The sequence below is a fragment of the Lepisma saccharinum genome, chromosome 9 (assembly GCF_977018435.1).
Source record: "Lepisma saccharinum chromosome 9, izLepSacc3.1, whole genome shotgun sequence".
NCBI lineage: Eukaryota > Metazoa > Arthropoda > Insecta > Zygentoma > Lepismatidae > Lepisma > Lepisma saccharinum.
In genome coordinates, this window is record NC_139237.1 from 84,951,515 (window position 1) to 85,023,603 (window position 72,089).

The window sequence follows — 72,089 nt, forward strand, 5'->3', positions numbered from 1 at the left end:
ATGAAAAAATCACTTCGTTCCTTTCTCTCTGTACCTCGACAATTCTCAGTCATTGTAAGCTGCATTCTTCTTAAATGTTTACGAAGGTACTAAAGCCACAAGGTTGATGAAACATTTTACAAAAAATCTTCTTATCATTCATCTTTCTCAGATCATCAAACCTTTTGGATATTAAAAGCCACATAAAAATTATAAGCTCTTATCTTTCGTCTGTTTCTTAATTCGAATAATTAACTTTCATGGCACCTCTGTGTCTTCGGCTTGCTGCAGGCAACATTACGTAATCATCCCAGCTTCCTAGTTTTGCTTGCGTTGTTCTGAGAGATACGAAACTGGTTGAAAATGTGTTGATATTTTTATCAAGCTCAGAGGGGTGCCTGTTTTCATTTGCGTTCCAGGTGTTCCGGCATTTGCACAAGGTTAATACAAGATTTTTTTTCTTCTCTCAAAATCAGTTAACTTATTTTGCAACACTCTTAGGTACGGTTGCATAACCCGCACGTCAGGGTTAAGTCCATTGTAATGCACAGTAACTTTTCTTATGGTAATGTCTACTTTTATGTAATAGTTCATTTCGGAGTAATTTCCTACGAGGTACGATATCCAGTAGTGTGTTTGATGCTACGGACAGCGCAACTTTTAAGTGTAGAAAAGGCGAGGCTATTTGATTGAACAATCAGATTTGCTTACACTTAAAACAAAGCCAAGAGAGGCCTATACCCCAATTTTTCAGGTGTGATATGCTCTGATTTTTAAGAAATTCTGAATTTCTAGTGTAGAAAAGGCGAGGGCTCAACAGATAGATTTACTTATATTTAAAACAATGGCAAGAGGGGCTTAAATCCTTAATTTTTCAGGTGTGGAGGTTCGGGTTTAAGTCCTCATAAAATGTGAAGCCTCTCTTGATGGCAAAATGTTAATATTGTTGTCTTGTAAACAAAAGGCTCAGGGTTCGAGTCCTGATAAAATATTTAAGATTGAAATACATGTTGCAAAATAATATCTCTACAAGTGAGATTTTGAGAATAATTACTGCTCGTTGATAGCCCCCCGATCTGAAAACCTGGTAAAAAAAATGTTTTACAATAATTTATTGTACAAAAACTGAATTTCTCAATTTTCTTATTTCCTCATGTTTTATAACCACTTGCTCAATACAATAGAAGAAAAGTGGGTAAGCATAATTAATTGCCTCCATGCCTTGCCGGCACGCAAGAGATAAAATCTACACGCTAGAAGGGAATAATAATGATTTTTCTGTGCGACACTGAAGGGGCCATTAATCTTTCTGTGCGTGTAACATGTCTGCAACGTGTAAAAGTGTAACAAAGATTATTGAGATAAAGATACATATTTTCACACAGTGGCAATGAACTGTACCCCCCCTATGTTGAAAGCAATTCTGTTCTGATAATATAAACCTAGACAAGGACTTAGAAAATAATATCACAGTTCAAAATCCAATTTTGTCTGTATAAGGGTCTCAGAACCTAGTAAAATGTGGGCATATTCCATTTGGAGACGTGCTAATATTGTGGCATTGTAATCAGGGGCTTTGGGTTCGAGTTCTGTATATATACAACTGCCCACACGTAAGATATTAACTGTTAGCTGATAAACAGTTGAGGTTTGTGTGTTGTACAACAGGATAATAGAACAAATATCTTCTAGAACTGCTCCGTGACTCTCTCATTTCTTACATCATAAACATATGATTTTTCTCCTATGAGAATAACACTACAAATGGTATCATCAGGTAATGCCTCGTGGAATTCACAGATAATTTTAATATTTGTTCTATCATTCACTACAACTTGTTTTCTTTTTGAAGTGTTAATGACAAACATGGGTCTATGTACTTTGAACTCATCTGGTGTGTAATACATGTCTGTATTGCCTGTAGTGACGCGTTTGAAAGCCGAAAAAGCTTCATATAATTTGAGGAAATCATCCTTGGACATGTCTAAATTGTAATTTTCTCTAGGAAAGACCTCATTTCTGCCATTTTTAAGATATATGTTCTTGACGTTGCAGTTATCAAATTTACTTGAATTTTTTTCCTGATTGTTGTGTCTTCCAGTCTGAAACAGTACTACCACAAAATCAGGCATGTCGAATTGAATACTGGAGAATGAATTTGTAGCATCAAACTCATAATAAGAACCAGAGGCGGGCTTCTGTACAGATTGATATGTGTAAAATTGCAGAGGAATCTGTGGATTTTTTAGGATATCTGCTTTGTATTTAAGAGCATAACTGGCTTCATATTCAACAACAGGGATTCTTAGCTCCATAGTCTGAATAATGCATTTGCCTGCATCGGGTAAGGTATTAGGCAGAGCTTCCCCTGTAGGGTTTAATGTGCTGTACCTCATCAAAGCATTATTATCGTTTGCAGCTCTTCTAAATGTAATTCTTAAACCACCCTTCCACATAATATCTTTGTAATCCGAGAAGAATCCTGGCAGCAGGCGCATGGGGAACAGCACTGTGTGGCTCTTGGATAATATTTTCTCACCAGCTTCAAATCCACCTATTTGGTAGTAAGAAGCCTCGGTTTTGGATAATTTTAGTGTGGCCAAAGCCGTGGAGGTAATGCCGGGATAATCCACTCTGTTTATAACAACGCCATGTTTTCTGATCTCAATTTCAGAGAATAGATGCGGCACAAAATTGTCTACAAGTCTTATATTTGTATTTGCCGCATAATCTGTTCCATCGAGCTTTACAACATCAAATTTGATGTATAGATCTGCTCTGTGGGGGTGTATAAAGCCGTCCCCTACATCAAGATCCACCTCTATCTCTGTGTTGGGTTGATTTAAATTTGCAAATGTCCTCCTGTTTGGGGGGAATGATTGTAGCTCATAACTCTCAATATTTTCCATTGTATGTATTTTTATTTAAATGTTAATCTCTATGATAGCAGTTGTTGTGGCTCCAGCAAAATCAACTAATTCTTCTTTTTCATTAGTGACCATCAATTCTATGTTATCTATTCTGTTGTGGCACACAGGAAAATATAATGTTGGTGATGGATTGTAGATGATGGGCTCCATGAATTCAGAATTAGGTTTGAATGTTGCAATGATGCCAGTTTGTTTGTGAGAGCCTATGCCATTTGATTTGGTGATCATACCCTCAGCCACATTACAGTGAATATTCAGAGTCTCTATGGCTAAGAATTTAGGTATATTCATAGCAGTGTGTTTGATGCCTGCTTCAAGTTTTGTGTTGTTCTCAAAGCCTAGCAGCTCTCCTATAGTATCCAGATCCACTGTTTCTGTAGCAGATACAATCTCTACTCTGTGAGTGACAGAATTTTGACTTAACACTACACCTCTGGGTAATTGAGCATTTAGAGTGGACAGATTATATTGCCCTGGAGTGATGACAATTTTTTGATCCCCTACTGCAATTGTGTTGTTGTGGCGTGTAATATTAGGGATCAGGTACATGCCATAAAATGCCCTCAGAGCTATTGTTTTGGGATATACAATGTCATCATGTAATTTGAGTTTCAATATTGAATTTTGGCTGGTGAGATGGAATACCCCCATGATGTTTCAGATACCACAAGGCCTTTTGAAAATTTTCAATTGATGGTTTATTTATTTGAGACATATATCTGAGAACAGATAAACACAAATGTCCACAATTAACATCTTTGAAGTTTTGAATACGGGCATTATTGTAATAAAGATTAGTTGATTTTAGATATTGTACTAAATTTTCAGGTGGAACACCTCCAAATGAATCAAACACAAATGCCTCATCTTTTAAATATTTAAGATAACAAATCCAGTGAGTGCCCTGGTTTTTGTACTCATCCAAATTAACAATGCCACACTCTTTGTTGAGTGGTTGTTCTGGCAAAGAATCAGACATGTACACACCTCTAAAATGTTTGATGCCCAGAGGCTTGATTAAAGCTTCAATATCTTGGTTTGTAAGAGGCTCTTGTTTTTTTTAAACTTATTCTTAACACCTTTGCCTTGTTTCTCCATGGCAAGGTTATGGCGCCTCTGCTCATCTAATTCTGCTCTATTTTTCTTGGCATCTATTACTGTTTTTGCTATGGCGGCTGATCCCCCGGCCAAGCTCCCAACGGCCCCGAGAGCAGCTAAGATGGCAGGGATGGTAAATATGAATCCCCCCACATGTGATTTTTTTCTTGATTGCTGTAATTTTTTTAATTGGGGGGTGCTAAGCAACAATTTCATACCATGGCCCTTTGCAAGACAAGAGCTTTTTTTCTTGCGCTGCTTTTTGGTCAAAAGGCTGTCAATAGTTTTAAGAGATTTGAGACCTGCATAAGGTATTTGATACATAACACCCTTGGCCTTCATTGTAGGTTTATTATATACATATTCACAGCCCCCACCCCAATTTTTGTTTGGTGTTCATAGCTATGGTGGTTCCCAATGCTGCTATTTTTTCACTCAAAGAAGCATCTTTGCTTACAAATCTGCCAAATGCAGCCTCTTCTAATTTCTTGTCTGCAACATGTCTCTTGTCAAGATCAGTATGTGTGTTGTATGCTATGTCATGGTCTTTACAAGCAGCATCGAGGGGATTTACACCAGGATCACCTCTGTTTAATCTATGATCCAATTTTGTACCGGGACCACAATACTGATAGCCTGGAATGTGAAGTTCAAATGGCAGCTTGTTTATAATGTCATTAACCAGTCCCCGACCCTCAGAAATATTCCAAAATTTAGGTGGTAGAGTATTAATAATTTTTATAAGATATCCAATCCCCTTAGTGTCATTCACTATAAAATTAGACAATTTGGTGCTTATCATGTCCATAATTCCAACCTTTTCATTGTAAAAATTGTGGTTCCCAGCATTTTCCTCCCCAGCTATCACCAATAACCTATCTACAAGTTTCCTGACATCATCAACCCACACAAATTCTTTAGGTAGGGTGTTGTATTGTTTGATTCCACTGCCAGTCTTGATCTGTGACCATATGGGCTTGATTAAATTATTGTATTTTGCTCCACTGCTAGACTTGACTCTTTTTTGTGTGGGATCATTGTTCTGGTATAGAGCATCTGATTTTATTAATATTTCTTTGTAATCCTCATAATCTTGATCCGTATAGCTGCCAGGTCTCTTCCTAGTCATCAGTTCCCATAATCCAGGTGTTCCGGAGTACTTAACAAAAGCACCTTTTTCTCCAAGTCGAGATTCTGAATATACAATTATATCATCTCCCATAAAAGTTACTCTGAAATTTCCAATTCTATGTATGATGCTCCCATCAAGCTCCGTGTCGGCATATAAGCCAAACACCTCATCTTTATTGTCTTTAGGTGTGGTTAAATATTTTTGAGCAAGAAGACCCAATTCAATAGGATCCTGACTAGCTTCAATTCTTCTAGGAGCAACAGGACTAGGTGTATGAATACTGGAAAGTGGGGTGAATGGATAATCTAATATGTTCCTTGCAGCTACAGGTACAAGCTCCGTGATCAAATCTTGATTTTGCTCTGTAACAGTTTTGATATTCTTACCTAAATTATTAATAGCATCAATTACAGGCTGTTCTGCTTGTTTGTGTTTTTCATAAATTCCCCGGTTCTCTGATTTCCATCCCTTAAATCTTTTTACAAGATAATCTCTTAACTTAAGATCATCAATAATTGGCCTTTTCATGGTTATTTATATACGTCTCTACGTCTAGAAAATCGTTGATTTTATTTCTGTATTTTCCAGTATTAGGTGTTCTTGTCATATCAATTGTGACAAACCCATAACTGTCTTGATTCCAGCACCTACTGCAAAACTTGGAAAAGTCATTGTAGCTCAAGTCCCCACCTACATATTCATCATGTATGTGTTTGAGGTTGGTATGATCTTGATGAAACACACATATAAAATTGCTGTTGTCTCGGATCAGCTGCTTCGGTATTTTTGAAAAAGTCTGTGCCAGGTAGAAGCAATCAATGTTTTTGTGTCGGCCCTGTGTAAAAAAGTTTCTAACCTTGTTTTGATTATCCAGTATAATGTCATCAAACACAACAACAGAATTATCGAGACAGTCATGAAGTGGCTTAACATCTGGTTCAAAAGTGGCAATATCCAATCCATCATATAGCTTCATCAGCTGCTGATATTTTAATTGTTCCAAGCTCTTAGAGAAAACATACAAGTGCCTGTTTTTCCAGTCTAACCAGTTGGGTGCCAATAAAAAATTATCAACCATTAGTGTAGTTTTACCACAAGCAGATGGTCCAACAATAAGACACCTAATATTATCAGGCAGCAAGTTGCCATTTCTCTTATTCTGCTGTTCAGGTTCTGGCAGCCTTTTTATAACATCCCAGGTGCTCATATTATTATTTTGTCTGCATCGATCCAGCTGTTTTCCGGATGACCCAGCCATTTGACAAGTAACTTGTTGCCTTTTCTGCGGATGATTTTTTCTATGAGATATGTGTCAGGCTGTTTAGTTTTGCTGAGCTCTTGTTCATAGAACCTGCCTTTGAGAATTTCTCCTCGGTGATCCTTTATTATATAAGTGTTAAGGGTCCCGGGTTTAACTTGAACCACTGTAAATAATTCTGTACTCCAGTTTCTTGTAAAGCCTCTCTTGAATAAGTGCTTATATTTGCTTATTCTTACTTGATCCCCCACCCTGTATTTGGCCTTTCTTGTTGTTGGCTGATATCTAGGATAATAAACAGTGCTGATCAATTTTTGCTCATCAGATGGAGTTACTTCAGAGGGTTTCATGTTGATTGTGGAATGGACCGAGTTGTTATATTTATGTAGAAGTTCTGGAAGAATATTAATCCATTTATAATTACCTTGAAGTGTAAATTGTTTATACATAAGATTTTTTAAGGTTCTGTTGAATCTCTCTACAATTGAGGCTTTGAGATCACTGTAACTCGAGTAATGTTTTATTGCCTGGCTTTTAATAAATTGTTGGAACACAGAATTATAAAATTCTTTGCCATTATCTGTTTGCAAATAGCGCGGGGATCTTCCACTCTGATTAATGATTGTCCTGAAGGCTTCTGTAACACATGCTCCAGTCTTGGATTTGAGTGGCACAGCCCAGGCAAATTTTGAAAATGTGTCTATGACAGTGAGTAGATACTTGTAGCCCTTGTTGATTTTGTCTAAGTTTTTCAACTGCCCACTTGCCATTTCAATCAAGTCGCTCTGCCATAAATCATCTATGCCCTTTGTGACTACTGGGAGTCTCTTATAATTATGTCGGGCCTGTCTGTGTAATTCATCAACAATAATTTGTCTAGACATAATATGTAAACAAGAATATTGCAACTATGGGGTGTTCAGCAGCTGAGACTGCAGGATTTTCTAAATATAATTTGTCTCCAATATGTATTTTAAATTCCAAAGTGCCATCATCTTCAGTATAGGCTGTTTCTAATGTATTGGGATCTGTAAAATCCTCTAATTCTACACTGGTGATTTTTACTTTGTTATCAGCATTTGTTATTGATAAGGTGGGGTAGTGGTGTGCCTGTGGCTGATGCCAATATTTGATCTTGATTGGTCTCAATGTGCCCCCAACAAAAAACTGGTAATAAAATTGTGCAGGGGACAGCATATATATTTTGCCACCTGGTGTAAATGGAGAATCATATTCTTTGTTGGGGATGCTGTACAATTCAAGAATTACTGTATGTTTTGGATTCTCGATTATGCCTGTTATTTCCTTTTCTGCTGTGAGCAATCTGCTTGTTACAGATTCAAGGTGCTCATTGATGGTCCTAACAACATCGTCATGGCCTGGCTTGATCTTTATGTCCACAATAAGTTTCTTGTATTGTTGCACAATCTCTTGTAGCTGGGTGGCAAAAACAGACAGGGCATTTGCTTGATTGGATTCCATGGTTCCTAGCTGTTGCTTGATATTAGCTACAATTTGTTGCAAATTTTCAATAACTGCCAATTTTGAATTTTGAGCAGTAAGATCATGGACCTGTCTTCTGATATCCTCAAACAGGGCATGCAGTTCATTAATATGTTGATTAGTTGGTAGAGTGGCCACTGTCTGAGTGAGTTGTTTGATCTCTGTCTGGATATTCTTGATATCTTCTGATTTCAATATCCTATTCACTGCCCTCTTAATATTTTTAAGTTCCTGTGATGTAGGCAGATTTGATACTGTATTTTGCAAAGATTCAAGTGCCAATTTCACATTATTTAATTCAGAAGCATCAGCCACATTTTGCATAGCATTTTGGAGCAGGGCTATATCTGCCTGAGTGGGTGTGGATTGTTGTAAAATTTCAAGCTTTGTTTGGATATCATCAATCAAATGATGAAAATGAGATAGTTCAGATTCAGTGTTGAGGTTTTCAAGCTTTGTGATTTGGTGCTGGACACTAACAAGTGTATCTACAATCCCAGGCAATCTGGATTCTAGTACATTTGCCAAATCACTTTGCACTGCTGCTATTGTACCTTCAAGATGGGTTATGGAACTTTGAATTTTTCCAAAATCTTCATATGTTTCAAGTTGCAGCTTGATATTTGCAACACTCCGAGTTATTGCATTCAAAGCATCAGAAGATGGCAAGTTGTTCATAAAATTTTCAAGTGTCTCAATTTTTTCTTTAACCTCGGCTATGGCATTGTTCAGAGGGTCCAGATTAGGTATCTGGAGTGACTGAATCTGTTCCTTTAGAGTGGAAATCACTAGATCAAAATCTTCTTGTGACTTTATGCTTTTGACAATTGTTTGGAGCTGTGCCTGGACATTATTTATCTGCTCTTCCAATTGCTGTTTCAATTGCTCAGACTTGGTGGCCTGGGTCTTAAATTTGGCTTGAAGAGCTGCTACAGCCTCTTCTAAACTTTGAAAATTATCTAATGTTGCCAAATCAGTATATTTCTGAAGCAGCAATTTGAGTTCAGAATCAATTTTAAGAAGAGGGTCCATGCATTGTGATTGCAAATTTGTAATTTCTAATTGAAGACTGGCATTGAGTGTGGTTTGTAAAGCTTGTAAATCACTTCTTAATTTCTTGACTCTGACATCAAGCATCAGAATCTCATCACTGTGATCTTCATGCCTTGTATGGCCAAATATATCATTAGGCATTTTTGTTTTAATGGTTATTTATTATTGAGTATCTGATTCTTAATTCTATAAAAAAAGGTATAAGCTTATCATAAGATCCAGGGACCTCAATATATAAGCAGTCACCAGCAGAAACAGTATATACAGTGCCAGAAATCATGTTTGAGTGCTTAATTCTGTAAATATTTCTCCCTACTGAAATCTTGACATCACCCTCAGGAGTTGTAATAAATTGCAATTGACCACCTACAGGTAATTGGTAATGATTTAAATTATTGTTAAATATGTACAATGTTTTACCTGTTTCATCATCAACATCTGTAAGTATGCTGTTCAGATGAATAATTAACAAGCCACTCAGTTTAGACAGCATATCAGGAGAGGGTTGGGGTGTTGGCAGGTCCATAATAGCCTGTTTTTTGAACCCAAATAAGTTCATGGGCATGTTTATTTATTTCAAATCATGCTCTGTGTTTGGGCATTGATTCCCATTTTTCAAATCACAATGACCCCATGGTAAAGTATGTATGCCACATGACAAAATGCATCTCTTGTCATCATGTGGGTCCAGAGCCACTTTTCTTACAATATTGCTGGTCAATAAGTGATCCTCACTCTGAATTCTGCATTCTGATGTTCTGATTGAACTCTGTGATTTGATGCAATTTTCATAATCTTCAAATTTAAGCTCTTTGTCAACAGTCACTCTGCCAATACCCTTGGCTTTTTTGACAACAGCACTACGTGTTTTAAAAGTATACATCTTGGCACTTAACCCAGCAAATGCTACAATAACATCACCAAGTGTCTCATCTTTTAACTTGCCAGGCACCTTTTTGTTGTGGTGGTGTTGAATCTTTGTATGTTCACTTGTATCAAAGTATTGAAACAATTCAGGCTGTAACATATCTTGATAAACATCTTCTGTTTGAATATCAAGAATAAAACTATCCGTATCCATGTACATCAGTTTTATATTATCACCATAAAAAGGTTTCAGCACATCATAATACAATGTTAACATATGTAATTTGGACAATTCCAATATCACAGCCCCTACATAAATAGGTTTATCAAACTTAATCTTTGTTTTCTTCATGTTGAAGAGTGCCATGTGCTCATCATAAATTCTTCTGTAATTGAAATTAGGCTTTGCAACCAATTTTTTGCTCATGCTGGGGTCAGTAATTATTTTAACATCGGTATGTTTTCTGACATTTTCAATTGTTTTGCCATACACTGAATTCACCATCAATTTAAACAAGCTCTTATCAAATTCGCTCTTTGCAGATGTTCGAAGCTCCGTGTTTGTATCAATGTATGACTTCAACCATCTTGTGTGCCTGAACCTTAAGACTTTGCCAACTTTGATCACTTGAACACCATGTTTCATCAGGAACTGGAGGTTTTTGTAATATATGACATAATCCTGTTTTGGCTCCAGAGTCATCATGAGCTTCTTCTGTTTAGAGCCAGGTGAGCACTTAACCTCGGGAATTGGGGGCAGATCAGAAAATTTGTTGTGCAAATCATCAGGAATTGTCAGATCAACCTCTAAGAAGAGGCCACAGTCACTGTCATCAAAGTCCTGAAGATCCCTAATATTGAAATCTTCAACCCATTCAAGCCCTGCATATGGCAGTTTTTGCATCATGGCATGACCATAGAGGCTGTTTGCATCTACATACAGTATATAATTTGATGGCCGTGCTGGATCATAATCAGGCATATGCTTGTTATTTGCTCTGGCATATCTCTGGGAACATTGCACCATCCCTCCTCTTATACATTTCTCCATAAACAGATACGTATCTTGATCGTGGATCAGATCCAATTGCATTTTAGTGTTCAAAAACGTTGCAGCCCATGCTAGGCCCGGGGCACTGTAAAAATACACTGGGTCCAGTCCATAATTTCGCATAGAAGATTTTCTGAATGCCTGTATTATATCAGCTACGAGGGTCACATCAAGTTTCGAATATGCCTTGTGATAATCACGAAATGTCTTGCATTTTAAATCGTTCCACACCAACTGGGCATGGTGATAATCATCATCACTGATTCCAGATCCTCTGATTCTGCTGTAAAACTCTTCTTGTGGTGGCAGGGAACACTCATCAAATTTAGAAAAATCTGTAACATAGTCATATGGATATACACCCTTTCGCTTAATTAATTCCAGGTCTTGATTTGGAAACGAGGCACGTGTAATTTTTAAGTCATCATCAGGTAATTGACTGGCCAGTGTAGCCAGGCTAGCAGGTAAAAATCTGTGAGAATCAAGAAATCTTAATTGAATAGGAACACCATCAACTTTAATTATTTTGGTAATAGATATATATTTTTCATCATTTTCAGCTAAAATATTTAAATTCTGCTTGTCAAAACCCTCGTACCTGATCAAATGATGGAAATCATAATTGGATGCTCCATGGCAAAATATGGGGATAAATCTTGGTCTCTTGATCTGAATATTACAGCTTTTACACAGGGCCATTAAAAATTTACCATCTGTATGAGAATGGTGATGAACCTTAATATTTGTATCTGAAAATTCACAATTACATACTGGACATTTTTCTGCATTGTTGAAATCTTCAATCTGTTCCTCTGTTAAAGGCAACATAGGCTTTGATTTTAATAAGATGTTAGATGCTATGTCACGGCACTCATTTTCTATTCTTTGTGCAAATATTTTGACGGCATTTGGTCCCATGTATAAGTATGGCTCACTAGCTACACCATCCCGCATAACTGTATAACAAAAGGTGGAAGGTTCATGTAATTGGTATGGTGTACTTGAAGATTCTTCAGGATCTGGATTGCAGAATGCAAGAGATTTGAGGTTCGATTCAAAATCATAGGCAATAAATGCTGGGTGTTCCAACAAGGCTTCAAACTTTTTGAATCTGCAATTTTCACTTGGATTGGGCATCACCATATGAACAGGTTTATGATTGCCACAGTATTTCAGATGCTCAATTAACTTATTTTTTGCAATTTCTGCATTTTTTTCACGAACCCCATTTACCATTTTTTGACCATCAAATACAGTTAAACATCTTCTGCACAACTTGAATATTGTATTGGATTTGTCTAGTTGTGTTCTCACTAAAGCTTGAAGATTATGTATCAGAGTGTAATGGTGTGTGCCATCCCCTTCAATTAAGAGCAGATCAATCGGAATAGCAGATTCATCATCAAATGTACTGATTCTGAGAGGTGCTATCGGGCAAATGCCAGTGGAACAAATAAATACATTAATAGATAATTGTTTGCCATTAATGTGCCTGGCTCTTTTTTCAAATTTGTCAATATTCTGAACAGACATTGGATATTCTAAACCCTCCATTGCATCGTCAAAAAGATGTTCATGTTGTTTGTAATAACTTATTCTCTGAGGATCCCTTGAAACTGGATACAAAGCAGCTAATATACACCACAAAAAGCATTTCTGGTCGGTATTTTTTATATTAACCACGGCTCTTTTGTTTTTGATATTGTCAGGTAATGGCAAATATGTAGATCCTTGCAATGAGCTGAATTCAGAAATATGAACATATAACTTGTGTGATGAACCGCAAAGGCTCCATCCTGACTCTTTTGCTGCAAATTCAGAGTGTTTAATATTCAATTGATCCATCAAACTGCTTATTATTCTGTCCGAATTTGCATTTGAATATACAGGTACAGTTTCTGTTATGTGGGGCTGTGTAAATTTTGTGCCATTTGGTTTCTTATATTGTACAAACAATTTGAGGGATAGCTTATAAGAGCCATTTTGTGCATTTAGAATTGCCTGGAGATCAGAATTTATACTGTTCAAAAAATTCTGAATGCCACATCTTGGCTCTGATACAAACCGGTGATCCCTAAGTTGGGCATTAAAACTGCTATGGAGGGGTGCATAGCGTGGCTGCTTTGCTGGTCCAGCAGTAACAGGTGCTTCGTGCTTTCTTTTCAGACCAGATGTAGATGGTTGCGGGGGCAATGCTGATGACTGTACATAAGAATTACACTTATGCCATTTGTAATATGCCTTGCTTAATATTTTATGGCATCTTGGGCACAATTTAGTAGCTTTTCTGCATTTCTTAGAGTTACAAATACGGCAATGCCTAGCCCAATGAGAACTAGATATATTTTTATTACACTGATTGCAATATTTTTGTTTTGGCATTTTTTCTTGTTGTTTATTATATAAGATTTTCTGGGCTTCAATTCAAAACTTTATACTTAATAAAAATATCAGTTGGGTTCAGCAGTTAATGGCTGAGCTGGTGCTTTTATACCCAAACAACAGCAGTAACTAGGTTTTGGTGATAGTTTTGCTGATGTGCAACACACTTCACCAGGTTTAAAACCTCATCTCTATATCAACTAAATACAATTCAAAATTGGATTTTGAACTGTACAATAAATATTCTGTAAGTCTCACTTGTGTTTATATTAACAGAACAAGACAAAACCAGAATTGTATTCAGGATTGCATGTTTTCATACAAAAAAGCCATATTTTTGACAAGTTTATAAACAACAATCATACAGATATAGCTTTTACACACATGGCCGAATCTGTCTGAGCAGAGGAGAAAGGAGGTTTTCAGATCGGGGGGCTATCAACGAGCAGTAATTATTCTCAAAATCTCACTTGTAGAGATATTATTTTGCAACATGTATTTCAATCTTAAATATTTTATCAGGACTCGAACCCTGAGCCTTTTGTTTACAAGACAACAATATTAACATTTTGCCATCAAGGAAGGCTTCACATTTTATGAGGACTTAAACCCGAACCTCCACACCTGAAAAATTAGGATTTAAGCCCCTCTTGGCATTGTTTTAAATATAAGTAAATCTATCTGTTGAGCCCTCGCCTTTTCTACACTAGAAATTCAGAATTTCTTAAAAATCAGAGCATATCACACCTGAAAAATTGGGGTATAGGCCTCTCTTGGCTTTGTTTTAAGTGTAAGCAAATCTGATTGTTCAATCAAATAGCCTCGCCTTTTCTACACTTAAAAGTTGCGCTGTCCGTAGCATCAAACACACTACTATATCCCTTTGAGAGCGAAAGGCTACCATACGACGCTTGGTCGTCCCATCGCCGCTGTTTTCTGACTTGCGAGACCAGAGCCCACTAGCATTGCTTTTACAGGGTGGCCACTCTAGGACCATCATAAAATTCAAGTATAAGTCCCGGTTTTTCAAGGCGAACTTTCCAAATCAAAGCTAAAAGCAGATGTTTTCTCCATGTCAACTTTACATAATATCGCCTCTCACCACCCTCACACATACAACGGCAAATATATTAACAATATAAAGGGTCTGTGTGATTCCAATGAATCCAAAAATTCTAATTCAATACAATTAAACGGTATATATATATATATATATATATATATATATATATATATATATATATATAAATATTTAAATTAAGGTGCGGAGTTTACATTTGCCATTTCACATACTCAGACTCGAAATACACACAAGTCACGAATGTTACGGGATAGGCTAATCTACGAAAAACTGTTAATTGTATAAGAATATCTAACTCAAATTTTAACTAATCAACTTCAACATAAGTTATCTTGTAAAAATCTTCCGTCTGTCAGATAGACTGTTCTGCAAAGGACACTAACAAAATAAATGGATTGAGAGAACTCTTTCTATATTAAACTTTCTTTACCTTCCTACGAGATAAAAATAGACGCTAATCTGTGAGAAACCTACCCCAGGGCATTTATAAATATGTATTAATTCAATGGTATTTTGATTAATAAAAGTTGCAATTTTTCACGTCTGCGGAGAAAAATTCACGCACAATTCTCGGATCCAATAATTCACGCATAATTCCCGGAATTCAAGGAATTCCCAGTGAGTGGCCACCATGTTTTACCTATCTGCCCAGTCTTTTGAGGGTAGCTTCGTCATGAGACCGATAGGTGTCGGTAGGAGTCACATGCTGGTGGAACAAAGGGAGTGAGTGTGAAGTCACACCGAAACACCTTGCTATTGGTTTCCTTATGATACATGTGCTGAACTTGTTTTCAAACACGGTGTAACATTTCAATGTTTAAAAACCAATAAAAAAAATAAAATAAGAATAAAAGACACACAAACGTCACTACTTTGAAAAGAGGATATATTTTGCAATTCATACCATTTTGCGTGACGATCTTACCTCTTCATGGAGGTAAATTTGACCTGCTAGGAACGTAAGCAGAGATGACGAAGTTATCCCATTTTCTGGGGTAACTTCGTCACGAAAATGCTGACGTACTTGCCCCACCTAATATTTTGGAATTTCTCTGGAATCCCTTCAGTACATTTATAAAGGACAAAGTGTTCCTAGCGTATAATTTTCGTATTGTCACTCGGCACGGATTTTGCAAACCACATTAGAATATGCCAAAATCTGTACCCCGTTTGACGGTATTTCTCCTGTTTTCAGTGCGAAATGTAGGAAGAGCTCCATATAATTTGGGACTTTAAAAAATATATATAAAAATAGTGTTATTTTCGAAGATCTAACCCCAAATTAACCAGTAAAATGAGTTACAAGTGCTACTTTTAATGGGGTTGTGCGCGTTGCCTATACGTCTTTGGTGTAAAACGTTCGGGTCAATACGAAACCAAGAGTTTGCCTCAAAATTCATTTTATTTTTGGTGAGAAGTCTCTTTAACGGATAACATCTTTCAAACACTAGGCGCTATAGAAATTTTAAAACATTTTTTCGCACCACTCGGTGGCTTTTGTGCAGAATAAAGCTCCGTAGCAGAGTAATTAACACGGCTCGCAATAACGCCAAGGGCCCGGGTTCAAATTGCGACCACGGAATGGATGTTATTTATAACTACCTATCAATTTAGTTTCGTTATCAGTCACCCACTTCTTTTCGGGATTTACCAACAGCGGCAGAAAAGAAAAGTAAAATAAACCATTCAATCAATGTTGGCAAGATAATGAGGCTTGGGCTTCTGGGCCTATAGCCAGTATAATCCTCTGGAGAGGGGCTGTCGTCCATGTGCGTTTGTCATTCTTCCTTAATCCATCTCATCACCATCGTTGGGATTAACCAAAATGTGTTTGAAAGTCGGCGTATACTATACTAAATCAAATTAAATCTAAAAAAATGTTGATTTAGAGACTGAAAACCTTGAAACGGGAGTCAGTTTTGTTGACTTAGGCAGCTGTATATGCTATAGTTCATTACAATTGGAGACGATCCGGTTGGAACAGTTGATCCGACGGTCTTCTTCACGAATTGATTTATTTTACTTCGCTTTTCTGCCATTTTTGGACGATCGCGAAAATGAGGATGATGAAAATGAGAAAGAGACACCCGCAAAGAACGCCCACCCCCAAGCTGGGATTCGAACCGGAAACCCTGGTGTCGCAGCGGGTTGTGATAACTTCTCAGCCACAGAGACCGGTTCATTAAAATTGGAAATGATCGGTTCGAAATCATTGGTCCACTTGACATGGCATAACACGAAGCTTTTCTTGTCTTATAGAGTGACGTCATTCCAGTCTGGGTGGAATTTTCCCGGGCCGTCGGCAACCTTAAGAAGGCTGAACGGAAGAGAGGTATATTAAGAGAGAATCGAGCTAGCTGCGTGGTTCCAAGGCCCACATCATCCCAACTCATCACGAATATGTGGAGCTCTATATCTCCATATCAGCCCATATGCATTCACGGCATGTGTGTGTGTGTACACACGCACAGCGGTGCCTTTTACCTTAGAAGGGATACTTTGCCTGTAAAATATTCATAGGAAACAAAGTAATTTATGCAGGTGTCAAGTGAAACCTAGCCACATTAAGAAAGGCATTTAATGACCAAAAGATGTCGTATAAATCAATGAGCAAAGAGTTATTTTTTTGCAACTTTCTTTGTTTCTCTCAGTGTGTCGACCACATGGGCACACGCTTATCTCCAAGGACTTGACTTTCTCCAGGAGAACACAAGAGAACACTCAACGAGGACGCTAAGCAACGTGCACACAGTGGAGAACACCATTGCATCACTAATGTGCCATAAGGTCAGCTACCCCAAACTAGGTTACGACACATGGATCACGAGGCCACACTTTCGATTCACTACCTCAGCCATCCCAAATGCCACATACTCCAAAATTTCCTTACGGTCTTGCTCACCCACTCATCAACCAGTGGGTTACCCAATGCAGCTCGGCGAGTCCCGATGAGCACGTTGCATAAACAGTGCATGGAAAATCAGACAGGGCATCTCCCCCTCCCACCCAAAGGAATCTTTTACATAATGCCAGATAACCTAGAACGATTATACAACTATTACGTGACTTTCTGAGAGAAAAAGGAAAGTAGATTTAGCTCCATTGTGGCCACTTGGAAGTTTAGTAGACCACATGACATTATCCGTGCAGCACTTGAAGTGTGGACCAAAAAACAGATTTCGCTCTCGACGTTGTTGTCCGAAGACAGTCTCCTCGACTTGCTAGAAGCTTTCTTCATGAGTGTCCAAACCGTATTAAACAAACGCATTGGGATAATTAGTGTTGCAAGCTATAGTGTTCAACGCCCTGTCAACAGTAGCCAATGTTAACAGTGCATCATCTCAGTTCGTGAGCATTCGACAGTGGGAAAGGCAACTTTGATATTTCTTGAACGTAAGTATTTGAGACAAGTTACTTCACCCATTTCGCCCCAATTTGCTTCATGGCATAACAAGCTCGCTTGATTTGATTTTGAAAAGCCTTATACTGGGTAGCTAGAATTGATTTGATTTTGATTCTTTTTTGTTTCATTTCTACTTCGCATTTCTGACACGTTTGACATAAACACACAACTATTACACTGACTGTGATCTCAGACGCCAGAGCCTCCTGTGTATTCAGTATACTGCAGTGTAGTGAACACTACGTGGAAGATAGGTTGTAATTTGGGCGTCTTGAATGGTTTGGCTTATTTTACTTTACTTTTCTGCCACTTTTGGCTTATCGCGAAGATGAAGATGAGTGATGATATAATGATACTGATGAAGAAAAAAACATTCCAAGGCCAGGATTCGAAAGAGGGACCTCTGGCGTCAGAGCGAGCCGTGATAACCATTCTGCCATAAAGGTCAGCTTGGGTGTCTTGAGAACCCCGGCAGCTAAAGAAAATAGGCTAGTTTACCAATCCTTCCACAACCAAAAGTACAACTTTCCACACACTTAGCTCCCTCGGAAATCTCAAGGCAACAGCACTTTTAATCAAGGAGTTCCAGATTCAATCCCCGTTGAAGGCACATTTCACAATAGTCCTCATCTCACTTTAAGCTGTGGGTCCAGTCCAGTCTGTGAATAAGTGGTTGAGCAACCACAGGCTGAACGTCCCCATTATATAAACATTTTTTAAAACAACTTGTGGCAAGACAGTACTTTATAAGCTGCATATCACAGCAATAGATATGCCAACTCTTCAAGTAAGTTTACAAATATGAAACACGAGTAGGTATGTAGAATTATCTCTAGTTTTTACGCGGCCTTATGTTTTTTTACTATGTTTACGTCTTCAAAATTGAATCCCCTAATTTCAGTAAAAGTGACGAAAAATCGGTTACAAAAAAAATTATATCAAGTACTAGGTAACATATGATCATGTTCCACTACTAGATGGTTGCTTGGAAGGTAGAAATCTTTCAAAGGACAACAATGATAACCACCCAGATCTAGCAATCACTCTAGGGCATAAATAGTACAGCCGGCCCCTGTGGCGGAGTGTTTAGCACATGGCGCTACGACGCTAGAGGTCCCGGGTTCGAATCCTGGCCTGGGCATGGATGTTTCTGAGTATCCATTCATCAATTTCATCATGTCACCACTCTTCCCCATCTTCGCAAATTAGCCTAAAGTTGCACAAAAAGCTAAGTAAAATAAATCAAATCATAAATAGTACAGATTTCATATGGGGCGTAGAATTGATACATAATGAGAAATCGATTTTACCTGTAACAAAACAGAACTCAACTGACTCTTGGAGAGAGTTCAAAGACACTAGGTTTGGCTCGTTGGTCGTGTGTTCAGATCCGTCCAAGAACCTGCATGTCAGGGGGCGGGGGGAGAAGAATTTTATCTGTACTGAGATGCGCTAACCACTAAACCAATTTCCAAACCACGTTTCGTCCGTGGTAGTCCACCAAAAATTGAAAACAATTTAGCCACGGTTCAAGTTCCATGGTTTATTCACAAACCATACGAGGAAAACACACGCAAGTGAGCTAAAAGACAGTCTTCTCCTCGAGGTTGGACATTTCGGTTCAAACCTTGCATTTTCCACCAAAGCTGGCCACAACATCAACGTAGTTTTCAATGTTAGACACATCCGAGAAGGACGTGCCGATTTTAATATCCTCAGAGAGTTTAGCCATCCCAACAATTTATCATCCATGTTAGACGACGACAGTATTTTAAGTAATGTGTGACAAGAGCGGGCCATTTCTAATCTATCAGAGTCCTTACCTTTGTAATGTGACGTTCATGTCCTGTGCAGGTCCCTTTACAGCCTTCAACCTTTCTCAAGGGACATTTTACACCACTTTTTTTAAAAATCTAAGGTAAGGGTTTTAGAAAATGAGATTTTCCCCCGTGTACTTTGAAGGGTGAAAAATGGCCATATGTACAGCATCCAACAATTTTAACACATTCATTAATTCATAACGATTACTTAACTCCCACAGGGATTTCTAAATTTCTACCGAGGTAATGTAAAGGATCATTATTCACACGTAAGATCAAATCTACGGACAATTACTTGTTCAGGCGACTGAAAAAGCAAGAGAATGAATACGTGGTCAAAATACATTTTCACAACCCCAAGGTCATTTATCCCGGCGTCTTCCACTTATTTTCCAACGTTCTTTGACATACAACAAGCAAATTAACTATACTTGTCTTACTCTAAACATTGAATTTAGGTATGTCGAGGCCAACCAGTTTTTTTCTTTAAATGCATGAAGTGTGTTTTTGTGGGATAATCAGACAAACAAGAAAGGTCAGGATTTCTCTTAAATTGAAGGCGCGATTTGCTGTTTAACTCGACGTTCCGCTGTTTATTGCCACCGCTTCACCCTGGCTATCCTAGGTTCGAATCCTAGGTGAGGATGTTTCCTTGTTCAATCCATTGTCTGCTTCATCGATTCATCCTCCTTAGCCTTGGGAAGTGGAAAACGTCGGGTAAAAAAGACAAAGCTAAAAATTGGATAGGCAGAATGGACAAGCGGAATCAAACCAGTTCTTTTCCGCACTGTTAAGCGGAAACTCTTATTCTCAAGGTGGACATGCCTAGCTCTATAAAAAAAAAAATACGTGACATCCAAACTGTATTAAGAATGCATAGATACTCTTTGTACTTTTCACACGTGTTACAGTTAGCACAGGCCATGTGGCACGAATGGGAGAGGAAAGAGGAGTTTACAGGATTCTTGTTGGGAAACCTGATGGTAAGAGACTTGTAGGAAGGCCAAGACGAAGATGGAGGGATAACGTTGAGATGGACCTAAAGGAAATCGGTAGGGATGGAAGAGTATATAGATAAGCTCAAGATAGGGACAGATGGAAGGCCTGTGTTGCTGCAGCCATAAACCATCGGGTTGAAGAAGGCTAGAGAGTTACAGTTAAAGACAATACAGGGTTCACCCTGGTGGGAGATCATTTCCATGGTTCTGGTCCCATGCAGGTTCAGTCCTGATTGTCCTACCTGCACGAAAATTGATCCTAAATGATTTTTTATGAGTTTCAAAAGTAGCGCAAGCCAAACCTTGATCGCTTAGAACATGAAAACCGCAACAGCTATTTACACCGGATTATCTGCATTATAAACCCTCACCATTGAGGTGTTCTTCAATACTAAACAGGTTCGAACCCGGTGGAGGCACATAGTGGTTCGGATCCCACATTAAACTGTAGGTCCACTCCCGATTAGCCTTACTGTGCACAAATTGGACTTAAAACACCAAATCAAACAAATCAGTACTGAACATTATCAGTTTATTCCGTATAGGAAATTATATAAATTAATCAGTGGTGGAAGGCAGAGTTAATGTCGAAGTATTATAATTAGACGCCTCATGCCCTCATCATCGATGCCACGTTAATCTAAAATTTGCTACCAATATGGGTGATGTGCAGCATTTAATGAGTTTGGGATTGGCGATTATATACCTTGGTGAAAAAGTGGATAAGAACTACAAAAAAAAGTATGTTCTATATCTCATAAATAGTTATAATTCGATTGGTTGATTTGGTTGATTTAGTGTTTTAAGTCCACTTTATGCACAGTAAGGCTACTCGGGACTGGACCTATAGTTCAAAGTGGAATCCGAACCACTATGTGCCTCCACCGGGTATCGAACCCGGGACCTCTTCATTACAAGGCGACGACGCTACCACTGCGGCATCGGGGAGGCCCAGTTATAATTCGAATACCGTGAAATAGATATTGATAATGTTGTTAAAACAATTTCAACTTCATATACAAGGGTTGGATAAAAAGTAATTGCAACACTGCTGTCCCGTGAAAGGGGCGAGTCACAGCGCCACAACCGTTTCGTGGTTGATAAAGGAATGTCAGACGAGGAAGTATAGTGAGTGGGGTGCGATTGTATGTTATTCAGTCAAAAACAGCAGTGCTCTGAAGCAGAGGACGCGGAGAGTGCAAGCGCCCTAACAATATGTTTAGGCAAGAAGAACAACGTCTCTTAGGCAGACGGTCAACGCAGCCTACTACTGCACCTTCTTGCAACACCACCTTCGTCTCGCATTAAGAAGGAAGCGACGGCACGGTGTCCCATCATCCTGCTTGACAATGCAAGGTGTCACACTGCGAACAATGTGACGGCGCTCCTGCATAACTGGTAGTGGGAGGTACTGGAACATCCGCCGTATTCACCGGTATGAGACCGTATGATTACGACCGTTTTGTCAAAATGAAGGAACCACTGGGCGGGAAGCACTACGACACGCGCGAAGCCATCATACGTGCTATACGGCGGTCACTGCGGGACATCGACAGAGATGGACGCGCTGACGGTGTACGACGCCTTCCATACGTGTGGCAGAAGGTCGTAGAGATGAGGGGGCGATTACATTGAAGGAATATAACACGTGCTCCTCTGCCAATACAGTCAAGTAGCAATTATACCAGTGTTGCCATTACTTTTTATCCAACCCTTGTATAAGAATAATTATTTAAGAAATCTTTTATAGATTTATAGTTGAAATGTAACAATTGTATATTCTTTAATGCATTTTTAAAATTCTTGTAGTTTTAGGTTATGTTTGTTAAATATTTTGAAATGCTCTCTTGTCCAATACTGTGGTTTTGGATACCTTGTAATATGTAACCATGTAACATGTAATACAGCTGTATTAAGGCTGAAAAGCTGTTCTCGGCAGTTTAAAAACACTTTTAAATAAATAAAATAAAATAGTAAAACATTAAAATGCTTACAGGGAGGTAGGAGAGAAAGGGATCTCCCTCTCTCTCTTGTTCTCCCTTTTTTAGAGAGAGAGAGAGAGAGAGAGAGGTAGATAGATAGAGAGAGACAGAGAGGTAGATAGAGAGAGAGAGGTAGATAGATAGAAAGATAGAGAGAGAGAGGGAGAGAGAGGTAGATAGATAGATAGAGAGAGAGAGAGGGAGAGAGAGAGGTAGATAGATAGATAGATAGAGAGAGAGAGAGAGAGAGAGAGAGAGAGAGAGAGAGAGATATGGGGGCGCCCCGCAACGAAAGGAGAAGAGGAGAGTGAGGGAGATAAGAGAAATCTATCTATCTATCTACTTCTCTCTCCCTCTCTCTCTCTCTATCTATCTATCTATCTACCTCTCTCTTCCTCTCTCTCTCTCTCTCTCTATCTATCTATCTACCTCTCTCTCTCTATCTACCTCTCTCTCTCTCTATCTACCTCTCTCTCTCTCTCTCTCTCCGGGGGGGCTGAAAGAAAGAGAGTGACAGAGAAGATAGAAAGAGTATGAAAGAGAGAGAGAGAGAGAGTGGAAAGAACTCCCCTTTCTCTCTCTCTCTCTCTCTCTCTCATTCTCTCTCTCTTTCATACTCTTTCTATCTTCTTCTCTCTGTCCGAGGTAACTTAATGTTACCAGTATTGCATCGCTGAGGCACACTATAATTATGCTTGGCATTTAATAACTAGCTCATATCAATCACTAAGCTATTGCGATTCAAGGGCAACCACTGTTTTCAGCTTAACGCCTTCCGACCATTACTAAGACATCTCAGTAGTTCTTCCGCAAGGGCTTGAGCCTGTGTCGACCTAGACATTGCTTCAATGTCTTCCCTTTGGATGAACGACGTCAATGATTTAAAATCTGTAGCATCCCTTCTCTTACAAACCAATTTTCTATTATAACTTTACTAGTGACCCACCCAAGGCTTCGTCAGCTTATGTATAATACACTCAGCGCCGTCAGTTTAGGATTTTTGTTTGCATAAGTATTTTCATGCCCCCCCCCCCTCCCTAAGGTTGTGTCTGTGAAAATCGATTCTTAGTGGGTGCTTACGTGGCTGAAGGCACCCATAAACATTTAGGTTTCTAGGTCCAAGGGTTTGGGCTATACTTTGATGAGTTAGTGAATGAGGACAAACCCTTTTATCTATTAAGGGACATTGTCCTGATTGGTTACTTCCAATTAGTTGGTAGTAATTACTGGTTGTATTCTTCTTTCTATTATGTCAGGCCGAGGTAGCACAGCTCGCTACGAAGCCAGGGGTCCCGGATTTGAATCCCGGCTGGGAATGGATGTTTGAGTTTGTAAAAAAACGAGATTACAATACAAATTGGCATATGTGGAAGTTAGAGAAATGTGTGAATGACGGGGGATACAACCAAATAGGGTATTCCTTATAAGAAAAAAGTCGTTAAGGTGTCTGACTACCATACGAGAGACTTGGGTTCGATCCCGGCGGGGGTGAAACCGGGACTCTTTCAACCTGTTCAAGCGGCTCCGGCGCCCACCCAGTGTCGTATAGTGGGTACCAGGAGGAAACTCCGGGGGGGGGGGTAAAGTCGGCCAGGGGCGTAGTGCTCACATAATCCCCACCTTCGACCGTGATCAAGAAAGTGTGGAGCCCTAACTCCACACCACCATATCCCTGCATGGCATGGTGCAAAGCACAGAGGAGCACTTTACTTTGCTCCGTTCTTTCTATGTCGCTTTTCTCTGCCACATTTGGCTAATCGCCACGATGAGGATGAGCGATGATTAGACAAAATTGACGAGACGCTCAGAAGTAACACCTATGACCCAGACCGAGTGTCGAACCCGGGAATTTCGATGAAGAGATGGAAAATAGACCAGTTAAAACGCTGGTTCACCGAGCCGGCAATCAGTGTATTCACGTAGGACCAGCTATTTCATAAATTGCATGTGCTTCAACACAGAAAACGAGTCGATTAATACATGGAATTATTCCGCGTATTGCGCTACAAGGGAAGGTATTGAAAGGAACCAGTGAAAAGTGACTATACATTGATATATACACGTGTTTTTTTTCTTTTTTTGACTGAGATTACTATTAGTTTCGTGATATGCACTGTCTTCGGATTCATCATTTTCTACTAATTATAATGCCGTTTAGGAAAAACATTCTACAGGTAACAAACAAAACAGCATGTAATGCTTAAAACTACAAGTTTTCTACGCAACCAACTCTGTGAAAGCAATTAGTGTTGCCCACGGGACGAGACGGGACAGGCTTTTAAAAATTCGAGACGAGACGAGATTGACCATGTGTCATGAGACAAACGAATATTTTCGAGACGAGACAGCATTTCCACGAGACGAGAAAGGCCAAAGTCTCGTCTCGTGGGCAACACTAAAAGCAATCAAAACACGTTGTTTCAGTTCGTGAGATGTGTCCTATATTGCCTTCAAGATACAATTAAAAACTTGACTGGAGAAATGACGGTCTTACATCCACAACACACGCTGCCATCCAAAAAGAAAAAAAACGACCATTTTTGAGGTATTAACGACCATTGCACAGTTAACCTATGTAATTTTATAATTCAGTTCTTCAAGATCTATGTATTTATTTACTTAAACTTTCAGATACGGTACTGAAAGACCATTTTATACTGAAACTGTAGCAACAAAAAACAACAACACAAGACAATACCAGATAGCACAGAAAACATTTAGTTCCATGTACATGCTTAAAGATTGTCAAGAACTGCGTTCCGACAAGAAAATGTACATGTTTGCAGGCAGGTTATTGTATAAATGGGGAAGCCTATAGAAAAGATATCCGTATAGACGGTAGAGCCTTGAAGTGGAATTGTGAAAGAGTTTTACGTTCCGGGTTGGGTGATTTGGTACCCGTAGATGAAATTTATTGATTACGAATTCGGTTTTAATTTTTCCATTGATGATTGTATGCAAAAACTGCATGTCCGCTAGACGAGTGTGTGGTTACTGGATATTGAAATTATACATGATATCTGTTTGATGGAGGTGTCTGAGAGAAAATGTTCTATGGCGAGCACTGGCGAGGGAAAAGCTGAGGACAGAATCAATACTGGAAAGATTCGTTTTAAGCCCGGTATCCACTTGTTGCAAACCAGCGTATCGTATCCCCGTCCCGTATCAATCATTGATACGATACGGACCCCGATTTGTCGCGTATCATCACTGCGTTCCGTATCATCCACCCTGTGGCATGATTGATACAGGAGTGCGATACGGTTAACAGTCTGGTCTCAAACGACGATGAGTACACCGCAGCAAGTGGCAGCAGCCGCATATATTTTCATTAATTATGTTTTATCGAAAAATAAAAAAAACGCAAATCACCAGATTGGTGGATGACAAACATGTACGCGAACCGTGAACGGTATAATGGAAGCAGCTTAATGGCAGACATGCTGTTCCAGCAGACCAGCGGATTATACAAAAACTTTACTTTATATCAATATATGCAATAGATAATAGAGGATAATAAAGGAAATATTGACAATGGGACGTACTGTCATTCACAGAGCTCACTATACACTGAAGGATGACGCAACGAGGCAACGGAACGCGCGCATGCCCGTCCACACTGCCCCTCCCCCGCGTATCGTATCCTTCCTTTGATGTGACGGGGGGAAAACCGCCAAATGAGCGATCGGATCCGTTGCGCATCTTTTCTCACATTTTGAAACGGAGCGTTGCAAGATTTTTCGAATAAATTGATACGGAACGGGGATACGTTACGCTGGTTTGCAACAAGTGGCTTTAGAAAAAATGGTCCACATGCGAGAGCAGTATTCAAGAATAGGGAAAATATAGGATTTTAAAAATATGCTAATTAATAATTGCTTTTTGGATTTCGGTGAACATGTACAGAAGGCCAAGGAGACGCATAGCACTGTAATTTATAATAACTATCTACCATTTGATAGCCGCGGTGGCTCAGTCGGTAACGCGTCTGACTACCATGCTAAAGGTCCCGGGTTCGATCCCCGGCCGGTTCAAATCCGGGAACTTTTCTAACGTTGGAAGCGGCCCCGGCGTCCACCCAGCGTCGAATAACATGGGTACCCGGGGGGAAACCCTGGGGGGTAAAGGCGGTCAAGGGCGTGGTGTTGATCACAACACCCTCACTCACGACCGGATCAAGAAAGTGTGGGGCGTTACCCCCCACACCCCCTATACGTCTTCATGGCGTGGTTCTAAGCACAGGGGAACACTTTACCTTTTTTTTACCATTTGATGCGTAACATATTCAAATTAAAACGGGTTAGGTTCCGTTTTTTGTACAGTGTAATCCTGTGAATTGTGAGGAAACTTCTAAAGGTATGTGGCGTTTGTCCCGTACAACATGACGGGGCAAATAGCCCAAGGACGAACGCACCCAGAATGTTAATTCCAATCAACCAAGGAATATAAAGATGCAGGAATCCCTAAGCATTCACAGAGCACAAAGTCTTGCACTACAGCTTTTCCTCCATCTCTGATGTTTTATTATTGAGTCCACGCACAACTTTTACGTCTTCGAGAAAGCCACTTGGAGCAGGTTGCAAATCTACAACATGTGCCCATCGCACTAATCGGCCGGCTTTCCTTCCGCGGTCCCGAAGTAGAACCACTCGGGTACTCGCTGTTACATAATTACTCGTTTCGTGTACAGTTCGCACGGCCGAGACGTAAGCGAAACGTGATCATAAAACAATGACCGCCATCATGGACTCCTTGTCTGACCTCCAGGGGACAAGATATACAGCTCGGAAGAATTTACGCTGAGATTTCCCGTAATTTCCCCTCCTTATGTAATGTATTTAGCAAGAACCATTGCTACGTCACGAACTAGTCACATCGGTCGCTGGGATGTTGTAAGAAAGGTCACTATTGCCCGGACCGAAATGCCATCTACGTGTTATGAACATCCATTGTGTCAGCAGTGTACAAAACGTATTATTACCTACACTTACAACACATTTATTCCAAAATCCGGTTTGGCCGAAACTATTCTCAGTAAATTTCAATATTCAACACAACACATAAGCGATTCCACGTGATAGAATGTTGATTCCATGATGATCTAGGGTTAACGTTGAGCACATGTGGCTCGGTATCACACTTCAAAATGTAGATTCTGTCCCATTTAACCTATTTGTTCATAAAGGAGACACACCAGTATGGGAAGATCATGGGTACACAATTCTCAGAAATTTGGAATTCCAAATACTGTCAGTCAATATATTTTTTCTCCTAAACTGCGGGCAGTCGATTTTCTGGGAAGGGTGTGGTTCACCCTGATCCCCCTATATAACATCGCCACTGCAGATCATTGTTTACTAATATGTGAAAATCTCCGAAGAGTTAGAAGTTACTGTAGATTTTACAATATTATACCGTTCAAGTATATATATATATATATATATATATATATAAATATATTTTTACAAACTGAATCAATAAATTATATTAATTAGGTTTCCTACGTAATGGTCGCTAATACTTTAATAACGACCATGCTGATTCTTGTTTGGATAGTTAAATGATAGCGGAAATTCACTATCTTCGACCGTCTCTTTTTCAATCAGCATTTTACACTGTAAACTTCCTTCTTAAAGCATTGTTTAAAGTATCCATAAAACTACGTACTACCAAACTCTCTAGCCTTGTTAATTAAACCCGAAGGTTTATGGCTGCAGCAACAGAAGTATTCCATCTGACCCTATCCTGGGCAAGATCAATCCAATCTTTTCCATCACTACCGATTTCCTTTAAGCCCATCTCAACGTTATCCATCCATCTTAGTCTCGGCCTTCCTACCATCTTACCATCAGGTTTTCCAACAAGAATCCTGTGAACTACTCTTTCCTCTCCCATTCGTTCCGCATGACCTGAACATGTTGAGAATATCCTCTTGAGTTAACGACCAAGTGAGTTTTTGAGAATATTCCGAGCTTTGAACACCTAAACTCATTCTCGTCTGTAACAAAAGCCTTCAGAGGTAAGGATTGTTTTCTCTCGAAAGGTATTTCTCCAAAATTCACCCGAGAGAACTTTACTATGCTAAGGATGCTGGGACATCTTCAAGACGAACCTAATTTTTTTTTTTTTTTTTTTTTACTTGCAGATAGGCGGACCAAATAGCTAGCAATGGAAGGGCTTAAGGGACTCCTGCCGCTATGCCTGCTGGTGGTGAGCGTAACCTTCACGTCTGCAGCCAACATGACGTTCACAGAGGCGATGCTCCGCTTCTGGAGAAAAGCTGGCCACGTCTGGAACGAATCTCCTACGGACCCCTGGACACTGCTGCCGGAGTACGACTTCATCATCGTCGGGGCGGGAACGGCGGGGTGCGTCCTGGCGAACCGCCTCACGGAAGTCGACGACTGGAAGGTGTTGCTCATCGAGGCTGGGAGGAACGAGAACTTCGTCATGGACATCCCCATGCTTGCTCCGGTCCTCCAGCTGTCCGACGCCAACTGGAAGTACATGACGGAGCCTCAACCCTCGGCCTGCCTGGGGATGAAGGGCAACAGGTGCCACTGGCCGAGGGGTAAGGTGCTGGGAGGTAGCAGCGTGCTCAACTTCATGATCTTCACGAGAGGGAACAAGCTGGACTACGACCACTGGGAGGAGATGGGAAATCCCGGCTGGGGGTACGACGATGTCCTCCCCTACTTCAAGAAATCCGAAGACATCACGATACCCCAGTACCAGAAGTCTCGGTACCATTCGACGGGCGGGTACTTGGCTGTCTCGTACACCCCCTGGCGCACCCCACTGAGCAAGGCGTTCCTGCAGGCCGGGGTCGAGAAGGGATACAACCTCACCGACTACAACGGCAAGACGCAGACCGGCTTCAACTACATCCAGACGACCACGAAACGAGGCAGCCGCTGGAGTTCCGCAAGAGCGTTCCTCAACCCCATCCGCGACAGGACCAACCTCCACGTCATAAAGAGATCCATGGTGACCAAGATCCTCATCAACCCCATGTCGAAGCAGGCGTACGGCGTCCAGGTGCTGAGAAACGGGAGGAAGGAGACCATCCGCGCGCGGAGGGAGGTGATCTTGTCGGCGGGCGCAATCAACTCTCCTCAGCTGCTCATGCTGTCGGGCGTGGGTCCCAAGCGGCACCTGCGGTCGCTGAACATAAACGTCATCCAGGACCTCAAAGTCGGTCACAACCTGATGGACCACATCGCCCTCGGGGGTATGGCCTTCTTGATCAACTCCTCCGTGGCGCTGAAGGAAGACAAGCTGATGAACGAGCTGTCCTACGCGACCGAGTACTTCACCGAGGGCGGAGGCCCGTTGTCAGTAGCCGGGGCATGCGAAGCGCTGGCGTTCGTCAACACAAAGTACGCCAACAAATCCATCGACTTCCCCGACATAGAACTCCTTTTCATAGCAGCCTCGCTGAACACGATGCCCATGACCAAAGCTACATTCAACCTCCAGGACAACGTGTACAACACAGTGTACGAACCCATAAAGGGCCACGACTCCTGGATGATATTCCCAATGCTGATGCGTCCAAAGAGTAAAGGGTTGATAAAGCTTCGCGACAACAACCCCTTACACAAACCCCTCATTTACCACAACTACTTGACCGAGAAAGAAGACATGGACGTCCTCGTCGAAGGCATCAAAATGGCCGTGGAGATAAGCAAAACGAAAGCCTTCAAGAGGTACGGTTCCCGCCTGCACGACATCCCCATCCCGGGCTGCAGCCACCTGGCGTTCGCGTCGGACGAGTACTGGAGGTGCGCCGCCAAAATGCTCACCTTCACCATCTACCACTACTCCGGCACCTGCAAGATGGGACCCTCCACGGATCCCGACGCGGTGGTCGATCCCGAGCTGAAGGTGCACGGGATCAAAGGTTTGAGGGTAATCGACGCGTCCATCATGCCCATGATACCTACCGCACACACGAACGCGCCCACCTTCATGATAGCAGAGAAAGGCGCCGACTTAATAAAGAGATCGTGGAACAATCTCTAACCGGGATAAACTTTTGTCCCTTCTCAGCTCAACATAGTCTCAAAATGTTCCGTCGTATATGAACCCTTCTCTTTTGCAATTGAAGGTGTTTCTTGTAAAACAGACGTGACGTAACATGACCAAAGTTGGTTTGGCATATCAGTTCAACTATGAAATGACCAAAAAGAATCATTTTAAAATATCGGCCAATATCTAGCTCGTACTATTGACTCCTATTCATGAAAAGACCCTCAAATATCTAGTTTACATTCGCACCTGATGCTCCATACATCAATGATACGAGGGCTATATTTTTTCAACCTCCGATAGGGCATGAAATCATAACCACAGTGAATAGCAAAATGGATTTATTGACAAAAAGTTACGTACACGTATAATCTACTTTTCAACGTAATCACCAAGAAGATTCAGACATTTATCGAACCGATGCACCAGCTTTCCAATACCCTCTGCAAAGAAAAGTGCCGTCTGTTGAGCCAGGTCTGCCGAAGCTCCGAATTGGTGTGGAAGCACCGTCCTCCCAATCACTTCTTCATCGCCCGGAAAAGATGGGAAGTCACGGCGCCAGGTCTGGGATGTAGGGAGGGTGATAAAACACTTCCCAGTGGATTCGTTGAAGAAGGTGTTGGGTTGATGCGGTCGGGCATTATCACGAAGCAAAATAATGCCCGAAGACAGCATGCTTCTCCGGCACACAGCTCATTCGACGGTGAATTTCCGCTGCATTGTGCCCCTCTGCCTGTAGAAATCGTATCACACTCGCACCTCGCACTTGGCGGGAGAGTCGATTGTAACAGACATCTCTACGCGCCCGTCGCTCAGCTTCAACTGAAGCGTTGGCCTTGGCAGTGGTAGAGGTATAACTTGACAAGTTTAAAAACAAGACGCTGCAATCCATTGTTTGCGCACCTCACATCACATTTCCCCACTCCATTGGCTGCGGCGACGTTCATTCGCAGTGTTGCAAACTGGAGGGAGCTGAATCCTCTGAGAATTTTCAACGAAATTTGAATGTGAAAGGCATGAATTAGTATCCCGTCACCTACGCTACCTATTGATTGCGCTAAATTCTAAATACATTTTGATATTTTCCCTTTAAACCTTAAATGAATTAAGTTATATCAATGATATTTCTTACCAGCATAAGAAATGTATGAAATAAAACGATAGAAAAATGAAAAATATATAAACGATAGAACTGAGCTCACCTTCTAAATGTTTTCCAGTTCTCCTTCTTCAGCTTCACTCTCCTACTCATCCGAGTCTGTGTCTACCGATGAATCTGTGTCCGTGTCTGAATCGGCTTCACCAAGTCTAATTATCAGTTCATGTACACGCTCGTCCATAAGTCCATCTCTTTCAAAGTAAGAATCTTGCAGCCAAGAGTAAAGAGCATGAACATTTCAATGCTTTAGAAAAGAACACAGGCAAGCGTGTTATCAGATTGCCTTCTCGTGGTGATTATTGTACGATAAACAAACGAACCACCACCCCACTCGGTTTAAAAAAAGAAAAACTGGACACTGCTCGATGTCGCATTCAGAAAACGAAGTCATTCGCCCTGTAGTCTATCTTAGTTATAAACCTTAACGCACGTGCGTAATACTACAGTTTACGATCGGCGCACCGCACGCATTTTCAAAGGCCGGATTAAACAAAATGAACTACTGATATAATAGGAGCCTGCATGCACCGTCACGCTAAACAGTGAAATTGTTTGTCATATTTGTTTTAGCTTAATTTTGCTGAGTTGGCACCATTGGTACTCTCAACGCCAGACCAGTGAGTAGAAGAGTGGTGGGGAGGATGACGTAATACGAAGTGCTCCGCAGCGATCTGCGCATATCGGGACTTAACTTGTCAGGCTATAGTGGAACGGGGGGGGGGGGGGCGAATCACACTGCGCGACGTACCCGCTTCCTAGCGCTTCACGGGCCTACTGGCGGCACCATCGGAGGTTGAAAAAAAATTTGCCCTCGTAAATTTAAGTAGATTATGCAATTGTAAAAATTTCCAATGCAAGAAAATCCATTGTAAGTCCCAGAATTTTGCTGCACAATGTAACTACCGCAACAGCACAGGCATTAATGCAAAACCTAAAATAATACAGCAAAATTTCCAGTGTTTTCAAAGCCAGTGGTCGATTCTTGTATTTTTTTTTACTGGCAGTATCAAAGCTATATCGTAATCATCGTCCCACATATAAACTTTTGTCTTTCAGTAACTGTCGAAAATCAACAGTAATTCTGCGTCAACATTCTGCATAAAAATGTGCTTTCATAATAACAATTCTCACAAGCCGTAGAGTTCAATTCTTATACAGAATTCTCATATACCCATCGTGCAGTCTGGGTTCATCAGAATAAACTTAGGTTGTTACAAAATGCTATTTATATCTTACCTTTAGAACACCTCCTTGAGAGGTAAAATAGTTTAGAATAAAGAATGTGCAATATAAAATCTTCATGTTCAATACAAGAGTTCGTCATACAATTAATAATGGTGATTCTGAGGTATTGTAAACGACAGGGAAGACAATAGACACACATCGTGTATCACATAAGTGTACGTAATCGATGGTTTCCTAGTTAAGCATATTACAGAAGTTCTCTTCATTACTACAAAGCAGTGCTACATTAGTCATACGGCTATGAACCATCAGGAGTCCATGTGTGAAGACAAACTGTACTAGTGTATTGAATAGGATATTTGTCATACCAGCACTTGTGTTAGTGAATATGGAAACTGTAGTACTTCATATACTCCAGAGAAGATTTCAAATCCGTTCTGAGTGCATGGTAGTGCAAGAGCAATTACGCTTTAGTTCATGTGAATTAATTCTACTAGTTAATGTTGGAGCGAAAAATTTTGAATGACACTGTGTATGTTTGTGTGAAGGAGTTCGTTCTAAAGCTGTGAAATTCCAATGAGAAAGGTGGACTCACAATGTTGGAATCATTTGTAGAAATCGTAAGTACTGTGATGTGTTTTCATTCTTGGTAAACAATTCTAGTGTGTCTCAAACTTGAAAGTCAGCATGGAAGTAAATGGAGTACTTCCCTCTCTCTCTAATACATGAGTTTTGCCAATAGCTCTGTCCTTCTCTACCACCGCTGCGTTGCGAGATGTTACAAAATTTACAAAATGTAAAAGTCGAAAATTTCAAATAATGAAATCATTATCATGTAGAGTTTTTTATGCTCTATTTACTGACGGCATTATAACCTGTCATAAATTCATGTGATCTGAATTTTTCATAATTATGCAATTTTGCAAAACGCGTAACTTTTTTCTAGTAAATACTTCAAAATCCATAAATATCAAACCGCTTGAACAACTTCGCCAGTTTCTTTTCTACGAGATCTATGATGTTTGTAGATATGATATTCTTCGTCTGAGTGAATTAATTTGCTTACGAGGAGAGTTATATATATATATATATATACCTTGCATATTTTGTATAAATCATCAGACCGTAACACGAAAAAGTTGGTTAGCGAGAAACTTTTCGGTTTGTCGCGATACACATGCAAACCAAGCAAGAAAAGTGTTGACCATTGTTTGAAGTTATTTTTAGAATGCGTTGTTTCTCCACAGCACCGTTATTTATTCCGCAATCGTAGTTTGTTTATGCGGGCTGTCTCGCGTATCAAATTCATTGCGCGCCACCAAGGTTACAATTCAGTTCCAGGCATTTGCCCCGGTTCGTAGGAAGTCCAGTGTGCTTTATTTTCCGTAAAAAATGTATCTTAATGTTTGTTCTTGCATTTATTTAATTCTGTTTATGTAAAGGATACAACATTCAACGAAAGAAGTAACAATAGTTGCGTGTATTACACATATAATGCAAATGTAAAATGGTAAATAGTTACGTCGAAATATAAACATTTACATGCAAATCTTGAGGTAACTATAGTTTTTTTTTCCAAAATGCATCAAATACATAGATTTTGATGATTTCCTATACGATATTAAGGAAGTAAATTTGTCGCAATCATTAGCGATTAACAGCGTCTCGATGCGACTCCGTTTGTTGATCTGGCAACGCCGCGCTCCATTTAACCCATACTGACGTTTAAGGTTGAGACGCTCTATAGTGTGTGATTTTTTAAGAAAAATATATTTCAACTCATTTCAACTGTTACCAGGTTCTGAATGAATTCTTAGACAATTCATTCTACTTTAAATTATTTTGAAAATATTTCTGGTTATGAAGGATAAAGCAGTTTTATCCGTGTTGGTATTTGCTCATTGTCATGCACTGTACGGAATGTTAGTAATACAATAATTTTCAAATGTCAGATTGAAGTTTAATTTTGCACCCGAAATTGCAAGGGACCTTGGATTCTTACAACAAAGTTAAAAAAAACTTTAAAAAACATTTGCAACCATTGTGAGATTTGTCAATGTCGTTTTCAAAACAACATACCAAGTGGTAAAAAATGTTCAAGAAATGTCTTTGAAAAGTTGATTTTTTTGCAGCAGTAAAAACAGAGGCACAAATTCGCACGCAATTTACTTCTGTAGCCTCGGTGGACTAGTGCGTTGAGTGGTCGACTAACGATCTCAGCACAGTGGGTTCCGGGTTCGAGACCCGGGTTCCATAACGAGTGTTCCCTTCATCAATTTCATCTTATCTTTATTCATCCTTATCTTCACCATTAATTAGCCATTATGGTCATCGAGAAGAACAACTTTCACCTTATCATCATGTGAACTGTGCTGAGTTGTACTTTGAGTTGTTTAACGTAATTCATCTATCCATTCTGAGTTAATAGCGGCGATGAGGATGAGAGATGATGAGATGAAATTGAGGAAAGAACAAGCGCAATGAAATACACACCCAAGTCAGGTCTCCAACCCAGAATCTTCGGCGAGTTCGGCACTTTGTGTGTAACTTGATCTGTTCATAATGTTTCATGGTTACCGAAACAGTGGCATAATGCAGCTCCCAATGGAAACAAAACCCGTGGGGTTAAAGTCCTTGAAGATGGGAGTAAAGTTAGCTCTTCAAAGGGTCGACGCCCTGAGGCAGTCTCTTCAGTGTTCGCCGCCAGGAAATGTTAAAGACGTACCATAAAATGATATGTTTTTCACTTACACAGTTCTAAGCCTATTTTTTATTGTGTAGAAAATACCATTTGGTAACTAACGACTTCCTAGATGAATAACATAAACAGGTCAACCTTCAAGCGGCAGCCCTCTCTACATAATGAACCGTTTGCCCTTCAAAGCGACAATTTCAGCCAATTCTAACACCCAGAAATGTGAAGAATCAACAATGCTTAATGGTTGTTGTTGTGGATGTTTTTGCAGCATAGAAACTGACATATCATTTTCTGGACAAATGCCACTGAAATGGTAACTTCTAATGGCGTCACAATTTTTTAAAAAGTTCAACCAAACAAATGTCAAAGTGCGAAATAACTATAATTCATCGACCTTGTAATGTTTTCTTGCGGAATACCATGATTAATATGAAAAGTGATCTCTCTCTCTCTCTCTCTCTCTCATCCTCCTCCTTTTCCTCATTCCTTTCTATCTTTGTCCTTCATTATTCACTCTCCCTCACCCTCTTTTCATGCCTTCCTCTATTTCTATTTTTCTTCCTTTTCCTTTCCCTTTCTTTCTTGAATTCCTCCTGTTCTTTCCTTTCTATCTTAATGTCTATCCTTATTTTTCACTTCTCTCTCTCTCCTCCTTTTCCTTTCTTTTCTTTGTCTTTTTTCCTTTTTTACTCTCTCTCTCTCTCTATTTTGTCATTCCTTATCCCCTTCTTTTCTTCATTTTCCTCACTCTCTCATTCCGAATTTTTCTCTCTTTTCTATCTTAATGTATTTAATTTTTCACTCTTCTTCTTCTCTATCGTTTTCCTGTCTCTAACTCTCTCTTCTGACCTAACGTCTCTCTTTTTCAATCTTCACTCTCTCAATCTCTCTCTCTTACTTTTTCCTCACTCTCTCTTTGTATACCTTTCTCTCTCCCCTCATTTTTCTCTCTTTTCTAGCTTAATGTGTCTTTCCATTGTCTCTCTCTCTCTCTCTTTTCTACTTCTCTATCTCTCGCTTCTTCATTTCTCCCTTTCTCTCAGTCATCTCAACATCATTCCGACACTACTCACATACACTGTGCATGCCTGTGTGCGTGTGCTCACGTATACGTGGGGTAGGGAAGAGGTCAGTGCTCTCTCCTCAGTCTGGAGTGTTCCCGATTCGATTTCCAGTTGGCAATCATCCAAAACCCTCGAGAATGCACTCAACTTGTCTACTGGAGTCCTACGACTAGCATCGCATTACCCGCAGATGCTAAAGATCTCATGATCAAAAACTGGTTGCGGGCAGTTCCGATGTTGACAACAATGAATCAGCGTTACCACGGCGTCATCTAGGAGGCCCTATAGACCTTACAAATACCACACACCGAAAGGAATATTGAACAGAAGACTGGTAGAAATGTTTTTGGCTGTCTCCAAGGAAGAGCACGACCATGGGTACATGCCACATGGGAACGGCTGAAGTTTCGGGAACTTGCTTCCAATAAACTTGCTGCTTCGAGAGCTAATCTTCTTCCCTCCCGTACGAATCCGCCGTCTGGCTTCCGGCCAGAGTTTATTGATATTTTTCCAGGCCTGTCTGTGGACGGTAAAGTATGTAAAGAACATAGCAGGCAGCATGGACGACCCATGATGCAAGAAAACTACACGAAACAACCTAGCAACAAAAACCTTGAACGGAACTCTTACGGGGATGGCCTCTCAAGAAGTGCAATGGTTCTCAACGGACAGAATGTATCCAAGAACACAGAGGCAACTTCCGTGGCGGTGTGGTTAAGGCATTCGAAATAAGCCCAGCCTACTTCGTTGCACAGTTTGACACTAGGTGTACTGCAGATTCATCCCAGTGCCAGGCTGGTGCATTAAGTTTACTTTACTTCGTCTTTCTGCCACTCTGGCTAATCACAAAGATGGGAATGAGCGAGGATATGATGACATTGATGAAGGTATATTTACAATGAATGCCCATACGGGATTCGAACCCGGGATCACTGGCGTCGTAAAGTGCTGTGCGAACCACTACCCCCATGGAGCTCGACCCTGGTGCAAGGAATTTGCCCAGTACAAAGTATCGCAAGAATAGCGATGTTCAAGTTCAGAAAATTCAGCAAATGCCTGCCTGCTGCTTTCAAAGTGCATCTGATTGGTTAGCACGTACCATGTGATCATGCACCACACTGTAACGTAGTATCCCTTCATTAATATCATTCCCATTTATTAATTGAATGAATTAGGTTACGTCGGTTTTCTTTAACTTAAGGCTAATCGTGACGATCCATTCATCCTCATCGCCATTATTCAGAAGTGGCAAAAAAGCAAAGTAAAATAAGTAGTTGTATTTACGGTACGGACAGTGCCGGAAAGTATGAACCCCCCTCAAGCAGATTTGGCTATACTTAAAACCAGCTCAACATGATCATATGAGCTTTTTGCTCTAGTGTGGAACCCTGCCTAATCCAAGATTTTTGTAAAAAATGCCCTCAAACTTTTTCGGAAAGTATGAACCCCCTCAGATTGATTTGTTTACACTTACAAAAGGCACTTCTGTCAGATTGTTGTCCATAAACTTGTCAAAAATATGCCCCTCTTGATATTTTTTTTGGCCACACATAAAAGTAGGCCACCCACACCCATACACACATATTTACTTCCGGTCCACTTCCGGTTTAAATTCAATTGGCCACCAGGCTCAACTTGTATTTCTAGTATTAAGATAATGTAATTCTTCTAGAATTGCTCCGTGACTCTCTCATTTCTTACATCATAAACATATGATTTTTCACCTATGAGAATAACACTACAAATGGTGTCATCAGGTAATGCCTCGTGGAATTCACAGATAATTTTAATGTTTGTCCTGTCATTCACCACAACTTGTTTCCTTTTTGAAGTGTTGATTACAAACATGGGTCTCTGTGCTTTGAATTCATCTGGTGTGTAATACATGTCAGTATTGCCAATTGTAGAAAATTTGCCTGTTTTAGAGATTTGATAAGCAACAACAACAGGGCCATCTATGTGCAAATGTCTGAACTCGGTGAACACTTGGGAACAAGTCAATTTTTTTCAATATGTCAATATTTTTAACTCTTTTTGCCAGTAATAGGGAATGGTAGTAAGCATTAGACAAAGTACTTTGGAGCCGAATATGACTTTCTTAAGACGTCGTATATTGCTAAAATATCTTTAATTCACATATTTCTCATACCGCAGTATCTTGTTCTATTAGGCCTCTTCAAGAAAATTGCCAATTAGTGAAAATTAATTGAGCACAACAGCAAAAGAGGTGCTAATAGGGCAAGCATACAAGGATATGGGGAATGACATCGAATTGAAACTGGGATATTTTGCATTTTTTTATACAAAATCTGATATTTGTTACATCCAGCTTGTTTGTTGTAATCTATTCATATTTAGAGTCAATATACATGGCATTAGGTCAGTGCCTTCTGGGACATGCATGTTTGTGCAAGTATTTGTACTAGGTCAGTGCCTCTGAAGGCCGCGGAGTTGTGGGATCAATATTCGGGGCAGTTCCTCAGATTTCCGCGCGGCGCGGCGCTAGTAGCACCGAGGTGTGTGGGATCAATGCTTGGAGCAGGCAGTTCTATTTACCTTCAGCAGTTCTTATTAGCAAAGCTCCTGCAGTTTTATTAGCAGTCTGATCGATTAGTTCCAAACAATTCCACCGCCGCGCTGGGGCATAGCGGCGCTGTGGTATGGATTGCATGTACGCTCAGCAGAAAAACGGGATGTACGCTCAGAAGAAAAATGCTTCAGCAAAAAAATATGAGAAGAGCTCATGTTTCTGAATGCACCCCCAACCCCATACCCACCCACCCACATCCATACATATTTACTTCCCGGTCCACTTCTATTGCATCATGTTGTGCAATATTAATTGATTAAATGGTTATGACATAATGTGATGATGTGGTGTTTTCTGATTGGTTTAAATAAGCAGTGTTTCTATTGGCTCTGTAAATCTATATAAGCCAGGGCACAGTGCAGATTCTTCACCATTGCTGGATCGGCAGTGGAACCCACATCGCGGGGGATAGAACCTGAACAGGCTCCACCAAAGTATAGGAGACTTGAAGCATATAATTTGGCGGAATAACCCAAGTAAGGTCATAGAGACAATATACACTGATGCAATAAAAGCCAATTTTTGGCAGGGGGGCCAAAGTGGTTCCTAAATACAAAATCTCAAGAACTAATTGACATAGAGCTATGCAGTTTTTTTGTCTGCACTGAACCCAACTGATATTTTTATCCAGCATAGAGTTTTGATTTGAATCCCAAGAAATTGTATATAAATACCAAAGCCAAAAATATTAAGTGTATACACACATACACACATACAAAGCACAGTGCTGAACCCAACTGATATTTTTATCCAGCATAGAATTTTGATTTGAAACCCAGGAAATTGTATATAATAAACAACAACAAAAATGCCAAGTCAAAAATATTGTAATCAATGCAATAAGAATATATCCAGCCCCAATTGGGCCAAGCACCAAAAGATTTGTAACCCAGACAAATACAGAACTCCCACAAAAATTTGCCCCAAATGCAATAGAAAATACAGCATGCAATACTTCACATATACACATAAAGATACTTGCTCTGCACAGTCATCAACACAACCATCCACATCTGGTCTGAAAAGAAAGCACGAAGCACCTCTTAATGCTGGACCTGCAAAGCAGCCACGCTATGCACCTATCCATAGCAGTTTTAATAGCCAATTAAGGGATTATCGGTTTGTATCAGAGCCAAGATGTGGCATTGAGAATTTTTTGAACAGTATAAATTCTGATCTGCAGGCAATTCTTAATGAACAAAATGGCTCTTATAAGCTGTCCCTCAAATTGTTTACACAATATAAGAAACCAAATGGCACAAAATTTACACAGCCCCACATAACAGAAACTGTACCTGTATATTCAAATGCAAATTCAGACACAATAATAAGCAGGTTGATAGATCAATTGAATATTAAACACTCTGAATTTGCAGCAAAAGAGTCTGGATGGAGCCTATGTGGCTCTCCACACAAGTTATATGTTAATATTTCTGAATTCACTCCATTACAAGGATCTACATATCTGCCATTACCTGATAATATTAAAAACAGAAGAGCCGTGGTTAATATAAAAAATAATGACCAGAAATGCTTTTTGTGGTGTATATTAGCTGTTTTGTTTCCAGTTTCAAGAAATCCTGAGAGAATAACTTATTACAAACAACATGAGCACGATTTTGATGAGGCAATGGAGGGTTTAGAATATCCAATGTCTGTTCAGAATATTGATAAATTTGAAAAAAAGGCCAGGGATATCAACGGTAAACAACTATCTATTAATGTATTTACTTGTTCTACTGGCAATTGCCCGATAGAACCTCTCAGAATCAGTACACTTGATGATGAATCTGCTGTTCCGATTGATTTGCTCTTAATTGAAGGGGATGACACATATCATTACACTCTGATACATAATCTTCAAGCTTTAGTGAGAACACAACTAGACAAAACTCATACAATATTTAAGTTGTGCAGAAGATGTTTAACTGTATTTGATGGTCAAAAAATGGTGAAGGGGGTTCGGGAAGAGAGTGCAGAAATTGCTAAAAACAAGTTAATTGAGCATCTGAAATACTGTGGCAATCATAAACCTGTTCATATGGTGATGCCTAATCCAAGTGAAAAAGCAAAATTCAAAAAGTTTGAAGCCTTGTTGGAACACCCAGCATATATTGTCTGTGATTTTGAATCGAATCTCAAACCTCTTGCATTCTGCAATCCAGATCCTGAAGAATCTTCAATTACACCATACCAGCTACATGAACCTTCCAGCTTTTGTTATTTAGTTATACGGGATGGTGTAGCTAGTGAGCCACACTTATACATGGGACCAGATGCCATCAAAATATTTGCACATAGAATAGAAAATGAGTGCCGTGACATAGCATCTAACATCTTATTAAAATCAAAACCTATGTTGCCTTTAACAGAGAAACAGATTGAAGATTTAAACAATGCAGAAAAATGCCCGGTATGTGATTCTGAATTTTCAGATACAAATATCAAGGTGAAACACCATTCTCATACAGATGGTAAATTCAAAATGGCCCTGTGTAATAGCTGTAATATTAAGATCAAGAGACCAAGATTTGTCCCCATATTTTGCCATGGAGCATCCAATTATGATTTCCATCATCTGATCAGGTACGAGGGGTTTGACAAGCAGAATTTAAATATTTTAGCTGAAAATGATGAGAAATATATATATCTATTAGCAAGATAATTAAAGTTAATGGTGCTTCTATTCACTTAAGATTTCTTGATTCCTACAGAATTTTATCTGCTGGCCTGGCTACACTGGCCACTCAATTATCTGATGATCAATTCAAAATCACAAGTTCAATGTTTCCAAATCAGGACCTGAAATTAATTAGGCGGAAGGGTGTATATCCATATGACTATGTTACAGATTTTTCTAAATTTGATGAGTGTTCTCTGCCACCACAAGAAGAGTTTTACAGCAAAATCAGAGGATCTGGAATCACTGATGATGATTATCACCATGCCCAGTTGATGTGGAACAATTTAAATTGCAAGACATTTGGTGATTATCACAAGGCATATTTGAAACTTGATGTGACCCTCTTAGCTGATATAATGCAGGCATTCAGAAAATCTTCTATGCAAAATTATAGACTGGACCCAATATATTTTTTCAGTGCCCCGGGCCTAGCATGGGCCGCAATGTTTTTCAACACTAAAAAGCAATTGGATTTGATCCCAGATCAAAATAAGTATCTGTTTATGGAGAAAGGTATAAGAGGAGGGATGGTGCAATGCTCTCAGAGATATGCCAGAGCAAATAACAAATATATGCGTGATTATAATCCAGCACGGCCATCAAATTATATAGTGTATGTAGATGCAAACAGCCTCTATGGTCATGCCATGATGCAAAAACTGCCATATGCAGGGCTTGAATGGGTTGAAGATTTCAATATTGAGGATCTTCAGGACTTTGATGACAGTGACTATGGCCTCTTCTTAGAGGTTGATCTGACAATTCCTGATGATTTGCACAATAAATTTTCTGATCTGCCCCCAATTCCCGAGGTTCAGTGCTCACCTGGCTCTAAACAGAAGAAGCTCATGATGACTCTGGAGCCGAAACAAGGCTATGTCATATATTACAAAAACCTCCAGTTCCTGATGAAACATGGTGTTCAAGTAACCAAACTTGGCAAAGTTTTGAGGTTCAGGCACTCAGAATGGTTGAAACCATACATTGATACAAACACAGAGCTTCGAACATCTGCAAAAAGCCAATTTGATAAGGGCTTGTTTAAATTGATGGTGAATTCAGTGTATGGCAAAACTATTGAAAATGTCAGAAAACATACCGATGTTAAAATAATTACTGACCCCAGCCTGAGCAAAAAATTGGTTGCAAAGCCTAATTTCAATTATAGAAAAATTTATGATGAGCACATGGCACTTTTCAACATGAAGAAAACAAAGATTAAGTTTGATAAACCTATTTATGTAGGGGCTGTGATATTGGAATCGTCCAAATTACATATGTTAACATTGTATTATGATGTGTTGAAACCTTTTTATGGTGATAATATAAAATTGATGTACATGGACACGGATAGTTTTATTCTTGATATTAAAACAGAAGATGTTTATCAAGATATAGCACAGCCTGAATTGTTTAAATATTTTGATACCAGTGAACATACAATAATTCAACACCACCACAACAAAAAGGTGCCTGGCAAGTTAAAAGATGAGACACTTGGTGATGTTATTGTGAAATTTGCTGGGTTAAGTGCCAAGGTGTACACTTTTGAGACACGTAGTGGTGTTGCTGCCAAAAAAGCCAAGGGCATTGGCAAAGTAACTGTGGAAAAAGATCTTGAATTTGAAGATTATGAAAATTGCCTCAAATCCCAGAATTTAATCAAAACATCAGAATCCAGAATCCAGAGTGTGGATCACTTGCTGACCAGCAATATTGTAAGAAAAGTGGCTCTGGACCCACATGATGACAAGAGATGCATTTTATCATGTGGCATACATACTCTACCATGGGGGCATTGTGATTTGAAAAATGGCAATCAATGCCCAATTACAGAGCATGATTTGAAATAAATAAACATGCCTATGAACTTATTTGGGTTCAAAAAACAGGCTATTATGGATCTGCCAACACCACAACCCTCTCCTGATATGCTGTCTAAACTGAGTGGCTTGTTAATTATTCATCTGAACAGCATACTTACAGAAGTTGATGATGAAACAGGTAAAACATTGTACATATTTAACAATAATTTAAATCACTACCAATTACCTGTAGGTGGGCAATTACAATTTATTACAACTCCTGAGGGTGATGTTAAAATTTCAGTAGGGAGAAATATTTACAGAATTAAGCACTCAAACATGGTTTCTGGCACTGTATATACTGTTTCTGCTGGTGACTGCTTATATATTGAGGTCCCTGGATCTTATGACAAGCTTATACCCTTTTTTATAGAATTAAGAATCAGATACTCTATAATAAATAACCGCTAAAACAAAAATGCCTAATGATATATTTGGCCATACAAGACATGAAGATCACAGTGATGAGATTCTTATGCTTGATGTCAGAGTCAAGAAATTAAGAAGTGATTTGCAAGCTTTACAAACCACACTCAATGCCAGTCTTCAATTAGAAATTACAAATTTGCAATCACAATGCATGGACCCTCTTCTTAAAATTGATTCTGAACTCAAAGTGCTGCTTCAAAAATATACTGACCTGGCCACATTGGATAATTTTCAAAGTTTAGAAGAGGCTGTAGCAGCTCTTCAAGCCAAATTTAAGACCCAGGCCACCAACTCTGAGCAATTGAAACAACAATTGGAAGAACAAATAAATAATGTCCAGGCACAGCTCCAAACAATTGTCAAAAGCATAAAATCACAAGAAGATTTTGATCTAGTGATTTCCACTCTAAAAGAACAGATTCAGTCACTCCAAATACCTAATCTGGACCCTCTGAACAATGCCATAGCCGAGGTTAAAGAAAAAATTGAGACACTTGAAAATTTTATGAACAATTTGCCATCTTCTGATGCTTTGAATGCAATAACTCGCAGTGTAGCCAATATTAAGCTGCAACTTGAAACATATGAAGATTTTGGAAAAATTCAAAGTTCCATAACTCATCTTGAAGGTACAATAGCAGCAGTGCAAAATGATTTGGCAAATGTACTAGAATCCAGATTGCCTGGGATTGTAGATACTCTTGTCAGTGTCCAGCAACAAATCACAAAGCTTGAAAACCTCAACACTGAATCTGAACTATCTCATTTTCATCACTTGATCGATGATATCCAAACAAAACTTGAAATTTTACAACAATCCACACCCACTCAGGCAGATATAGCCCTGCTCCAAAATGCTATGCAAAATGTGGCTGATGCTTCTGAATTAAACAATGTAAAATTGGCACTTGAATTTTTGCGAAATACAGTATCAAATCTTCCTACATCACAAGAACTTAAAAATATTAAGAGGGCAGTGAATCGCATATTGAAATCAGAAGATATCAAGAATATCCAAGCAGAGATCAAACAACTCACTCAGACAGTGGCCACTCTACCAACTAATCAACATATTAATGAACTGCATGCCCTGTTTGAGGATATCAGAAGACAGGTCCATGATCTTACTGCTCAAAATTCAAAATTGGCAATTGTTGAAAATTTGCAACAAATTGTAGCTAATATCAAGCAACAGCTAGGAACCATGGAATCCAATCAAGCAAATGCTCTGTCTGTTTTTGCAACCCAGCTACAAGAAATTGTGCAACAATACAAGAAACTTGTTGTGGACATAAAAATTAAGCCAGGCCATGATGATGTTGTTAGGACCATCAATGAGCACCTTGAATCTGTAACAAGCAGATTGCTCACAGCAGAAAAGGAAATAACAGGCATAATTGAGAATCCAAAACATTCAGTAATTCTTGAATTGTACAGTATCCCCAACAAAGAATATGATTCTCCATTTACACCAGGTGGCAAAATATATATGCTGTCCCCTGCACAATTTTATTACCAATTTTTTGTTGGGGGCACACTGAGACCAATCAAGATCAAATATTGGCTTCAACCACAGGCACACCACTACCCCACCTTATCAATAACAAATGCTGACAACAAACAAAAAATCACCAGTGTAGAGTTAGAGGATTTTACAGATCCCAATACATTAGAAACAGCCTATGCTGAAGATGATGGCACTTTGGAATTTAAAATACATATTGGAGACAAATTATATTTAGAAAATCCTGCAGTATCAGCTGCTGAACACCCCATTGTTGCAATATTCTTCTTTACATATTATGTCTACACAAATTATTGTTGATGAATTACACAGACAAGCCCGACATAATTATAAGAGACTCCCAGTAGTCACAAAGGGCATAGATGATTTATGGCAGAGCGACTTGATTGAAATAGCAAGTGGGCAGTTGAAAAACTTAGACAAAATCAACAAGGGCTACAAGTATCTACTCACTGTGATAGACACATTTTCAAAATTTGCCTGGGCTGTGCCACTCAAATCCAAGACTGGAAAATGTGTTACAGAAGCCATCAGGACAATCATCAATCAGAGTGGAAGATCCCCGCGCTATTTGCAAACAGATAATGGCAAAGAATTTTATAATTCAGTGTTTCAACAATTTATTAAAAGCCAGGCAATAAAACATTATTCGAGTTACAGTGATCTCAAAGCCTCAATTGTAGAGAGATTCAACAGAACCTTAAAAAATCTTATGTATAAACAATTTACCCTCCAAGGTAATTATAAATGGATTAATATTCTTCCAGAACTTCTACAAAAATATAACAATTCTGTCCATTCCACAATCAACATGAAACCCTCTGAAGTAACTTCATCTGATGAGCAAAAATTGATCAGGACTGTTTATTATCCTAGATACCAGCCAACAATAAGAAAGGCCAAATACAGGGTGGGGGATCAAGTAAGAATCAGCAAATATAAGCACTTATTCAAGAGAGGCTTTACAAGAAACTGGAGTACAGAATTATTTACAGTGGTTCAAGTTAAACCTGGGACCCTTAACACATATATAATAAAGGATCACCGAGGAGAAATTCTCAAAGGCAGGTTCTATGAACAAGAGCTCAGCAAAACTAAACAGCCTGACACATATCTCATAGAAAAAATCATCCGCAGAAAAGGCAACAAGTTACTTGTCAAATGGCTAGGACTCCCAGAACACAGCTGGATCGATGCAAACAAAGTGATAATATGAACACCTGGGATGTTATAAAGAGGCTGCCAGAACCTGAACAACAAAATAAGAGAAATGGAAAATTGCTGCCTGATAATATTAGGTGTCTTATTGTTGGGCCATCTGCTTGTGGTAAAACTACACTAATGGTTGATAATTTTTTATTGGCACCCAACTGGTTAGACTGGAAAAACAGGCACTTGTATATCTTCTCTAAGAGCTTGGAACAATTAAAATATCAGCAGCTGATGAAGCTATATGATGGATTGGATATTGCTACTTTTGAACCAGATGTTAAGCCACTTCATGAATGTCTCGATAATTCTGTTGTTGTGTTTGATGACATTATACTGGATAATCAAAACAAGGTTAGAAATTTCTTTACAGAGGGCCGGCACAAAAACATTGATTGCTTCTACCTGGCACAGACTTTTTCAAAAATACCCAAGCAACTGATCCGAGACAATAGCAATTTTATATGTGTGTTTCATCAAGACCATACCAACCTCAAACACATACATGATGAATATGTAGGTGGGGACTTGAGCTACAATGATTTTTCCAAGATTTGCAGCAGGTGCTGGAATCAAGACAGTTATGGGTTTGTCACAATTGATATGACAAGGAAACCCAATAGTGGCAAATACAGAAATAAAATCAACAATTTTCTAGACATTGAAACATATATAAATAACCATGAAAAGGCCAATTATTGATGATCTTAAATTAAGAGATTATCTTGTAAAAAGATTTAAGGGATGGAAATCACAGAACCGAGAAATTTATGAACAACACAAACAAACAGAACAGCCTATCATTGATGCTATTAGTGAATTAGGTAAAAATATCAAAACTGTTACAGAGCAAAATCAAAATTTGATCACAGAGCTTGTACCTGTAGCTGCAAGGAACATATTAGATTATCCATTCACCCCACTTTCCAGTATTCATACACCTAGTCCTGTTGCTCCTCGAAGAATTGAAGCTACTCAGGATCCTATTGAATTGGGTCTTCTTGCTCAAAAATATTTAACCACACCTAAAGACAACAAAGATGAGGTGTTTGGCTTAAATGCTGACACAGAGCTTGATGGCAGCATCATACATAGAATTGGCAATTTCAGAGTAACATTTATGGGAGATGATATAATTGTATATTCAGAATCTCGACTTGGAGAAAAAGGTGCTTTTGTTAAGTACTCCGGAACACCTGGATTGTGGGAATTGATGACTAGAAAAAGACCTGGCAGCTATACAGATCAAGATTATGAGGATTACAAAGAAATATTAATAAAATCAGATGCTCTGTACCAGAACAATGATCCCACACAAAAAAGAGTCAAGTCTAGCAGTGGAGCAAAATACAATAATTTAATCAAGCCCATATGGTCACAGATCAAGACTGGCAGTGGAATCAAACAATACAACACCCTGCCTAAAGAATTTGTCTGGGTTGATGATGTCAGGAAACTTATAGATAGGTTATTGGTGATAGCTGGGGAGGAAAATGCTGGCAACCACAATTTTTACAATGAAAAGGTTGGAATTATGGACATGATAAGCACCAAATTGTCTAATTTTATAGTGAATGACACTAAGGGGATTGGATATCTCATAAAAATTATTAATACTCTACCCCCCAAATTTTGGAATATTTCTGAGGGCCGGGGCCTGGTGAATGACATTATAAACAAGCTGCCATTTGAACTACACATTCCAGGCTATCAGTATTGTGGTCCAGGCACAAAATTGGACCATAGATTAAACAGAGGGGATCCTGGTGTTAATCCCCTAGATGCTGCTTGTAGAGACCATGATATTGCATACAACACACATTCTGATCTTGACAAGAGACATGTTGCAGACAAGAAATTAGAAGAGGCTGCATTTGGTAGATTTGTAAGCAAAGATGCTTCTTTGAGTGAAAAAATAGCAGCATTGGGAACCACCATAGCTATGAGCACCAAACAAAAATTGGGGTGGGGGCTGTGAATATGTATATAATAAACCTACAATGAAGGCCAAGGGTGTTATGTATCAAATACCTTATGCAGGTCTCAAATCTCTTAAAACTATTGACAGTCTTTTGACCAAAAAGCAGCGCAAGAAAAAAAAATCTTGTATTGCAAAGGGCCATGGTATGAAATTGTTGCTTAGTACCCCCCAATTAAAAAAATTACAGCAATCAAGAAAAAAATCACATGTGGGGGGATTTATATTTACCATCCCTGCCATCTTAGCAGCACTCGGGGCTGTGGGGAGCTTGGCTGGGGGATCAGCTGCCATAGCAAAAACAGTAATAGATGCCAAGAAAAATAGGGCAGAATTAGATGAGCAGAGGCGCCATAACCTTGCCATGGAGAAACAAGGCAAAGGTGTTAAGAGAGCCATGAATAAGTTTAAAAAAAACAAGAGCCGCTTACAAACCAAGATATTGAAGCTTTAATCAAGCCACTGGGCATCAAACATTTTAGAGGTGTGTACATGTCTGATTCTTTACCAGAACAACCACTCAACAAAGAGTGTGGCATTGTTAATTTGGATAAGTACAAAAATCAGGGCACTCACTGGATCTGTTATCTTAAATATTTAAAAGATGAGGCATTTGTGTTTGATTCATTTGGAGGTGTTCCACCTGAAAATTTAATAAAATATCTAAAATCAACTAATCTTTATTACAATAATGCCCGTGTTCAAAACTTCAAAGATGTTAATTGTGGACATCTGTGTTTATCTGTTCTTAGATATATGTCTCAAATAAATAAACCATCAATTGAAAATTTTCAAAAAGCCTTGTGGTATTTAAAACATCATGGGGGTATTCCATCTCACCAGCCAAAATTCAATATTGAAACTCAAATTACATGATGACATAGTGTATCCCAAAACAATAGCTCTCAGGGCATTTTACGGCATGTACCTGATCCCTAATATTACACACCACAACAACAAAATTGCAGTAGGGGATCAAAAAATTGTCATCACTCCAGGGCAATATAATCTGTCCACTCTAAATGCTCAATTACCCAGAGGTATAGTTTTAAGTCAAAATTCTGTCACTCACAGAGTAGAGATTGTATCTGCTACAGAAACAGTGGATCTGGGTACTATAGGAGAGCTGTTAGGCTTTGAGAACAACACAAAACTTGAACCAGCCATCAAACACACTGCTATTAATATACCTAAATTCTTAGCCATAGAGACTCTGAATATTCACTGCAATGTGGCTGAGGGTATGATCACCAAATCAAATGGCATAGGCACTCACAAACAAACCGGCATTATTGCAACATTTAAACCTAATTCAGAATTCATGGAGCCAATCATCTACAATCCATCCCCAACATTATATTTTCCTGTGTGCCATAATAGAATAGATTATATTGAATTGATGGTCACTAATGAAAAAGAAGAATTAGTTGATTTTGCTGGAGCCACAACAACTGCTATCATAGAGATTAACATTTAAATAAAAATACATACAATGGAAAATATTGAGAGTTATGAGCTACAATCATTCCCCCCAAACAGGAGGACATTTGCAAATTTAAATCAAGCCAACACAGAAATTGAGGTTGATCTTGATGTAGGGGATGGCTTTATACACCCCCACAGAGCAGATCTATACATCAAATTTGATGTTGTAAAGCTCGATGGTACAGATTACCCGGCAAATTCAAATATAAGATTGGTTGATAATTTTGTGCCACATCTGTTCTCTGAAATTGAGATCAGAAAGCATGGTGTTGTTATAAACAGAGTGGATTATCCCGGCATTACCTCCACAGCTTTGGCCACACTAAAATTATCCAAAACCGAGGCTTGTTACTACAGAATCGGTGGATTTGAGGCCGGTGAGAAAATATTATCTAAGAGCCACACAGTGCTGTTCCCCATGCGCCTGTTGCCAGGATTCTTCTCAGATTACAAAGATATTATGTGGAAGGGTGGTTTAAGAATTACATTTAGAAGAGCTGCCAATGATAATAATGCATTGATGAGGTACAGCACATTAAACTCTACAGGAGAAGCTCTGCCTAATACCCTACCTGATGAAGGCAAATGCATTATTCAGACTATGGAGCTAAGAATCCCAGTTGTTGAATATGAGGCCAGTTATGCTCTTAAATACAAAGCAGATATAATAAAAAATCCACAGATTCCTCTGCAATTTTATACATATCAATGTGTACAGAAGCCCGCAACTGGTACATATTATGAGTTTGATGCTACAAATTCATTCTCCAGCATACAATATGACATGCCTGATTTTGTAGTGGTATTGTTTCAGACTGGAAGACACAACAATCAGGAAAAAAATTCAAGTAGATTTGATAACTGCAACATCAAGAACATATATCTTAAAAATGGCAGAAATGAGGTATTTCCTAGAGAAAATTATAATTTAGACATGTCCAAGGATGATTTCCTCAAATTATATGAAGCATTTTCGGCTTTCAAAAGGGTCACTACTGGCAATACTGACATGTATTACACACCAGATGAATTCAAAACACAGAGACCCATGTTTGTAATCAACACTTCAAAAAGGAAACAAGTTGTGGTGAATGACAGGACAAACATTAAAATTATCTGTGAATTCCATGAGGCATTACCTGATGACACCATATGTAGTGTTATTCTCATAGGTGAAAAATCATATGTTTATGATGTAAGAAATGAGAGAGTCACAGAGCAATTCTAGAAGAATTACATTATCTTAATACTAGAAATACAAGTTGAGCCTGGTGGCCAATTGAATTTAAACCGGAAGTGGACCGGAAGTAAATATGTGTGTATGGGTGTGGGTGGCCTACTTTTATGTGTGGCCAAAAAAAATATCAAGAGGGGCATATTTTTGACAAGTTTATGGACAACAATCTGACAGAAGTGCCTTTTGTAAGTATAGGCAAATCAATCTGAGGGGGTTCATACTTTCCGAGAAATTTTGAGGGCATTTTTTACAAAAATCTTGGATTAGACAGGGTTCCACACTTGAGCAAAAAGCTCGTATGGGCATGTTGAGCTGGTTTTAAGTATAGCCAAATCTGCTTGAGGGGGGTTCATACTTTCCGGCACTGTCCGTACCGTAAATACAACTACTAAAATAAAACAAATTAATCAGGTGGCCTCCCCGATGGCGCAATGGTAGCGTCGTCGCCTTGTAATCAAGGGGTCCCGGGTTCGATACCCGGTGGAGGCACTTGGTGGTTCCGATCCCACTTTAAACTTTCGGTCCAGTCGCGATTAGCCTTACTGTGCATAAAGTTGACTTAAAACACCAAATAAATCAGCCAATCACATCGCTTTGTCACTGTTCCCTCTACTGTCTTCAACTCAGATTACGAATTTTACTGAAGCCTCAAAAACTGCAACCAGAAAAAAATCTTAGTTCACTAAGGAAGCAGATTTATTTTAATGTCAACACCCAGGAAGGGAAGACGCAAAGAGAGATGAGAAATGAATCACTCCAATGACATGACAAGGATGAATAAATTATCAGAGAAGTAAATTTAATGAGTCAGCAACATTGCGCGGAAGTCCAGATTTTCATTTAACATTTATTCTTCTTGAGTGCTTCGAGAAGAAACCCCAAGGTGCGAAACATGTGAATGCTGAAAGCTTCTTTCATCCATGACAGCCATTCACGTCACATCCGGGAAATTAAGATGTTGACGTAATGAAGATGAAGCAGTAATGTGGAGTGCTCGGGGTGGTATCGACAGTTTAACCACCATTCATACATTTCGTACAGATAATGCGCGGTGGTCCGGTACGTAGGGCGTCGGACTAACACGCGAGAGATCAGAGTTCGATTCCCATGGTGGATGATTGCAGGTGGAAAATGTTTATGCCTCCGAATAAAGTGAGTATTGGGATCACCAATCCTCCAGTACATGGTAAGGTTGGTAAAGGATGCCGGAGAGTGATGCTGATCACATCCCCCCACCAAGCAACAGTTCAAGAATGTGTGTGGACTCTACTTCCACACACCCCACGTGCCTTCATGGCACGGTGCAATGAAGAAAGGATAAATCTACCATTTAGAAAAAGGAATATTGGCTAGCTATTCGTTATAGGTTTGTGGCGCTGTAAGCCTATTTATTATTAGAAGATTCTACAACAGTGGGAACATTCTCTTGTGGCTTTTATTCTACAGGGTGAGGCAAAAGTCCGGCACCACACTTTCAATTTGAAAACAACTTGACGGAGGACGATGAAATTTTGGATATGTGTAATTGGGGTGGGGGCACACCAGATGGGGTTAGTGTGTATCATGGCAGCCATCTTGAAAGCCGCCATCTTGGAATTACATCCAGATTTTCAAATGGGAAGGGCGTCATGTAGCATATCATTTTACATGAGCGTTTTCTCAGAAATAAGAATATGCAGTTATTTTTCCCCTAACTGTATTTGGGGAGGGTATTTTCACCGTTGAAGTTCACATTTGGCATAATGTAATGGGTTGGTATTTATTTGTTCCAGGTGATCTAACATGGCTCTAACCCTCCAAGAACGGATCGAAATTGTTGTTATAAGTGGGGAGCGCAGTGCCAGGGTCATTGCAGAAGATTTCAATCCCCGCCATCCAGACGCCCCCATCCCCTTTTTTTTGGTACGCCATCACGGCTGGAGAGACACACACATACATACATATATATATTGATGCGTGACTCCATTCTTGGCAACGGGAATAGCTGGAGAGACAAGGATGTGGCGTGAAAGAAAGCGAGGGGTTAGATCTCTGATTCATCGGCTTACCCATGACCGACAAGAGGGAAGGTGGAAGAGACAGAGCGCCGCTCTCTTCACGCACACCTGGCCCAATCACCGATGACTGAGCGAACACTGGAAATCACGATAATACATCACCTTTCCACATAGTACGCTGACTCAATCATGCTACTGACAACAAGCATACCGCTGGCAAAGCAGTGAAATGTCGTCGAAGACGTCGCCTTATCCAGACGCTTCAGGCGTCCTCCGAATACCGGACTGCCTCGCGGCACACCCGTCCTTTTCCGGAATGTCTGGAGTAAGAGAACGCGAACGCGTCCTTAGCGCACGTTGCGGCTGTGCGCCTCGTCCAATGAACGCGCTGAGGGGAGGGGACCGCGCGGTAGGGGGCGACTCGACTGGTCCAGTAGTTCTGTAGTAAACATGACAGCTCGCAAGCCTACTAGCGGAATTCTGCATTCTGCACCCTTCCCCACCTAGTCTGGCCCCGCCCACAAGCTTTCGCCTCTGCGCATAGCTACTCCAGACATTCCGGAAAAGGAATATAGGCCATTCGAAAAAGGTGTTCCTGAAATAAATCCAGTGCTGCTAAGACGTCCATACATTGCATACCTACATTTATCCATAGACACTCCACGTTCTCTCGGGGGGCGTAAGGACTGTCCTTTTCGGAAGGCACCCAAATGTCAACGTCGCTTCCACATAGTACACTCTGGACTGGATTACTGCAGACTAACGAGGCTCTGGCGACTAGACTCACAAACTCCTCTGTGGGGCTCATGATCTTCTACCGTGTCCATGTATGTTTGTGACTGTCAATTTCATCTTGTCACCTTTCATCTTCGCGATTATAACACCATTAAACCTTGTTTCCATGATATGAAAAACTCAATATGCTGACCAAGGCAGCATAAAGCAACATATGTTTATGTTTTATAATAAAATAAATTTCTGCCTTGGTCAGCATATTGAGTTTTTCGTGATTAGCCAAAAGTGGCAGAAAAATCAATAAAATCAATCAATGAGAGGCTGTTAACTACTTCAGCAATGTCCTGGGCCATATTACGGCATATTTACACTAAAGTTAATGCGTCAAAATAAAACTGAAGGTTTTACAAGTACTACGGCCACCCCGACGTGGCCCGCGAGCCGTAGGTTGGGTTGCCCTTCTAGGTGAACGCCCATGACCAGATTATATATTCCTTGCATTCAGGAAGACAAGTTCGAATCTGATAAGAAGAATATAACGGCATCCACAAATCTACTGCATAAAGGACTTGGGTATTTCCCCATGCAATCATTTTTTTTTTTTTTAACTTTCGGAAAATCATAGGCTTGTGGCGGTAGCATCAAGGCAAAAATTCCCATGCGTGGTGACGCAGAATCCTTGACACCACACAACCTGGAGAGCGTTCACCTGGCCACAAGATGCACTGGTCATTGTTCAAGGGCATTTTCCTCCGAAGTCCTGTTTTTATTCTTCCTACGCTGGAAAAAGTTGACTGGAAAAATGACGGTCCAAGACAGTTAGTATCCGGTCCCACCATAAAAATGTTCATGACCGTTTTTAAAGTATTAACTGCTGTCAGTCACATAGTTCATCGGAACTAATATAATTTCAATCATTCGGATATTTAGTGAACCCAATTGAAATCCTTAAGCATTAATCTTTATGCATGATAAAATCAGCGTTCTTAAAGGTCCAGGAATTGCAAATGAATTAAATTCCGGTCCGGGAGAGAAAACAAGTAAGCGTAAAGATCCTTTTTACAATATTTTAATTCGGTCCCGTAATCTTTCTTTCTTTCTCGGATCAATTTCAATACGGTCCATTTTCGGTATTGAAAAGAAGCTATACGCAACTTGGACCGAATTTAAATTGTGCGAGGTAAAAACGTCATGTTATGGATCCCAATAGAATCAATTAAAATCTATGAGTTCCTGTAGCTTTTACGAACCCTGGATAAAATATTGAAATTACAATGTAAAGCATTCTTCATATATGCCTCAGTGCTGTACTTTGTGTGTGCGTTTAACATTGCAAGGAATCACCGACATCCTGTTTTCTTCTCATCCTAGTCACAGTACAGAGAGGCGAGGTAAATTTATAAACTTAAATTTTAACTTAACAACTTAAAGTGGGATCCACAGCACAATGTGCCTCCACCGGATATCGAACGCGGCACCTCTTGGTTTGCATTATGTCAATTATGGCTAATCGCTACCACGAGGTTGAGTGATCATTAGATGAAAGTGATCACGGAAGACTTACAAAGCACACCCATGCCCAAGTAAGGGCTCGAACCTGGAAAATTTAGTGTGGAGATAGGAAAGTCGGCCTCTTAACACGCTGAGACAGTGAGACTAAAACACACGCCCGTGTGTGTATTGAGACGGGATGATTACATGTACCTTCATTTCAGACTTTAGAAGAAAAAACCGGTGAATTTGAAACATATAGGTGTAGTATGTTAGAATAAAATGTACTCCTAAATTAACGATACGACTTAAGTTATGTCTCCAATGCCTCCCCAATGGCACAGTGCTAAGGTCGTCACTTTTTACGCAAAAGGGTCCGCGTATGATACCCGGTGGAGGCACTTAGCGGATCTTGTCCCACTTTCAACTGTAGGTCCATTCCCCATATACCGGGTGGTCCAAAAATCCCGGAACGGTCACTATATCGTGAGAAATACAAAACGAAAAAAGGGGGTCTGCCATATACTCTATTGAAAGGTCTTGACGTGCAGATTCCGAATCTGCAATCGCTTGCTTTCACTCTAGCTCAATTAAGGGCAGAGCGTCCCTTTGAATTTTTTTTGGGTTTCATGAATTATTTTTTTTCCTGTAAAAATTTAAAATCTCCGTTCCTAATTGAGCTAGGAGGATGGTTGATAGCTCGTTGAACTCGAAATGAAGTCCTCTTTCCGATTCTACAATACAAAATGGGGGTTTCCATTTAAAATTTCACAGTTGCCACCCGCTTCACCCCCAGGGAGCGGGGGTGGGGAATCAAGTGTGATATCATTGAATAGCTTTCTTTCACTTATTAAACACGTATTTTTGCGTTTTCCGATTCGATGTGTATTTCTCACGATATGTGACTTTTGGACCACCCGGTATGTGCACAAAGTGGGAGGCACTAACTTAAACTCGAAGTAACGACTGTGCCTCCCAGATGGCGTACTGGTAACGCCGTTGCTTTGTGAACAAGAGGTCCCGCGTTTGATACCAGGTTAAAGAACATACTGGATCGGATCCAACTTTAAACTGTAAGTCCAATCACGATTACGCTATCTGTGGATAAAATTGACTTAAAAATTCAAACAAAAATATTGAAGTGGCGTCTACAGTCTGTCCCACGAATCCAGGGAGCAAGACCGTGCATAATAGTAGATATGCCAAGAAAGTGAGTGGACGGAGAGAAGCGGCAAACTGCTGGTAGCTGCAGCCGCGCTCCTCCTTACACATCCCCACTTTTCAATCTAACGCTTTCATTGGACGAGCCCTCTCGCCCAGTTTTCGTTCCCTTGCTCCATAGATTCCCGGGACAGAGTATAACGTAACTAACTTTGTACACACTGGATCTAATAATAAAGGCAAGTGCTGAAATTGAACCGTACGCCTTTCAAAATAGACACAAACAGTCGAAGGCGGTTACGACCGAGGGGCCGCCGCTATCCGAAGGTCGTCTGCGTACAGGGAGAGGTATAAATGCGGCGGTGGGGCGGCTGGGAGGTTTCAGTTCACGTGCGTTAGGGAACCTTGAGGAAGGACCAGGAGGTTGGTTGTTGTCGTCAGTCGCTGGCGTTCCTCCTCCGACAAAAGATCTCTTGGTATCCAACAGGAGTACCTTGAAGGAATTTACAAGGTCTTGGACCATGGTGCGCATGGGAGAGCATTGCTAAGAGACGCTTGGAAGTGTGGCGCAGGGATTTCCTCAGCGAAAAAAGCAGTACTGGGAACGTGGACTGAACGCAAAACGTAAGTACGCAGTGCGGAAAGCAGCAAGTAAAGAATTGTGGACGGTTCGAGTCCACAACGTGCACAAGTGTTCGAAAGAAATATGTCGTCTCCTTATGTTCCGATGAGTTAATAGGGACTGGACCTAACGTTTGAAGTAGAAAAAGAACCACTTTGCGAAGTGCTTCCACCGGAAAATGAACCTGAGACACCTTGGGTGTTCAAGGAAAGTACATTATATCATATCTCTAAACTTATTTCGACTGTACGCTACAATACAAAATGTATTCGATTCGATTTTTGTTATTTAGCGTCGCTTTTCTGCTACTTTTGGCTAATCGCGACGATGAGAATGAGTGATGACATTGACGAAGGGACACTCGCAAAGAACACCCATGACCAAGGCGGGATTCGAGCAAGGATCATCTGGCGGACCAACAGTTTCAAGCAGAATCGGAACCAATGCCCTCTGTCCCTAGAATCTCTGCATCAAGCGAACGCAAACAAGTAGGACTCGAGGGGGTTTGCCCAATGGACGCGTGAGACGATATGAGTTCAAGGAGGGGGAAACGCAGCCGAAGCTACAGCCGTTTGCAGCAGCGCGCACTGTCTCGCACTCGCTTTTCTCCTCTTCTCTGCCCTCATGGACAGAGCCTTGCTTCACAGAATATCGAGGGTGATTACCAAGATTCCTACGAGGCGACAGGGTGGAGTATGTGACCTTTCGAGAAATTAACAAGGCTCTAGTGCCTGGACCAACAGCCAGTTTAATCATCTGTGAGGCCTGGGTTGTGTTCTGTCTGGGTGTTTTGTGGCTGTCCTTACATCAATTTCATAATACTCGTATCATCACTCATCCTCATCACTCCCATTAGCCAAAAGTGGCAGAAAAGCCACGCTAAAAAAAATTACAAATATAAAAGAACACCGAACTTGCGGAGTGGTCAGCGTCCCGTCACCCATTTCGCATCGACATCGCGGTTCACCCAAGAGGTAGAAAAACGACGACAAAAATAGAATAAAAGGAGACTCGAACCGAGAACCTTCAATGGTAAGGTCGAGAGTCGACCACTGAACTTCAGGGACCACAAACACTCTGGGCGCCGTCAATGAATACATATCATCGGGTGGGTGTGACGAATCAGCGGATAACCTTGCTACCACAATATCGTCTCCTCAAAAGATTGTACGCAATAGCCTTGAACACTCGAGAAGCCATTTAACCCACATGCTTAACGCGTGTATCGTAAAGGACCCGAAGTGAATATTAATGTCTTGTTTACCATACTAGGAAAATAATCCAATTATTGTCATGGTGTACACCTTGCTGGTATAGAAGTGAAACAAAGTGAAGTGACAAATTCGAGTGAAGGTTAATGTCGGGGTTGGTAAAGGTCCAGGATTTTATTCCGGTCCAGGAGAGAAAATCAGCAAGCGTAAATGGGTTATGGACAGTAAAGAACCTTTCTATCTGTGAAGTATTTCAATTCGGTCCAGAAACCTTTCTTCCTAATCAATTTAAATACGGTCCAGGGACCTTTTATCCTGATCAACATAAATACGGTCCAGGAACCAGTTTCAATGAAACAATGCGTAACTTGGACCGAATTTAACTTGTGCGAGAAAAAAGGTTGCCGAACCCATTAGAATCTATGGGTTCCTGGACCTTCAACAACCATGGTTAATGTAACTTCCGAAACGCCGACAAAATATATCTTTTGGCAAGCATTACAACAAGAAAGGACTGTAAACCCTCCAAAATGCTTCAGAGATGTGACGTTACATAAACAAAACAAAGACAGTCGGAAATTAATGTGGTTCCCTGAATATCAGCACTCGAAGTGGAAATTCTTAGCTGGGGGATGCATAGTTCAGTTTCGGGTTATCCTTGCTGGGGACATGCCTTACAAATATGTTCGCAACTGCCTCCTCCCTCCAAACACTGCTGAGTGTACTGAGGAACTACATCAAAATCGCATCAACAACTTTTCATTTTGCCAGCACCAGTCGCTGAGAAAGAAATAACGAATCAAACAAAATCATCTTGGCAATGACGTTGTAATGAGGTGATGAGGATAAATGAAGGTAAACAAGGGTAAAGTGCTCCCCTGTGCTTAGCATTACGCCATGGAGGCGTATAGGGGGTGTGGGGGTAACGCCCGACACCTTCTTGATCCGGTCGTGAGTGGGGGTGATGTGATCAGCATCACGCACCTGACCGCCGGGGCCGCTTCCAACGTTAGAAAAGTTCCCGGATTTGAACCGGCCGGGGATCGAACCCGGGACCTTTAGCACAGTAGTCAGACGCGTTACAGACTGAACCACAGCGGCTGAATGAAGAACTGACGAAATAGATGAAGGGGCAGACATAATAAAACATGCCAATGCCGGGATTCGAACCTAGCACCTACTGCTTGATATTGCATGACATAATTAACGCAGCATGCGAAGGCTTCTGTGGTTTCCGATTCAACATCAAGTGTTGTAGACTGTAACAACCACATTGAAGTTCAATGGTGTTGTTGCAACCCACAAGTGTCCGTGACTGTACAAAGAACATTCCAATATACTGTTTCATTCCCCTTCATCAATTTCATATTATCATTACTCATTCTTATCTTCGCCAAAAAGTGGCAGAAAAGCGAAGTAAAATAAAGAAAATCAATCAATATGAACAGCGCACAATGAAAGTCCCATAGAGGATGACAGTATACTAGCCGTGACTCCAGACGCCAGAGCCTCGTTGGCCTACAAAACTACAGTTACCGGGTTGAGTTTTGGGTGCCTTTACACGCCCTAACCTTTTGTTTACCAGCTATCTATAAATAGATACCTCTAGGTATACCCCTTGTATACCAGCTATCTATATATAGATACCTCGAGAAGGTCGTACTTTTTACGTCATTAATGTCGATATATTTCGCTGAAATTGCGATTTTCTTGTTTTATATTATTGCTAACACATATACTGCACCGTAAAGACTCTTTTTCTCATAAAAATGGGAGCAAATTACCGGGAAAATGGCGGCTTCCTTTGAAACTGAGTAAGTGGCGCATAGACATGTCTTTTGGGGGATACAAGTTGTGTTCTATTACTCGTATGATAATAATGCAATTATTTTCTTGTTCCAAATATGCCTGCGATCATTTCCATGTGTATTTTGACAATGCCCTGTACTCTGTTGTCCAGGGGCGGAGAGGGGAAGGAGCATTTTTCTTCAGAAATTTTGGAATTTTCCGGTTCCTCCCCTCCCCCCGCATCCATGTATAGACTCAATGTGCATAAATTGTATGTAGTCCGAATCTATGGTTCATTCTGCGTATAACGATATATCATTGGTCTTTCTAGGGCAATTAGCCTCCGATCTACAGTCATCTAAATGAAACTCTGCATTTTGCTTAACATTGGCCCGGTAGCCAGGAGCTTACCTGGCAAAATCGGCTTGGTAAACAAAATGCGCCCTAACGCCGAACGAGAGAGACAACAATTTTACGCATTTTCTGTTTTGCGTGTAGGCGTTGCCTTGCGTGCTGGAGGGAGGGATGGTCCACACGGTGAAGCCTACAACTGTGACGTCACGTGAGGTAGCCCTCCCATGTGTTGAATACAACTTTTGGAAGGAATCGCATTCTTTTTTCTTTGCAAAGAATGTCGAAATTGCATTCGGAGTAACGTCAGGGAAAGTTCCGTGATGGACATCCGACATTTTGTGGCGAGGTCGACCACAGAAAATCCTGCAGTATTTGCAATGACGTCACGAAGAATGCTCACCTTGGAACGGCGTCTGGCAGGGAAATCCCAAAATAAAAAAGTGGACAAAAAACTGACAATATGCCGCATCTAATGGACTGGAAAAGCCCGTTTACGAATAATTACTGCATCAAACATGCCGAGCTTGAGTGTGTGTGTGTGGGGAGGGGAGGGGGAGACGTATCTAGAAATATATTTAAGGGAGTGTCTCAAAAATAATAATAATAATAATAACTTGTAAATGAAAATAATATTAACATGTAATTGAATAAATATTGTGTTATTAATACATGAATAGGTTTAAGAATAGAGATATACTGGCACGCATTCGTTATCTAGCTTACGTGTAGTTAAGATCGCCAAAATTTGTATACAAACAACAGTCCTGGCAGGAAAATTAATGTCAAATTGATAAAAAATTGAATGTGTAGATCAATAACAGAAAAAATAAGATGTTAGATCCAGTTGACGAAAAGTAAAGTTCCTGATTAATATTTTATGCATATTATTATAAATAGTAGTACGCATAGGGTAACTTCGGTGAATAACGCCAGGCGGGAAACAACGCCATTTCAAGGTTTCAACTCTGAAAGCATGGACGCATGTAAAGTTAAGGGGTGACTCACCGTTGTGCGATAAACAATGGTGCCTGGTAGCATTGCTGATAAGAACGGTTGCCATTTTCGAGCCTTCATTTAAGATAAACAGTTTGAACAGTGTAGACGTTTGAGTTGCGTTTCGAGGAAAAAGGATCCACATTTTAATCGCGCCGACAAAGATGAGTGTTTTTCTATTGTAGGATTAGATTTTAAATGTTAACAATGCTGTACGTACACAATACGTTTATTACGTAAGTGAATGATGTGTGTACGGTTTTCAGGGTCGGTGTCGTAAGTTTAGAACAGTTGGTTAAGCTGCAATCTGTTGTTTCGGGAAATAACGCCATCATCGTGTCGGGGAATAACGCCACTCAATTTAAACTCAAATTTAAGGAAATGTTGATTTCGAAAATAGGTTTATCCTTTCTCAGTTACTTTCGAGGCGTACAGATGGTTAATTTCCTCTTTCAGATGGCGAGGAAATGTAGAAATATACGGGCCAAATGGTCAGTAAATGACTTGAGGCAAGCTATGGCGGTCATGAAACAAGGGATGAACGTTTGTTCCAAATTCCTCGCAGAACTTCGAGGGACTGGGTATCGCGAAAAGACAAAAAAAGACATGCTTTTTCTAATAACTTACTACAGTAATTATCTTTCCTACTACAGTTTAGTAAAGAAAATGTGAATGTTTTACTTGTAATTAAGATAATGTGAATGTTTTACTTGTAATTAAGAATATGGCGTTATTACCCGACAGGTCTGGAAATAACGCCATTCTGCATTAACACAGAATTTAGTATTTTATTACTTTCATTATAACAGTGCAATCAATGTTTTATTATTACACAATAGAGGAAAGTTCATTCTCCTATACATGTAAGTTTCATGTTCCTAACAATAAAAATGTACGAGTTCTAGAACGAAATGACCAATTGGTGGCGTTATTCACCGAAGTTACCCTAAATATTCTTTGGTACTGTCATTCAAAGCGCATGATCCCAATCTAACACCTGCGTCGCGAGGGAGCATTTCGTGAGTTGCGAAATCGGGCTCGAAAATTGATTTAATCTGTCTTGAAAACCTAATGCATTTAAATTACTACCAGGAGAGTATATTCTAGGCTAGCTAGGCTATTTGCGAAGCCTGAAATCTAGAGAATAAAATACAGGAGAAAAATCCATCAGAAATTGTAAATAATATGATTCATATCAGTGAGATGCAGATGCTGATTCTGGAGTTAGCAACCTGATTTCTTATGAGTTGGCAACCTAATTTCCTATGAGCTGGCAACCTGATTTCGGGTTGGCAACCTTGTTTCTTATGAGTTGGCAACCTGATTTCTTAGGAGTTGGGAACCTGAATTCTTAGTTGTTGGCAAATTGATTTCCTATGAGTTGGCAACCTGATTTCTTAGTTGCTGGCGACCTGATTTCTTATGAGTTGGCAACCTGAATTCTTAGTTGTTGGCAACCTGATTTCCTATGAGTTGGCAACCTGATTTCTTATGAGTTGGCAACCTGAATTCTTAGTTGTTGGCAACCTGATTTCCTATGAGTTGGCAACCTGATTTCCTATGAGTTGGCAACCTGATTTCGGGTTGGCAACCTTGTTTCTTATGAGTTGGCAACCTGGTTTCCTATGAGTAGGCAACCTGGTTTCCTATGAGTTGGCAACCTGGTTTCCTATGAGTTGGCAACCTGGTTTCTTATGAGTTGGCAACCTGAATTCTTAGTTGTTGGCAACCTGATTTCCTATGACTTGGCAACCTGATTTCCTATGACTTGGCAACCTGATTTCTTAGTTGTTGGCAACCTGATTTGTTATGAGTTGGCAATCTGATTTCTTAGCAGTTGGTAAATGTATATCTATTCATAGCCTAGGACCACGTGACATAGTGAGATAGCCTAGATCTTGGACTGAGTATACGCCACTGATTACTACGATACATTGCTTCAACAATTTAAATTCAACCCGTGGTGTACGTATCCTAGTCTAAACTCTACATTTCTGTTATTCGCGCTCTACTATTGCATTTTACCGGCATCTCTCAATTTCAGCATGTGTGTTAAGTTAGATGTTAGACTAGAGTAAATTATGAAAAGATTCTCTCGGGCCATCGACCAGGTGAGTTGTGGAAAAGATTCCAAGCTTTCGAGAGCTAACGTCACTCTCATCTTCAGGGTAGAACAACTCACCTGGTCGATAGCCCGAGCTTTTCAGAGTAAATTGGTCTTTTAAATTACATACTTTCTTGTCTAGAATGAAGTGTGTGTCATTTGATTAAGCATGTGTAAAGGAGGGTTTCTTAAATAGCTCGATGTTAACAAAAATATGATTATAAACTGGGTGCACCCCTACAAGTAAGCAAGTAAGCTAACCCGTGGTGGTGTGGTTACCACATCGTTCTACGACGCCAGGGATCCCGGGTTCGAATCCCGGCCTGGGCATGGATGTTTGTGAGTGTCCATTATTCATGCCATCACTCATCCCCATCTTCGCAAATTAGCCAAAAGTGGCATAAAAAGAGAAGTAAAATTAAGCAAATCAATCAATCAACTCAAACCCTACAAGTAATTCTGCCGGCACCCATGCTTATGGGTCCCCTGAAGTGTATTATCCTTCAAGGTGGGTCCCGGACTGAAATAGGTTGAGAACAACTGCCCTAGACCCTCTCCCCCATCTATATACGCCCTTTGACATGACCTTCCTTTCCAGCGGAACAAAACGTCACGAAACATGAAGGCTGGAATGAATGTTAGCACCTGAAAAATTAGCTCCGAATCGCAGTGACGATTAACCTCTTAACGCTTAAAAAAATAGTTTAAACAAATTACTTTTAGATGGCAGCACTGTGTAAATGTACATCTTTCTTAAATACAAGGGTTGGATAAAAAGTAATGGCAACACTGGTATAATTGCTACTTGACTGTATTGGCAGAGGAGCACGTGTTACATTCCTTCAAAGTAATCGCCCCCCATCTCTACGACCTTCTGCCACACGTATGGAAGGCGTCGTACACCGTCAGCGCGTCCATCTCTGTCGATGTCCCGCAGTGACCGCCCTATAGCACGTATGATGGCTTCGCGCGTGTCGTACTGCTTCCCGCCCAGTGGTTCCTTCATTTTGGCAAACAGGTCGTAATCACACGGTCTCATACCGGTGAATACGGCGGATGTTCCAGTACATCCTACTACCAGTTATGCAGGAGCGCCGTCACAGTGTTCGCAGTGTGACACTTTGCATTGTCAAGCAGGATGATGGGACACCGTGCCAGAACGTGCCGTCGCTTCCTTCTTAATGCGAGACGAAGGTGGTGTTGCAAGAAGATGCAGTAGTAGGCTGCGTTGACCGTCTGCCTAAGAGACGTTGTTCTTCTTGCCTAAACATATTGTTAAGGCGCTTGCACTCTCGTCCTCTGCTTCAGAGCACTGCTGTTTTTGACTGAATAACATACAATCGCACCCCACTCACTATACTTCCTCGTCTGACATTCCTTTATCAACCACGAAACGGTTGTGGCGCTGTGACTCGCTCCTTTCACGGGACAGCAGTGTTGCCATTACTTTTTATCCAACCCTTGTAAATAAAATTTGCCAGAACGTAGCATATCTGGAGGTTATTTTGGAAATTCTAATCGTGGAATTTCTGTTTAAAAACATGAAATGGAATTAAAAGAATGAAATTTCAGTAACCTTAAAAAGGAATGAAATAATTATCCCCACATTTAAGGGTTAAAGAAACTGATTTATAAACAATACGATGATAATTTTGATTACCATCAAGTGTATACTTTCTGGCTTCTTCCTTGATTAATGTTGTCAAACAAAGAAGCTAATAAATAAAGAAATATCTATAGCAAAAACAATTACTAAGGTTAATAACAAAAACAAACGTCCTGAAGCTCTTCCAATAAATGACTCGGGTAGAGAGATCGCGCTTATATTATATTCACGTCAAAAATTGTAAGCCCAAGGCTAATCGGGACTGGACCTACAGTTTAAAGTACACTCAGAGAACTAAATGCATCATATCGAATGATGCACTAAAGTGTTTTTTTTGGCTTCCTCAAAGAATCAGATTCACATTTGATGCATTTGGGTGCATTTTTGTATGTCGTGAATGAAACACCGAAGTGCATCGTTTGATTCAAGTGAGGATTTATTATAGTAGAGATGCACATCAACGCATCAGTTGATGCGTTTTGATGCACCTTGATGCATTTTGATGCACCAAAATGCATTTTTTCGATGATGCACTTAAACGTTTCGTCTGAGCTACATAAACTCTGTAGCTCATGCCAAACGTTTAAGTGCATCATCCAAAAAAGATGCAGGAAGGTGCATCAAGGAACATCAACTGATGCATTGAAGAGCATCTCGATTGTAATAAATCCTCACTTGAATCAAATGATGCACTTTGGTGTTTCATTCACGACATACAAAAATGCACCCAAATGCATCAAATGTGAATCTGATTCTTTGAAGAAGCCACAAAACACACTTTAGTGCATCAATCGATGCATTCTGGTGCATCAATCGATATGATGCATTTAGTTTTCTGTGTGTAGGATCCGAACCACTTCACCCTGAATCGAATGCGGGACTCCTTGATATCGACAACGTTACCACTATGATCGGGAAGTCTCAGTTTATACATGTATTATTACAGTGTAAAAAACTTTTTTCACCGCGTGTGAATTTTTCACTGATGATGTTCGCAAGCGGATTCGCCAGACATCTGCATTTCTCCAACCTCTGTTCCCAACATCCGTGTACCCCGATGCATGCAACAACACACAGTTTAATTTCGTGAACGCTTTACTGAGCACGACTTCATTACGTAACTCTCAAAGAAAAAAAAATGAGTGTTTCCTGTGAAGACAAGGTCAATTAGCACTCTTAAGTGAAGAGAATTTAGATTGCTAATTTCCAGCGTGGATATTAGCCGTTCATTTTCTACGCACACACATTAAACATTCGGCGTGTATTAAACTAGGATCCCCACACACCGAACATTAAATTTAAAACCGTTTCCTCGCCGGCCACAGTGGTGCAAAATAAAACTTTTAAAAATGACAATGTCATAAGTTGACTTGTACACACTGTTTACGCTAATAAAAATGCATATACTGTAAAAGGCTCAATTCAGAAACTATTACCATTCATCATTTAGTAACTTGAATTAAGGTAACTTGACGGACAATCAAGAGGAACAGCTATGCCCAGGCCTGGATTCGAACCTGGGACCTCTGTTGTCGAAGCGCGCTGTGCCAACCACTCAGCCACTGAGATACGCTCTCAGACTTGTTACCAAAAGGTCCCGGGTTTGGTAACTGGTGGGGAACATGGTAGTTCGGATCTCATATTAAATTGTAGATCCAGTCCCGATATAGTACAGTGAAATTATGTATATTTGGAGGTAAACGTGGACATTAAAGAAAAAATAAATAAACGAAACTTGCTGGAGTATGTAGTACTAGTTGAGTTATATTTGCCACAAAAGTCCCAAAGAATCCTATTGCGGATTTCTGAGAAATAATGTCATCAATATGGCCGCCGTCAGAACTTCTCACAGAATGGTGATAGAACCTTATTTTCGCACTAAATTAAGATAAACCAATTGGACAATTTACATAATAAAGTAGATTACGTACTCGACAGGTTATCTGAAATATATTTTTAAAAACTGGAGAAAATTAGATTTTTCATTAGGAACTTAGGTGTTCTGGATGAACACCTGCGTTCAAAGTTTCTCTGTCTCGGAAATTGCGGATCAGAGCGGTACCATTAAACAATACTGTTCAGCTTCAGACCATCTCATTTAAGATTGTGATATTGCAACCGCTTCTGAAGAGACTGTGTTTGTTTCACGTAATTAATCTTGGGGTGTAAGAGGTGACGCTTTCTAAAAGCACCCAAATGTCAATCTATTTATATCCGTTGCCATCATCTCTGTGGGGCCTGTGTAGTGTCCAGTCCACGTGTGTTTCTGATTGTTCCTTGATCCTTCTCATCACAAATTAGCCAAAAGTGACAGAAACGTGAAGTAAAATAATGAACCAACTCTCTAGCCTTGTTAAACCCGAAGGTTTATGGCTGCAGAGCCTTCCTTCTGTCCCTATCCTGGTCAATTTCAATTCAATCTTTTCCATGCTTACCGATTTCTTTAGGTCCATCTCAACGTTATCCCTCCACCTTCGTTTTGGCCTTCCTACAGGTCTCTTACCATCAGGTTTCCCAACAAGAATCCTGTAAACTCCTCTTTCCTCTCCCATTCGTGCCACATGGCCTGCCCACCTAAGTCTTCTTGATTTAATTATTCTAATAATATCTGGACATGAATACAAATTATGTAGTTCTAAATTATGTAACCTTCTCCACTGACCTGTCTCCTCATCCCTTTTAGGTCCAAATATTTTCTAAGGATTTCATTTTCAAATACTCTTAATTTATGTTCCGCTTGTAATGCAAGGGACCTTATAATACTACAGGCAAAATTACTGTTTTGTATACTTTATCTTTTAGTTTCTTAGATACTCTACGAGAAGATAAAAGTTTATGAAGGGAAAAGTAACAAGCATTTTCTGAGTTAAACTTGCTTTTAATATCATTTTAATTTGTTAGTATTACTCCTAAGTTCTTGACTTTGGAAACTGATTCAAACTAGTTGTTATCAATAATTAAATTTTGATTATCACCTAACACTTGGCTTCGGCATGAAAGCATATAATTAGTTTCTCTTTGCTAACTTCCAAACCTATCTCTTGAGCGGATTTTAAAAATATTTTAGCATTATTTTTAATTGTATTTATATCATCCCCTAATAAGTCTACATCCCTAAGCCCTTAAAAGTAAAATGACAAATAAATAAATTAAAGTGTATTTTCATCTCGATCATATTGATGAATAGTCAAGTAATAAAATGGATGATGGGAGAAACGTACATCCTTATCCAGGATTCGCAACTAAGATCTCTAGCGTTGAAGCCGAGTTGCCGCTAACCTCTCCGGCTATATCTAAGGACATGGTCTCTCTCAAACTAGATATCTGTGAATGTCTTGTGTGTAAGACAGTTTGTTCTAAAGACCAGTACTGACACATATCCCTCTTTCAGGAACGCAAGAAGATGGCCACTCCCAGCAAGAGGTACGTCATCCTCCTCCTCGTCATCGGATGCCAGCTCGCCGCAGCAACCTATCTGGAGGCCCTGGTCAGCTTCTTTTCCGAGGGAGGAGACGCGTGGAACAGGTTGCCACGCAACGCCGACTCCATGCTAGAAGCGTACGACTTCATCATCGTGGGCGCCGGGACCGCAGGCTGCGTGATCGCCAACCGCCTCTCGGAAGTCGCCAAGTGGAAGGTGCTGCTGATAGAAGCCGGACGCAACGAGAACTTCATCATGGACATACCGATCATCGCCCCCGTGCTGCAATTCTCCGACGCCAACTGGAAGTACTACACCGAGCCGAAGCCGTCCTACTGCCTGGGGATGAAGCGCCAGCGGTGCCACTGGCCGAGGGGCAAGGTCCTCGGAGGGAGCAGCGTCCTCAACTACATGATCTTCACGCGAGGGAACAGGATCGACTACGACCAGTGGGAAGCCATGGGAAATACTGGCTGGGGGTACGAGGATGTCCTCACGTACTTCAAGAAATCAGAGGACATGGCCATCCCGGAGCTGCAAGACTCGCCGTACCATTCCAAGGGCGGGTACCTGACTCTCTCGTACGCTCCGTACGAAACCCCGCTGAGCAAGGCGTTCCTGAAGGCCGGGGTGGAGTTGGGGTACAACGTCACCGACTACAACGGGGAGAGGCAGACGGGATTCAGCCGCATCCACACGACCACCAAGGGAGGGACTCGCTGGAGCTCCTCCAGGGCTTTCCTGGCTCCCGCGGCGTCCAGGACGAACCTGCACGTCCTGAAGGAAACGCTGGTCAGCAAGATCATCATCGATCCCACGACGAAGAGAGCGAAAGGGGTGGAAGTGATACGGAACGGGAGGAAGACGGTGATAAACGCTAGGAAGGAGGTTATACTATCCGCGGGGGCTCTGAACACCCCTCAGCTCCTCATGCTCTCGGGGGTGGGTCCCAGGAACCACCTCCAGGCCCTGAAGATACCGGTCGTCCAGGATCTTAAGGTCGGGTACAATCTCATGGACCACATCGCTCTCGGTGGCTTGACGTTCTTGGTCAACACCTCCCTGGGGCTGCAGCAAGATCAGCTCTTCTACAACCTCTCCTACCACCAAGAGTACTTCATGCACCACGATGGTCCGCTTTCGATCCCCGGACTCGTGGAATCGCTCGCGTTCATCAACACAAAATTCGCCAACGCGTCCATCGACTACCCGGACATGGAGCTCCTCTTCATCGCGGCCGGACTCAACCAGGTCCCGTTCATGAAGGACTCTCTGAACGTGGACGACAGCATCATGAAATCCGTGTACGAGCCGATGCAAGACGTGGACAGCTTCATGGTGTTTCCGATGCTGATGCGTCCCAAAAGCAAGGGCAGGGTGAAGCTACGCGACAGGAACCCGCGACACAAGCCGCTCTTCTACCCCAACTACCTGGCCGACCAGCTGGATATAGACACCATCGTGGAGGGCACGAAGTACATGATTGAGCTGAGCAAGACAAAAGCGTTCCAGAAGTATGGAACAAGGTTGCTGGAGACTCCGATACCCGGCTGCAAGTTCTTCGAGTTCGGTTCCGACGACTACTGGAGGTGCGCCACAAGGCACCTCACCGTCACCATCTACCACCAATCCGGAACGTGCAAGATGGGACCGGCGAGTGACCCGGACGCGGTGGTGGACCCGCAGCTGAAGGTCTACGGCGTCGGAAACCTGCGAGTAATCGACGCCTCGATAATCCCGCAGATACCTACGGCCCATACTAACGGACCGGTGTATATGATTGCCGAAAAGGGTTCCGACTTGGTCAAGGAAACGTGGCTGTAAACATTTCTCTGGTGTGCTTTGAATGCTACCAGTAATCTAGTCATGGTCAGTGGTCTTATCGGAGAAGACGTCTCCACATGAACACGATTTCTCTCCAATTTCATTCATACTTTACATGGATGAAGATTGAGGATCTCTGGGACCAAGCAAATTACTTGGAACAGGTGCATAACTAGTAACTTGAGAAGATTTCACACAGAAGGAACGAGCAACATGAGACACGTGCCTCTTGAGGATTTCACCAAAGCCCCGTCAAGCTCGCTGCACTTTTTGACAGTAGGTGTAGTGCAGGTGTATTCCGGTGCAATGAAATGATATTCGACCAAGTAGACAGATAGCGATGTTCAAATTCAGAAGATTCAGCAAATGCCTGTCTGCTGCACCACGTGACCATACACAACACGCTACACCGCTCCAGAACGTAGCGCAAACGCTGCAGACGCCAAATACGCTACTTGGCACCAAATCAACGAAGCAGGCGAGTCGGTGTTGCACCGTGTAATGAACTAGACGCGTGAGTACAGAGAGAGTCAAAAAGTGCAGCGAACTACACGGAGCTCGGTGACCTGTCATTCCTCTACGTTGCTGTTGATTAGCTAGATCCCAAGCAACATGTGTCGCGTGTCACTTCGGAGAAATGTCCCTTAAATGGCGTATTTTTCTTCAAAGGAGACACATGCAACTTTTGTGTAGACTTATGAGTAGGGAACGGAACTTTAGGTAAATAAATGTGTTTTTTTGCGATAAGATAGAGACCCTCGTTTTTGCCAAAATCCTGATCATAAACTTATATGTCAACACAGCAAATTTTGTTTTACATAAAAACACATATTTTCCAGTTTTCCGTATGTAAATACATATTTTGCGAATTTTCATTTTAAATACATAAAATCGCTCATTTACTTCAGCTACCTCGAAATCCACGAAGGAAAATGTTCATTCTCCGCACCTCTTTCATATCGAGAGTGTTAGGTTTGTTTTGTCTTTGAACACGCTCGCTGGCAGACTTCTGGCGCCTCGCCTACAATCCTATTGAGGGAAAATATTACCCCCACTGGATCTAACCCTCAAGTGCTAATGTCTAAATGTACAGAATTTTTTGAGGGA

General features: G+C 40.5%; 2 pseudogenes across 3 annotated transcripts in view; both read left to right on the plus strand.

Moving 5' to 3' along the window:
• The first annotated feature begins 296 nt into the window (after positions 1–296).
• LOC145992214 (glucose dehydrogenase [FAD, quinone] pseudogene) lies at positions 297–34,863 on the plus strand (annotated as a pseudogene). 2 transcript variants are annotated; one of them, XR_014442153.1, is made up of 2 exons: positions 297–419; positions 28,683–34,863. The product of XR_014442153.1 is annotated as a glucose dehydrogenase [FAD, quinone] pseudogene, transcript variant X2 (transcript). The 2 variants fall into 2 exon arrangements; XR_014442152.1 differs by lacking the exon at positions 297–419 and adding an exon at positions 17,212–17,727.
• A 22,600-nt stretch (positions 34,864–57,463) lies between these two features.
• LOC145992215 (glucose dehydrogenase [FAD, quinone] pseudogene) overlaps positions 57,464–72,089 on the plus strand; it is a 16,355-nt pseudogene continuing 1,729 nt past the window's right edge. Inside the window, exons 1-2 of the transcript XR_014442154.1 lie at positions 57,464–57,683; positions 69,129–72,089. The exon at positions 69,129–72,089 is cut by the window's right edge and continues 1,729 nt beyond it. The product of XR_014442154.1 is annotated as a glucose dehydrogenase [FAD, quinone] pseudogene (transcript). The remainder of the gene's footprint in view (positions 57,684–69,128) is intronic.